We start from the raw sequence: 72089 nt of genomic DNA, 5'->3' as shown, positions 1-72089 counted from the left end.
ATATCTGCTTTATGTAAAGTCTTAATAACGTCCCTTTTTTTTCCTTATAGATGTTTAATCAAGCTGGCCACCCTCAGTCTCAGTTCCTGTCAGTGTTAGCAACAGTTTCGGTAGCGTTTGCTCAGATTCCCCTGGGGCTCCGGAGCGTTCTATCTTGGAGGGTATTGGGGGAGGGGCCCTCTGGGTTGTGGGTTGCAGGCTATGGTTTAGCCTCTGTTTTGCAACTGTGGCTGGTAAATAATCAACTGTTGTTTATCTCCCATCCCCACTTTTCTCACATCCCCATTTCTCTGCCTTCTATCCTGATGACTGGGCACTGCTGCCAGCCACATGGAGCTCACAGCACTCTCAGGGAGGGCTGTTCCATGAAGTCACTGCATCTTCTCTCCTTCCCCTCATCCTATAGGGAGCTCCTGAGGCCGCAAGAGGCAGCTTCTTTATTTCTCTCAGTCTACTGCCCAATACCGGGGATCCTGACCTGTGGTAACCCTTATGCACAGATCCCATGCTCAGATGTGCTGGTGTCAGTTTGGGTGTTTTATGCTGAGTTTTAGATGTTCAGCTTATTGTTGTTTCAAGAGATCTGGGGACGTCTCTCACTTCTCCAAGTTTCTGATGTCACTACATGAGAGTATTTCTAACACACTTTATAACAACCTGAACTTGGAAGCAGATTCTTTGGACTTTGAAGCAGATTATTATTATTCTAGAAGCTGATCTTCCCTAGAGCTTTTGGATTAGGAGGCAGCTTGGCCAACACCTTGATTTTGGCTTTCCAAGACCTTAAGAGAGATCCTGCCTGTTCTTATAACCTATAGAACCATGAGCTAGTAAATGGGTATTGTTTTAAGTTTTTAAACTTGTGGCAATTTGTTGCACAACAATAGAAAAGTAATGCATTGGGAGAGCCACTCTAGCTCTTATGGTTACTATGTGCATAGTATATCATTTCCATCCTTTCAAACTTTTGGTGTCTTGAATCTAAGTGCATATGTTCTAGGCAGCATACAGTTGGAGCCAGTTTTTTTAATGTAGTGTAATAATGTCTCTCTTTTTTAATGGTAGTGTGTGTTTCATTTACATCTAATATAATTATTGATTATAATATAATTACTTATAACCACTACTTTGCTATTTTCTATATGTATGTCTCATGTACTTTTTCTTTTCTATTTCTTCTTTACTGCCTACTTTTGCATTAAATAGACATTTTTTTGCGTACCATTTTAATTCCCTTTTTTACTCTATTTGTTGAATTATTTTCTTGGTGGTTGCTCTGGGGATTATGATCTACAACTTTAAACAATATATTTAACATTAATGCTAACATTTCCAGCAGTATACAGAAATTGTTCCAACATAGTTTTGCTTTCTCTCTCCTCCTTTGCGCTGTTATTATCATAGACAGTATTTCTTTATATATTCTAAACTTAACAACAATGTTCTAATAATTATTGTTTTATGCAGATATCTTTTAAATCAGTTGTGATAAGGAAAGAAAATATATTTATATTGTATTTTATGTTTTCCTATGTAATTACTTTTACTTGTGTTTTAATTACAATTTCTCTTTAACCTGACGGACTTCCTTTTATTTCTTATAAGGCAAGTCTGATAGACATTATTTCCCACTATGGACATGTCTTTTTTTTTTTTTGTGGAGCCTTCATTTCTTAAGACTTATTTTGCTAGGTATAGAATTATTTTTAAATAACAGCATTATTAATGAATGAATCATATAACATATGATTAAACCATTTAAAGTGTACAGTTTTATGGTTTTTAATATAATTATTGCAATCAATTTTAGAACATTTTCATTATCCTAAAAGGAAACCCTGTACCCTTTGCAGTTACTCCCCATAACACCCCGCCTCCCCCTGGCCCTGTCAGCTTACAAGCAACTATAGATTTGCCTGTTCTGGACATTTTATATAAATGGAATTATGCAATATGTGGTATTTTGTGACTGACTTCTTTTGCTTAGGACATTATTTTTAAGGGTCATCCATGTCATAGCATATATCAGTATGTCATTTATTTCTATTGCTGAATAATATTCCATTGTTTAGACATACTATATTCTGTTTACTCATTCATCAGTTTATGGACATTTAGGTCGTTTCCACTTTTTGGCTATTATGAATATTGGTGCTATAAACATTCATGTACAAGTTTTTAGTGGACTTAGGTTTTCATTCCTCTTGGCTATACATGTAGGAGTGGAATTTCTGGGTCATATGGTAACTCTATATTTAGCTTTTTGAGGAACTGACATTTTTCCAAAGTGGCTGCCCCATTTTATATCCCTGCCAGCAATGTATGAGGGTTTCAATTTCTCCATATCTTTGCCAACACTCATTATCTCTCTTTTGGAATACAGCAACATTCATTTTTACAAATGATATTTCTTGATATTTTGTAATATATTTAGACATTTTAAAATTTGAAATATATTAAATGTTGTTTTTACTGATTTTTTGCTTTATAAAATGTGAACTTAAAAAATATCAATATTAATAAATATTTCAGTGTTAAACAAAAAAGATCCCAAACTATCTTTTTAGCTCTGATAATTTCAATAATAATTTCATTTGCTTATAAAACCTCACATGAAAATTATCTTCAGAGCTTAGAACTAGGTAAAACTTTTTCTCTACTTTTACATTCTTTCTACAAAAATGTGAGAGCTGTATAACTCATTCCTTCTTTGTACTGGCTGCTAGAAAGCTTAAGGCTAGTGTTTTCTTAGTCACAAATTCTTTCAGAACTGTTTAACTGTTATTTTTACATTTTATCTTATAGGTGTTGTTTTTGTACCTCTAAATTTAGTAAAAGTGAATTCACATTCTTTTTGGAGGTAAACAAAGTATATATGTAATATATATTACATATCCTTGATCTGCACAGCGATCTCAAGGCAGTAGTTAGGGCAAATATACCCAATTCTATAAATGATGACAACGCTCCCCTTTCAAGTCTTTATACTACTCCACCAACATTACATCACTCTAAGACAGACATTTTCTAACATCTGGAAAGTATTTCAAAGTAGCTGCTACAAAACTAACATTTAAACGTGATAGTCTCCATGATAAGATGTCCAACTAATATATCATCACAATGTTTGCAATAATTTTAAATGTTCCCAACTCCAATCCCTACAATGGCTTACCTTTGTGATAGGAACAGACTTGTTTATTCTTCAGTGAAGATCTGTGATAATTATACTTATTATTAATATTGAAATTATCAGTTTGCTGCTAATGCTAGGATGCTATAAAACATAAAAATCTATTATTTAATAATATGGGTCATGGTATCTGATATCTGTAGTTAGCTTGATTAAGAACAGGGGAAAATATTTTCAAATAGCTCCAAATGTAGGGTAATTTATAAGAAGTTATATTTCATTGCATTACATTTTAAAGTCATATAGAAGAATTATTTATATGAAAGTTATGCATTCTTCCTTCAAGAGAAAAAGTAATCGTTTACATAGATAGTTATAAAAATGCATTTAGTATTCATTACTGGTGATACTGAATCGAATTTAGGTTTTAGTGCCAGATACAAGGTGAGAGCACCATTAGCTAGAATCCATATTTATCATTGGGTAATTTCTGGAATTTAAAGTTCAATAATTCCACTAATTAAATTGGGTAAATAAATTATATGTATGTTCCATACCTATGTGAGGGTTACAAAAACAGTCTAAACATGAATAGGAGAATTCAATAAATTTTCTAAATGTCTTAAAAGAACCCTTCTCCTATCCTTGTTCTATCTTCACTTCTGAGACTTGAGTATTGTGGACACCATCGAAGTTTGGTCCAAAGAACAAGGACATCGTTATAAATTAATAAACATTACAAATAACTAAAATCCCCATATGTTAAGTTGGCAGGACCTTGCATTTGAATAAATATTGTTTTTCTAGAATTGTAAGAAACTTTAGAAGTTGCACAGTTTCCCTCAGTCATGGAAAATAAAGATGAGGTAAAGGGGCTTTCCCAAGTTCTCATAAGTTCATGGCAGAGTGGAGACTATAACCAAGAAGATTCCTGATTGAAGTCAATTTCCACAAACCATGGTAATCCAAGTCAAATTTTAAACTGCACTTGATTTGCAGCTTTGTTTAAACTCTTGTTACAGCATTTTTCAAAAAACAAAAAATGAACATGATATAGCCTAAAATAGAAAAAAATTGGTGAACTCACATTTTTAGTTAACAGCCAATAGAAACCAAATATAATAGAATTATTACTACCAAAGCAGATCATGGGTATGTTATTAAAAGTAATTGTAATGATGGCAACCTTCAAGTTTCCTAGGACATATTAAGTATCAAAAACACTGCTATTAGAATTTTAGGGTCATTAAAATTACTTTCTAAAATAATTTTTCAAAATAAACTAAGTTACTAAGAAAATTACTTTCACTCAGACAAAGAAACAAACTTCTGGAAGAGGAGCTATAGAGGTTTAATAGCTCTTTCTTATCTATTTCATTCTTTAAAACATATGTCAAACAACATCATAAGTTGAATATTAGGGATGAAAAAGGAGGAGAAATAGAAATTCACCCAGTTCTGGAATCATGGGTTGAGTTTTGGAAGATGGTTTGATCTTGTACTTTTTTTTGCTGGTCCTCTCTTGGCATTTACTATCTTCTGATTAGCTGTATTATATCTCCCCATTTTCACTGGATTCTCTTTCACTCTATGGAGTTGATCCACCTGTTGCTTTCTAGAATTTTTGTGTAAGCCAGAGACCTGAGACATTTCAGCTAGGCATATACGGCGTTCATCCTCAGTCTTCTGGTAAGCCTTTGATTCTTCTTCTAGTCTAAGTGCACAGTATTTCACTTGATGTTCAAGACTCCTTTTTTCTTTTTCTAGCTTTTTAAGTAATGTAATTAAGGATTCCACTGGCATTCGCTCATAGACACGAATAGAAGATAGTCTATCTGAAGGATTTCCACGGACTTTTTCCAATTTATCTTTGAGAGTAACAATTTGCTTTTTTAGTTGATCATTCACTTCAAGTTGTATCTCATAACGAATTTTCCATTCACTGCATTCATTGTCAGTATTGAGTTTGTCTTTCAGTTCTACTATCTTGTGTTTTAGTTCAAGTATTGAGACTTGTACTAAGTCTTTCATATGGAGTTCTTCCAATAACTCTACTTTCAATTGGTCAGTACTCATATCTTCAAAGTTATCGCCTCTTTCATCCCCCATAGTGTCAGATCAGAGACCTACCCATGCTTAGAGCAGAAGACCTGAAGGGGCACCTAGAGCTGGAGAGAAGAAAGTGTTGTCACAAACTGTTGCCATGGTGAACTAAATTCTAGAATTCACCATTGAGGTCCCGACTCCTAGCACTTTGAATATGTCATAACACTGCCTCCTTGTCTCCATTGTTTCTGATGAGAAGTGAGTCGATAATCTTACTATTGTACCTATATATTTGATACATAATTTTTCTCTTGCTGTTTTTAAGGTTTTCTCTTTGGCTTTGGCTTTCCATAATTCGATTATGATTTCTCTAGCTGTGAATATCTTTGAGTTCATTCCACTTGAAATTCATTGAGATTCTCGGATGTGTAGATTAATGTTTTTCATCATTTAGAGAAATTTCACCCATTATTTTTCCAAATATTTTTTTAACTTCTATTTTTTGATTAGAGTTGACACTCAATATTATTTTATATTAATTTCAGGTGTATGGCATAATGGTTAGACACTTATATAATTTACAAAGTGATCCCCTGATTAGTCTAGTACCCACCTGATTAATACAATATGATTGACTATATTCCCTATGCTGTACTTCATATCCAAATGACTAGTTTGTAACTACCAATTTTTACTCTTAATCTCTTCACCTTCTCACCCAGCCCTCTAAACCCCCTCCTCTCAGGCAACCACCAGTTTTGTATATATGAGGCTCTTTTCATTTTTATTCTTTAGATTACACACATTAATGAAACCATACTGTATTTGTCTTTCCATGTTTAATTTATTTCACATAGCATAAAACCCTCTAGGTCCATCCATGTCATCGCAAATGATAAAAGCTTATTTTTTTATGCCTGAGTAATATTCCATCATATATATGTACCATAACTTCTTTATCTAATTATCTATTGATGGGCACTTAGGTTGCTTCCATATCTTGGGTATTGTGAATAACACTTCAGTGAACACGGAGATTCACATATCTTTTAGAATTAGTGTTTTGGTTTTATTTGGATAAATACCCAGAAGTGCGATTATTGCATCATAAGGCAATTTTATTTTTAATTTCTTAAGAAAACTTCATACTATTTTCCATAGTGACTGAACAAATTAGCAATCTTACTATATTGCACAAGGGTTCCCTTTACACCATGTCCTTGCCAACACTTGTTGCTTGTTGATTTATTGATAATAGCCATTCTGACAGATGTGAGGTGATATCTTATTGTGGTTTTAATTTGCTTTCTCTGATGATCAGTGACTGTGAGCATCTTTTCATATTCTCTCGCAAACTGTATGTCCTCTTTGGAGAAATGTCTATTCATGTTCTATGCCCATTTCTTAATTAGATTGTTTATTTATTTATCTATTTTGATGTTGAGTTGTATGAGTTCTTTATAAATTTTGGATACTAACCTCGTACCAGATATATTATTGGCAAATATTTTCTCCCATTCAGTAGTATGTCTTCTCATTTTGTTGGTGGTTTCCTTAGCTGTATATATATATATAATTAGTTTTATTAATCCCATTTGTTTATTTTTTATTTTGTTTCATTTGCCTGAGATATATCAGAAAAAATATTGCTAAGAGCAATGTCAGAGAGTTTACTGCCTGTCTTTTCTTCTAGGGGTTTTATGGTTTTGGGTCTTACATTAAGTCTTAATTCATTTTGAGTTTATTCTTGTATATGGTGTAAAAAGGTGGTGCAGTTCAGTTTTTTTTTTGCATGTATCTGTCCAGTTTTCCTAAGATCATTTATTGCGGAGACTGTCTTTATCCCATTGTATATTCCTACCTTCTTTGTTATAGATTAACTGACCATATAGGCATGGATATATTTCTGGGCTCTCTATTCTGTTCCATTAATCTATATGTCTGTTTTTATGCCAGTATCATGCTGTTTTGATTGTTATAGCCTTTCAGTATATAGTTCAATATCAGGTAGTGTGATACCTCCAACTTTGTCATTTTTCTCAAGATTGCTGTGGCTATTTAGGATCTTTTATGGTTCCATATTAGTTTTTAGATTATTCGTTCTGATTCTGTGAAAAAATATCATTGCTATTTTGATAGGAATTGTGTTGAATCTATATATTGCTTTGGATAATATAGATATTTTAACGGTGTTAATTCTTCCTATCCATGAGCACAGCATATGCTTCTATTTATTTGTATTTTCTTCAATTTCATATAATTTTCCAAGTACAGATCTTTTACCTCTTTAAATTTATTCCTAGGTATTTTATTGTTTTTGGTGCAATGGTAAATAGGATTGTTTTCTTAATTTTTCTTTCTGGTAGTTAATTATTGGTGTATAAAAATGCAACTGATTTCTGAATATTAATTTTGTATCCTCCTACTTTACTGAATTCATTTATCAGTTCCAACAATCTTTGATGGAATCTTTAGGATCTTCTATATTTGCATAATGTCATCTGCAAATAATGACAGTTTTATTTCTTCCTTTCCTATTTGAATGCGTTTATTTCTTTTCTAGTCTGATTGTTGAAGCTAGGACTTCCAATACTACATCAAATAAAAGTGGCAAAAATGGACATACTGGTCATGCTCTTGAACTTAAGGAAAACATTTTTAGATCTTTCTCGTTGAGTATGATGTTAGATGTGGGTTTGTCATTTATGGACTTTATTATGTTGAGGTATGTTCCCTCTATGCTCACTTTGCTAACAGTTTTTATCATAAATGGATGCTGAACTTTGTTGAATGTTTTTTCTTCATCTATTGATATACTCATATGATTTTTATATTTTAATTTTTAATGTTTTATACCACATTAATTTGTTTACGGATATTGAACCAACTTTGCATCTCAGGAAAAAAACCCACTTGATCATGGTGTATGATATTTTTCATGTATTACTGAATTTAGTTTGCTAATATTTTGTTGAGGACTTTTGCATCTATGTTCATCAGGGATATCGCCCTATAATTTTCCTGTTTTGAAATGTTTTTGTCTGGTTTGGGAAACAGGGTAATGATGGAATTGTTATGAGCTTGGGAGGTTCTCTCCTCTTGAATTTTTTTGGAATAGTTTGAGAAGAATAGGTGTTGATTGTTCTTTGAATGTTCGGTAAAATTCACAATACCTGTGAAACTTTCAGGTCTAGGACTTTTGTTTGTTGGGAGTTTTGTGATTACCAATTTGATTTCGTTAGTGATAATATGTCGGTTCAGATTTTCTGTTGCTTCTTGACTCAGTCTTGGGAAATTATATGGTTCTAGGAACTTATCCATTTCTAGATTATCCAATTTGTTGGCATACAATTTCTCATAGTATATTCTTATAATACTTTGTATTTCTGTGGAGCCAGTTGTCACTTCTCTTTTATTTCTGATTGTATTTATTTGGGTCCTCTTTCTTTTTTTTCTTGATGAATCTGGTTAAAGGGTTTTCAATTTTGTTTATCTTTTCAAAGAACCAGCTCTTGGTTTGCTTGATTTTTTGTATTGCCTTTTTAGACTTTTTTTTTTCATTTATTCCACTCTGAACTTTATTATTCTCTTCTTTCCACTTATGTTGGACTTAGTTTGCTGTTCTTTTTCTAGTTCATTTAGTTCGCTGTTCTTTTTCTAGTTCATTTAAGTTCATTCTTTATTTGAGATTTTTCTTATTTCTTGAAGTGGGCATGTATTGCTATGAATATCCTTCTTAGGACTGCTGTAGTATATCATTTAGCTTCCATGTGTTTGTGTATTTTTCAGTTTTTTTTTCTTGAAATTGATTTCTAGTTTCATATCATTGTGGTCAGAGAAGACTCTTGATATAATTTCGGTCTTCTTAAATTTACTGACACTTGTTTTGTGACCCAACGTGTGGTCTATCCTGGCAAATGTTCCATTTGCACTTGAAAAGAATGTATATTCTGCTGCTTTAGGCTGAAATGCTCTAAAAACATCTATTAAATCCATCTGGTGTAGTGTGTCACTTAAAACCGCTGTTTCCTTGTTGATTTTCTGTTTGGAAGAGCTGTTCATTGGTGTCAGTTGAGTGTTAAAGTCCCCTACTATGACTGTATTACTGTCAATCTCTCCCTTTATGTCAGCCAATATTTGCTTTGTATATTTAGGTACTCCTATGTTGGGTACATAAATGTTTATACTAGGATTATGTCTTCTTTTTGGATTGATCTCTTCATCATTTTGTAATATCCTTCTTTGTCTCTTACTGCCTTTGTTTAAATACTGATATAAGTATTGCTACCCTACCTTTTTATGCATTTCCATTTGCATGAAAGGAAAAGAAATTCCTTTACTTTCAATATGTATATGCCTTTTGATCTGAAGTGGGTCTCTTGTAGACAGCATACGTATGGGTCTTGTTTTCTTATCTAGTCAGCTAACCTATGTGATTTGACTGGAGCATTTAATCTATTTACATTTAAAGTGGTTATTTATAGGTATATAGTTATTGCCATTTTATTATTCATATTTATGTTTTCCTCCCTTCTTCCTCTAAATGATGTCCCTTTAATATTACTTTTAATACTGGCTTGGCAGTGATCAATTCCTTTGGTTTTTTTCTTGTCTGAAACTCTTTATCACACATTCAATTTTAATTGAGTGACCGCTTGGGTAGAGTAGTCTTGGTTATAGGTCATTGCTTTTCATCACATTGAATATTTTGTGCCAATCGCTTCTAGCCTGCAAAGTTTCCATTCAGGAATCATCTGACAGTCTTACGGGAGTTCCCTCGTAGCTAGCTGCCTTTCTCTTGCTGCTGTTAGGATTCTCTCTTTGTCTTTAAGCTTTGGCATTTTAATTATGATGTGTCTTGGTATGGGCCTGTTTGGTTCCTCTTTTTGGGACCGTCTGAGCTTCTTGGGCTTGTATGTCTATTTCCCTCACCAGGTTACAGAAGTTTTGCATCATTATTTCTTCAAGTAGATTCTCGATCCCTGTTCTCTCTCTCTCTCTCTCTCTCTCTCTCTCTCTCTCTCTCTCTCTCTCTCTCTCTCCCCCCCCTCTGGTACCCTTATGATACGAAAGTTGTTACATTTGATTGATGTTGTCCCAGAGATCTCTTAATCTTTCCCCATCTTTAAAAATTCTTTTCTCTTATTGCTGTTCCGATTGGTGTTTTCTATTACCTTGTCTTCCAAATCGCTGATTTGGTCCTCTTGTTCATCTAATCTACTGTATTCTTCATTTCAGTTTCTGTATTCTTTATTTCTGACTTGTCCTTTTTGATGCTTTCTATGTCCTTTTTATGCTTACTATCTCTTTGATAAATTTCTTCCTGAGATTGTCTATTCTTCTCCTAAGATCAGTGAGCATCCTTATAACCAGTGTTTTAACCTCTGTATCTGGTAGGTTGCTTGCCTTCATTTCATTTAGTTATTTTTCTGGTGTTGTCTCCTTTTCTTTCATTTGGGACACGTTTCTTTGTTTTCTCATTTTGGTTGCCTCTCTGTGTTCATTTCTGTGTATTAGGTAGGTTTGCTACATCTCCCAGTCTTGGATGGGTGGCCTTATGTAGTAGGTGCCCTGTGTGTCCCAGTGGCGCAGTCTCCCTGGCCACCTGTGCCAAGTGCTTCAGGAGTTTCCTTATGTGAGTCGTGTGTGCTCTCCTGTTGTAGTTAAGCTTTGATTACCATTGGCACGTCAGTGGATAGGACTGGCTCTCAGGTTGACTGGCCATGAGGATTGGCCACATCCACTGGGTGTGAGCTTCTGTGTGGGGGCTGACCCCACGGAATGGGATTTTCCCAGTGGACTGGTATGCCTATTGAGACCATCTTTTGCATGTTCCACTTGTGGGGCTAATCAGATTGTGCTCCGTTGTGGTCTGACACCAGCCTCTCCAAGTGTGTTAGTTCTGGGGTGCCTTGGGAGGGGCTCCCGTGGCAAGCCAAGTTCAGTTGCTGCCTGTGATCACCCGGGACTACCTGGTAGGATCTATAAAGTGATCTTCGGTTGGTTGCTGCCTTTGTTGGATGTGGAGGCACATGCGAGAGACCCCCAAGCAATCTGAAACTGGCTGCCACCAGTACTGGGCCTGGGGCCGCTTAGCAAAAGGTCCAGGGCAACCCGAAGGATCAAGGCTGCCTGCCAGCTTCCCATAAGGCTCAGCAGCTGAAGGAGCATTGTGTGGTATGCGAGTTGGGTGATGCAAGGTCCCAGGAAGTCACAAATACAGCTGTATTTGTGGGGACTCCTATTCCCGGTGCTGGAACCCTGGGCTGGGTAGCCCTAGTGTGGACCTGGAGCCCCTTACTCTTCCAGGGGTCTTCTGCAGCCAAGATAATTCTCCCAATGCTCTAATGCCATATGTAGGTGCAGGGCCATCACAATTCATGTCTCCATACCTCCTACCAGTCTCGATGTGGCTTCTTCTTTATATCCTTAGTTATAGGAATTCTGTTCTGCTAGTCTACAGATGGTTCTCCAGCTTGGTTGTTCCACAATTTAGTTGTAATTTTAATGCAGTCATCCGAGGAGGAAAGCCTGGCATTTACCTGTCCCACCATCTTGACCAGATCCCCTATCAGAAAACTATTTCTTCAAACATTTGTGTCTCTTTTTTTCTCTTCTCCTCTTCTGGAACTCCCATTATGCATATGTTGTATGTTTGCTGGTGTTTTACAGGCTTTTAGGTTCTTCAGTTTTCTTCATTTTTTTTTACATTCTGTTCTTTAGACTGGATATCTCTATTAATATACCTTTGTGTTTACTGATTCTTCTATCGGCTTGAATCTGCTATTGATTCCCTTGAACACATCTTTTATTTCAGTTACCTTTTAACTCCAGAAATTTTATTTATTTCTATTTTATAATTTGTATCTTTTTATTTATATTCTCCATATGATGAGTTATTTCATCACATAGTCCTTTAATTCTTTAAACATGTTTTTATTTACTTTTTGAACATATTTATAATAGCTTATTTGAAATCTTTATATACTAAATCTGTCATCTAAGCCCTCCCAGAAATAATTCACATAAACTGTTTCTTTTTTCTGTAAATGGGCTACACCTTGTTTGAGTCTCTGCTAAGATTTAAAAAAAATTATTGTTCTTATTTTTAAGCCTAGCTACCTAGGTTCACTCTCGAGTCATCTCAGCCAGTTATAGGTCAAAGATTTTGCTTATGAGCCAGCAATTTTCACACCATTTTACTAGGGAATTTGTGCATGGGTTACATACACATTCTAAGTTCAGACAATTTACAAATATTCTCTGATTTTCATTTTATGCTTGTACAGGGCCTCAAATGAGTAGGTAGCTGGGGTCATCTCTGGTCTCCCCTGAGCATGCATTCAGCCGTGTATATGTACACAGCCTTCCAGATTCCCTTAAAATAAATAGGAGCTTATCAAAGCCCCTAATGCTATCTTATTTTTCAGATTTTCTTTAAAATTTTTTGACTCGTCTGTAGCTTGCTCTAGCTAGTATCATAGCCTTAAGCAGCTGTGATGCTGGCCTTACCTGATTATTTGCCCCTGAGATTATTATTGGACATGGGGCTTTACTGTTTAGCTGCAAATTGGGTCAGCTCTTTCAGCTACCATGAGACTGACAGTCCTCTAGTCCTCAAAGCTACTGCACTTTTGAACTGGGGGAATGGGAGCAGCCCCAAGTTATAGTACTTATATTATAAACCTAAAAATTCATGTTATTATTTTTGCTTTTAATAGGTAGTTGGTTTTAGAAATTAAGGAAAGAAAGAAATCTATTTTTACATATTTACTTTACATAGTTTCATTTTAACAGTCATTTTTCTTCCTGAAAATTGGAATTTTCATCTGGTGTTAAATCTTTTCCACTTCAGGAAACTCCTTTCACATTTCTCATAGTATGGGCTTGATGAATTCTTTCACTTATTATTCACCTGAAAATGTCTGTAATTTTGTTTTCTTTCTGATAGACATATCTTGTGCCTCTCCTCACATATCTCTGCCCACTTTTTTATTCCAGTTGTTACTGAGGCATCCAGCTCTGTACAGGTATATGCTGACAGTCATTCACCTCAGCTGGAGTGCTTATCTTTTGCTATCTGTTCTAGGATTTTTCTTGGGCCACCTCTTGAGATGCTTGCTAGAATTCACTCAGCTATTCTGATGCATACGTAATTGGAATTGCAAGGGTACTAACTCACCGTTGGACAGCCATTTCCCTTGGGAATGAGTCTATGGATAAATTCTTTCCACTTCTATTCCTCCAGTGGACAATTCTGTCATGTTCTACGTGTTTCCTCAGAGGACCCCCAGCGAGATAAAGCCCCACTTGGCCATAGTAGTGACCTCATTCCCTTGGGTTAGCTTTCCTTTCTTCCCTTTTCCACTGTTCCAAGTCCTCCATTCCTATTCCTTGATATCACTTTCCAAAATAAACTATCTACATTAACATTCTTGTCCCAAGTGGTGATCTTCTGTGAGGAACCATGACTAAGACACTTTTCTAATATTTGCTTCTCAGCTTTTAAATTTCCTTACTATTTCCCTAGTATTCCATACGTTTTTGTACAACTTATTTTTCATTATTGTTTATTTCTTCTTTGATCTCTAGGTTATTTAGAAGTGTATTATGTAATTTTCAAATAGAGATTTTCCTATTATCTTTTTGTTGTTGATTTCTAGCTTTGGAAATGAGTCACTAAATGTAATGTATTTTTTTTTTTTCGACGAGGCAACCCTTGGTTGACCTCACAGATTGCAAGGACCTTGTCAGCTTACAATCCCTTATTTTTAAATTTTTTGTTATGCCTACAGCACCTTGTCTTCCTAGGTGTTCTCCTATCCAAATACTAATCAGGCCCGGCCCTGCTTAGCTTCCGATGCTCATATAACCATCAAATCAGAAAATTAATATTGATAAATCTCTATTATCCAATACTCAGATCTCATTCAAGTTTTGTGAATTTTGCCAATAATGTCTTTTATAGCCAAAGAATTCATTTCAGAACCAAGAATTGCTTTTGGTTGTCATGTCTATTTATTATCCTTTGATCTGCAGCAGTTACTCTGTCTTTCCTTGACTTCCATGGCTTTGACACTTTAAGATTACAGACAAGTTATTCCTCATAATATTTAGTTTATAAGTTTTTGGCAGAAATACCACAGAAGTGATGTTTTGTTCTTTCATTGCATTAAGGTGGTGTCTTCCAGTCTTCCCCACTGTAAGGTTACTCCTTTTCCATTTGCAATTAATAAGTATTTTGTGGGGAGCTTTATCTGAATCAGTATTTTGTGCAATTCTTCATCAAACTTCTCATTCATTCATCCATTCCTGTCAGTATGGACTCAGGACTTCCTACTTTATTCAATGGGTTTTAGTCTATTGCTATTATTTACTGTGATGTTCAAATTTAGCCAGTGGGAGTCTTACGAGGCTGGCTTTTGTGTTCTTTTGACATTTCCCCCATTATTCTTTGAGACCTTCTTCACTTTTAGGGAGAAAAAGAACTTTCATACTCATCTTATACTTTCTGTGTCCCAGTCCTAGAATTAGCTTTTTTTTCAGGGAGCCCTGGTTCCTTTTAGTAGAGAAAGGTATTTAGAAACTATGATCTAAGTGTGTTCATTGTTATTAGAGTTGGTATGGACTGAATATTTGTATCTCCACAATATTCATATGTTGAACCCTTTATCCCCAGTGAGATGGTATTTTGAGATGGAACCTTTGGGAGATTATTAGGTTTAGATAAGTTCATAAGGATGGGGCTCCAATGATGGGATTAGTGCCCTTGCAAGACGAGAAGGAGACTAGAGCTCTCTCTACCGTATGAGGTGGCTGTCTGCATACCAGAAAGAGACCTCTCACTAGAATGCAACCATTCTTGCATCCTGATCTCAGATTCCTAGCCTTCAGAACTGTGAGGAATAAATTTCTGTTTTAGCCACCAAGTCAATGGCATTTTGTTATAGCACCCTGAGCTAAGACAAGGGTATAGATGCTCCCAGACCCTCTCCGTGGATTAACAATGAGAAACCTGGATCCCATTTTTCTTAATATAATCCTCCTATGTGTAACCAATCTTCTATAGTTGTAATTCTCCATTATGTCATTAATTTCATGAATATATTAATTATAATTATTTAAAAGTCTATGTCTGAGAGCTCTAATATCTGGATCTTCTATGGGTCTGTATCCGTTGTCTATTTTTCTCTTGGTTTTCAGTCAGTGGTTGTCTTTTTCCATGCTTTATTATTAGTGATTGACTACTGGACACCATATAAAAAGTTGAAGAGATAATTTGAGGTGCTTTCTGATGCTGTCTTCCTCCAGAGAGAATTTATTTTTCACTCTGGCATGCACTTGAAGCAGAGATAGATCACCTTAATCTGAATAGGAATTGAGACTGGACTTCAATCTTTATGAGGGATGATCTGTTTCTTATTCTGTCTTACTCCTAGGTTATGGCCCTTTGGGAGATTCAGCTGAAATTCTGCAGTGTTTACAAGGGTTCCTTCTCCTTCACAGGAACTCAACTCAATTTCCCTCCTCTCAGTTCCATGAGATTTCTGAAAGCTCTGTTCAGCTTCTCAGATTCTCAGCCACTATTTTCTGCACTATTTTCTGCTCAGGTTCTTAGCTTCTTAATCTATGGCTTTCAAACTGGCAAAAACATTAATAGCAAAAAGGTCGCCAGAGATGTCTAGCTCATCTCACTCTAGATTCTCTACAATCTTGACCTCTCGATTCCTTGCTGCCTTGGTGGCCCTTCAATATGAACAAATGTATATATTTTAATATGTTGAATATCTTTTTTAGTTGTTCTAAATGGGATGGTTAGTCTGAAACAGGTTAGTCTTCCATTGACAGAAACAGAAATTGATTGATACTTAAAAGGTCACTCTGGCTATTGTTTGGAGACTTAAGAGGAGGCAAGAGTTGAAACAGGGAGACTAGATAGAATGCTCAATAAGATGGTTTTGACAAATGTGAACATAGAGATGAGGAAAATGGACATAGGTTGGGAGGTAGGAGTGAGAAGAGGTAGAGAGAAATATAGGACACTAATGTCTTCATATTACGAGGTGGGAAGATAGGAGAAACTCCCTATGGCTGATCAAATAAGAAATATAAGTTTATGAATATTACTTAAGTGAAAAAGATAACCATTAGAGAACATAAAAATAATGTTAAAACTATATTGGAAGAAATGGATGAGAGGTGAGAGTGTCTGAAGTGAACTTAATCCTCATCTTTCATAATGTTATTTAATAGATAATGTCAAATAAGAAATATATAGGAGGGAATAAATTTGAAGAATTTTTAGGAGGCAAAGCTTGCAGGGCTTGGTGATTGATTTAATTTAGTGAATAAGGGAGACAGAGGAGGCAAAGGTGATTTGCAGATTTCTAGCTTGAGTGATTAGTGGCATTACAACTGAGGTAAAGAATGTGGAGTATCTAATTCAAGAGAGAAGATGGTAAATTCAGTTTTAATTGTATGTGGTACATTGTGGTTGAGATGTATAGTAGGTACACACACGTGGACAAAGATTCTTACTACAATAAAATTTTTAAAAAGAAATTAACAATAGAACCATAGAGAAAATATCTGGCCACTTGGAAATTTAAAATGACTCATCTAAACTCTCTTGGGTTAAAATTGAAATGAAACAAATTAAAAATTGTTTATAAATAATAATTACAGAAAAAAAGGAAAAGAACCAATGCTGATGTTGTTACAATTAAATGTCTTAACTTGGTAGACCTCTGCTATATGTCCATGTCTCCTCCAATTTGAATGTTGAAATCTAACCCCCAAGGCGATAATATTAAGGGTGGGGATTTATATCATGAGGGTGGAGCCCTCATGAATTGGATTAGTGCCTTTATGAAAGAAACCTCAGAGAGTTTCTTACCCCTCTGCCATGTGAAGACACACTGAAAAGATGTTGGCTTTATAGGGAGCAGTTTCTCTCCAGACACCAAACATGCTGACACCATTGACCTTGGATTTCCCAGCCTCCAGAACTATGAGAAATAACTGTTTGTCATTTATAAATCCCAGTTTATGGATTTTTTTATGGCAGCATGAATACATTAAGATAACCTTATTGATAACTATAGTCAAGATTCTGTTACACGAAGAGGGCAGATGAGATGAGATTTACCCCTCTGTGGTGCTAAGTGAGGCTCGTGTTTGTCTAGCAGTGATAAACATTTCGTTTTGTCTTACATTCATTTATAATCCTTAGCAACAACTCCCTCCCCAATACTTTGATAAAATTGACTTCATACTCTAATAGAATTTGGAAATGTTGATATGCTCAAACTATGATATCCCAATGTTTCCATAGTAACTAACGCACACCCGGGGGGTGGGGAGATGGAGAATAAATGAGAATAGCATTTTAACAAAATAAATGAGGGGCAAAGAGGCTTTAGACATGTGATTACCTCTTGTTTAGGGATATGAAGATTTTCATCTCCTTAATAATGAGGTTATAAAAGTTGTTACAATGAAACCTGTCAGTAACCATTTATATTCCATTTTCTTTATAATCATCACCATCAAAAGCTTTGCCCAACAATACTGTAGAGTGAGTTAAAGGGACATAGTTGCCATGCTCCTGTGAGCCTGCGGTCAGAATGGGACAGGTTAGGCCAATGTTCATATTCCAGCTTGCCAAGCATGGAAAATCACTTTGCACCAGTGATTATTGAGAGGAGTGGAGATTCAACACAGTCTATTCAATCCTGTGGAATTTGTTTCCTTTGATGCAATACTTTAATAGCAACTCAACACTCTCCTGTTTAAAAACTGCCAGTATAGGGTGTTGCTGCTCTTCCTTCCCCATTCTTCCCTAACATTCTATTCCTCCTTTCCCAAATGCATTCTGTGCACCATACCCAACAATTCCAAAACAACCTGTTTACTTCATCTCTTGGCCAGTTCTAAAGGTTTGTGTATATATATATATATATATATATATATATATATATATATATATACATGCTCTCCACTAAAACAGTGTTAAACTAGCTGTTACGGACTGAATTGTGTCCTTCTCCCAACAACTTTATATGTTGAAGCACTGATCCCTAGTGTGACTGTATTTGGAGCTAAGGTCTATAAGGTGGTAATAAAGGTTAAGTGAGGTCATAGGGTTGGGCCCTAAAGTGATAAGACTGGTGTCCTTAAAAGAAGAGGAAGAGACACCTGAGATCTTGCTGTGTCCTGCATGCCATATGAAGATATGACCATAAGACGGCCATATGTAAGCCAGGAAGAGAGCTTGTACCAGGAACTGAATTGGCTGGAACCTTTATCTGGAACTTCTAGCCTCCAGAACTGTGAAAAATACATTTTTATTGTTTAAACCATCCAGTCGTAAAAGGGTATATAGTAAAAATTAGGTCTCTCCTTTCCTTATCTTCAAGTTCTCCCATTTTATCCCTGAAAACAACCCCTGTTATCAGTCTCTTGTGTTTCCTTCTAGAGATATTCTACAGTGTGTTTATTCTGGAACAGGATCTTTCCCCTTTCCCTAGTGTGCTCTCAGTATCTGGTAGCATGAAAATTTTGCTCTTTGAGGCAAAGACTAATGCTCTGAGAAGTAGCATGGAATAGTGACTGCCCTGGCTCCTTCTCACACCCCTCTTTGGAAACAATATTCCCCAAATAGATCACCAGACATTTGTCCAAACCACTTCTAACTGAACATAACACTAACACAAACATATTTATCACAAATACACAGCAATTGAAACACCTAAAAGATCTACTTAACAGTTGTATATGTGAAAAAGTGGATGCTTTTGGTAGGTTGTTGAGCAAGGAGGGGATTCTGTTTCTATGTAAGGTGGAATCAGTGAGAAATTCTTCACTCTTTTCTAAGGAGTTGGAGAAGATTTCATCAGAGAGGTGCTGTGTAAATGATAGAAGGGAGAAACCTTGGCCCAAAGGTACAGAAAAGGCATTCCAGGCCTCTTTCCCTGACTTGCAGATGACCACCTTCTTTCTATCTTTTCACATGGTTGTCCCTCTGCACATGCACACCCCTGGTGTCTCTTCCTCTTATTATAAGGAAACTAGTCATATTAGATTAGGACTCCATCCCAATGGCTTCATATTAACTTAATCACCCCTTTAAAGGTCTTATCTTCAAATATGGTTACATTCTGAGGTACTAGTGATTGGGATATCGACATATGAATTTTGGGAGAATGCGATTCAGCTTGTAACAACCTATTATGTGCCAGTCACTGTTCTCAGTATTGGGGATACAGCAGTGAACAAAACATGAAAATCCCTGTTCTTATTGAGTTTACATTCTGGTGGGGAGAGCAACACTAAACATGATAAATAATTAAAATATATAGTATGTTATAAGACAGTAAGTGTTTTGGAGAAAAAATAAAGTAGAGAAAGGAGATAAGAAGTTCTGGGTGGGGGCTGAAATTTAAAATATTTTAGCTAGGGCAAACCTCTCTGAGAAGACATTTGAATGAGGACTTGAAGAAGGTGATTGAACAAGCCATGTGAATATCTGAGGAAAGATCATTCTAGGCAGGAAGAACAGCTGGTACAAGGGACCTGTGAGAGAACACGTCCAGTTTGTTCAAGGAACAGCAAGGAGACCACTGAGGCTGGTGCAGAGTGAGCAAAGGGGAGTCTCAAACCTTTTTGGCACCAGGGACTGGTGCTCCTATGAGAATCTAATGTCTAATGGTCTGAAGTGGAGCTGATGCAGTGATGCTAGCACTGAGGAATGGCTACAAATACAGATGAAGCTTCACTTGCTTTCCCACGACTCCCCTCCTGCTATGTGGCCTGATTCCTAACAGGCCATGGAACAGTATTGATCTGCAGCCGGGTGGCTGGGGACTCCTGTGTTATCCCAAATTCTAGTTGCCTTCATTATTGAAAAATGGCATTTTTGAACAGATTAGTATCTTCCTTGAATTTCTGATTGTTTTTTTCTTTTTTTTTGTCTGTAGGTCGACTAGACATATTCCTTCTTTACTGTATCTCTGCTATCTTCCAGCTTCTTTATAATTTTGTCTATTGCTCAGAATAAACTCTGTTCTTGAGGCTCACTTCCTGTGTTAATTTGAACCAATTCTTCATATTTGATCCATGGACTTCTTGTACAGCTTTTGTTTTTCCTGGCATTTCTTTGTTGCCCCTTTTTGGTTTATTTTCACCTTTATTGTATCTTCAATTTTCCTAGCTCTTAATCATACCTTCTCTTTTTCTGACTTCCTTTTTTTCTGGAGTCCTATGTTTTCTATTGTGTTTTCTGGGGTTGAGTCAGCTCCAAAATTGGTCTTTGTCTTTGTGTGTGTTCAGTTGACACCCTTTCCTCCAATTTCTATCTTCCCGACATTAGTGAAATATATTGTCATCTGATGTAAGTGTTCTCTCCTTTGTTGTGGGCTTATACTTTTTAAATCCCTTTACTATAATTCTAATGATATCTTTAGGAAGGAAAGGAGATAAATGCATGTGGCCATTCTATCATATTGAGCAAGAGGTATAGAGCCTTATAATAATTTTTTAAATCTTTACTTTTTAAGTCCTAAAATTAATAATGCTCCTTGTAACTCATATGGACATTAAGTAAGTGTGTAAAATAAAACTCAAAAGTTTGTTCATCACCCCCACTCTCCAAAGGTAACCATTGTTTGGTAAATATCCTTCCAGACTTTTAAAATATGTACATATAAGATCACACTCATAATTAGTTTTTTTAAAAATTTTTTTATAAAGTTGGATTTTATAAATGTTTAGATTACTTACTTTTTGCTTAATATATATTAAGTTATATTTGCATGTCAGCATATACTTAACTCCTTAATGTAAATTTTTATTAAAATATGCATGCAGAAAAGCGAAGTTCTGCTCTTTTGTGTATATATACTATATTTTATTACTTTTTTTGACTTTTTAAAAGTTTATTGGGGTAACACTGGTTAATACAATTATATAATTATGTACATTATAATTTGACATCTGTATAATCTATCGTGTGTTTACCACCCAAAGTCCAGTTTCCTTCAGCTACCATATATTTGATCCCCTTTACCAACTTCACCTTCCCCCTACCCCCTATATTTGACCCCTATTAACCATCTACCTATCCCCTCCTTATATCTCATTACTTTTAATAGCTGCATAGTGCTGCGCTATATGAATATGCAATAATTAAAGAACTTTTTGTTTAATAACTTTTGCAATGGCAAGCAATGTTATAGTGAACATCTTTAACATGTCTTTGAACATTTGTGGTAGTATTTCTAAATAGAAGTAGGATGGTTGGATCAATGGTTATGTAATGTAAAAATGATAAAAGATACTACCAAATAGCCTTACTGAAAGATTTTACCAATTTACTCTTCTACCAACAGTATTTGAGAGGGTACAACCTTTTGAGGCAGGCTCTTAAAATGTTGGAGAGTCTGTTTTGCATAGTTGAGACCTGGACTCCACACTGTGTTTTTTTTTAAATTTATCTTTAATGACCTAACATGAGCTGGTCTTTGCTCCCTTAAAATATTTTAAGTTCTTTGTTGGCTGAGATCATGTCAAATACTTCTTTGTCATTTCTCATAGTGCCTAGTACAGGCTGAACAAATTGTGGGTACTCAATGTATACTAAATGATTGACCGATAAACCAGTTTATATTTTTGGGTAACACAATCCCTTGAGGTTAGCTTCTGGAATGAGAGGGCTGAGCAGTGTCAGAGGCCAGGGTTCTGTTGGGTCAGTATCAGATGCTTTCACTTGTATGTTAAGTTTAAACCATAATCTAGGAACCAAATCTATATAAAGCACCTGGCACAATCCTTGGCTCAGAGGAGATCCTCAATAAGGTTATGATGACTCTAGTTAGAAGATAGTCTTAGCGCTAGTGTTGAGGGCTCAAGCACAGCACCTAAAACCATTCCAGGTGGAGTCAGAAATCTAATCTAGAGATGAAACAAAACTGAGAACCAGCAGAGGCAGATAGGCATCAGAAGCAGATATAGGCTTAGTTTGAATAGTTCAGTCGCATTGTGATATTATCTTCTCTGTCACCCCAGGTAATTTTTATTGGGCTTTCTGTGTATTCGGCTTTCACACAGTGGCATCTTAAAGGTATTTCTCAGTCTCTGATAGGTGTCAACAGTCCTAGCACAGTGCTGTGAACATAGGAGGTGTGGAATGAAAGAGATCCCATTTTTTCTCTCCTGTTGAGATAGATAATGTGGCAAAGAAGGTTGAGGATTTATTTGAGACGATGGTGCAAGAGAATATCCATTTGACCAGAACAAGATTACTGCTCAAGCTTTTCCCAGTGAGGGAGTGGGGTGCCTCTGGGATTGGGAAACCAAGTGGTCAGTCAGATAAGGATTAACTTCAGTGACAAATTTAGGGGCTATGAAAACATGGTGGCATATGGATGACATAGGTTCAAAAAAATGAAGAATGGGTCTCTTTCTTACCTCTCTACTCCCAGTCGTCAGTGTAGATAAAGGAGGGAGGTGGGAGAAGACAGTTACATATAGCTGTCATTCTAACATACTGCATTGATTGTGTTTCTCTACTATTCCAGATATTTAGCATGCGTAATCCCCTTTATAACTCTATGAAGTAGGTATTAACTCTATTTTACAGATGAGGAAATAAGCTCAGAAAGGATCAACTACATGCCAAAGTTTATACAAACTAGTTAGTAGTACAGCCAGATTTTGAACCTAGGTCTCTTTGGCTTTGAAGCTTTTGTGCTTTTTGCTATTCATATTATCTAGCCCAGGCCTCAGGGAAACAGATGTTGCTTGAGAATACTAGTTGGTAATATGTGAGCAGGGTGTCCCATGGTCCTTCCTTTTGCTCGTCAATTCATTCTGCAAATATATATTTATTTATAGTCAGCAGTAGGGAGAGAAGTACAGGTCAGGTAGGTGAGGTTAGATGGGAACTGTGTGTGGGGTATAAGGCAAGGGGACACGGTAGGGTTGAAGCTAGAGTAAATTGGGGGGGGAAGGCCATCATGAGCTTGAATGCAGAATGGGGACTGAGTTTGTGGGTCTGTTCTTGTGTGTAGTGCTGAATGGATCTCTGGATATTTGTAAAAGAAATATCTGGAGCAACACTAACTGGCAAGCTGCAACCCAGTGGTGGCACTCAGGATCTGAGGCCATTTAAACAGTACTTTACACTGGCACATCAAAAAACACACACTCACACAGGAACCATAAATATGGAGACAGGCATTTTTAAACTAGCACACCAGAATGTATGCTATTACACAATGGAAGCCTATATATTTATTCCAGTGGTGTTTCTAGTGCTCATGATGTTACTGTAACTCCCCTTCAAAGGAACCAATACCAATATGGATAAATAAAGTCTGAGAGGTTTATTGAAAGAGAAAAGAACAGATGATAAAACAAACAATCCCATGTTATAGTTACAACTCAGTTGTGTGTGTATTAAGATTTTGAGGATTATATCAAATGATGTAATTACATAGAAGGAAGTGCTTTGGAATGTTTGTTTATATAAATTTTCTTTGTTTTTATTTTAGTGGTGAACACAAATAATAACAGGTTGTATTAAAACAAGCCTGACCTACAGAGCCACATAATTCCAGAGGGAATGTGACCCAGAGCAGGGAGGAGCAGAGCTCAGGAATGTGTTGCCATGACACATTGATTACTGGACTCTTTTTGCTTCACCTGCACTTGAGATATAGACAATAGATAAAGTATGTTTGGGTGCTGTGGAGGTTTACTTTTGACTGCTTCACAGTCAGGAGGCTGGCATCTGGGGTGACCATGCTATTCCTAAAGGCATCCAGTGTACACAGGCTTGGGAATCCAAGGGTCTGATGGGGCTGAGGGAAGTTCCTCTCCCTTCCATACCAGGTATGTATAACACCAGCATCCTAGGACTCAAACAGGGCAGTCTCTTCTGTATTAATTGCAAATAATACACCCTAGAGAAATTTTATTCAAGTTCAGGAAAATAGCTGGCAACCTAGGTGTTCTCCCCAACAGTGTGACAGGGAAGGAGAAGCCACCTTCAGCCCTTTCTCATATTTCCCCTTATAATTAGAAACTCAGAGCCATACTGTTGGAAATAGACCCAGTGCCTCTTAAAGTTTGCCATATAATATTAGTACTGTGGTTTTAAAATGTTTTTCCCACTCCAATCTTGAACTTCTAAAGGCTGCGTCTCACTGGGATCAGTAGCAGTGGCTCATTGTGGGAGTAACTGCAAGAGCAGGGTGGGGAGAAAGTTGACTAAAGGAAAGTACCAGTGTGGTTGGTTGGTGGGGATTCTGCCTTGCATCATCGCTCCGCATCCCCCCTCCGCCCCTGCCCCATTATCATAAGTTCTCCAAAGCTAATAGGAATTTTCAACCTTTTTGACAGTCTTTACTTCGTTACTTACCTGGAAGAATTTATGTCCTGTCAGTAGTTTCTTTAACTTCCTCAATGTCAGTTATCTGTTCTCTGTACTACAAAATGATTGTGTTCTTGGTTACAGTTATCCCTTTCAAGTTCCTATATTAGTTTATTTTGTTCCTAGATTCAGTCCAGGGTGACTGGGACAGAGATGGGATTCCTAACTAGTGAATAGGACTTGGGAAGCAGAGGACTTGTTTTTATATTCCTAAAGAGTAAACTCCCTAGTCGCGGTTGTTTTCGTGCAAGACAGGAGAGGCCCAGAGCGGACCCGGTTTAGAGTGAACATCCAGATCTGTGAGCCAGGGCTTCTTCAGCATCTCACCCTGTGTGTGTGCGTGGAGGTGGGTGGGGGGCGGAGCCTGGTTCCTCATGCCCTCTAGTCCCATTGGCACTACCCTTCACCTCCATCTCCGTGTAGGCATATTAATAGAAGGCGACGCCTCACGTACTGTCGCTGGGACCCCAAAGGGAAGCTGGTAGTGGCTTGGCAGGTGGGCATGAAGACGAGAAATAGGTGGGGGATTTGAGCAGCGGCACCACTGAGTGGCGTTTAGAGTAGCAAATGGTAGTTCGGGGCAGGGGTTGGCAGGGGCGGAGACACCGAGGCTGATCAGCCAATGGAGGGCGAGAAACTACTGGAACGACCAGGTGACGTGAGGAGCGTTCCATTCTGCCAGCGGTGGGCGGTTGCCACAGCTGTTTTAGCCCCAGCCATAGGGGCCCCTTGTCAGGAGGAGGCAACCTTCGGGTTGGGGAGAAGTGGCTGCCACTTGGGGCGGCTGACGCAGTCCCCTGGGACAGTCCACTTCCTGCCCTCAGTGCCAAGCCAAGTTCGGGCTCCAGGGTTCAGGTAACAAGGAGCGGGGGTGGGGGTCCCCTGGTCTCGGCCGCATGGTGGGCTGCCAACCCCTCCGCTGCTCCCAGACGCACAGACTTTGGCACTCCTCTGCTCAACTCACCAGCTGCAGAGCCCCCGGCCAGGGGTGACTACACGTGGCGGGGCGTGCGTGAGTGTGTACCAGAGTGGAGGTGGCGCGCGTTCTAACCTGCCTGGGGCGGTGGTCTGCTGAGTGGCGGGCGAAGGCGGGGCGGGCCTCCCAAGGCCGCGCCCGCAGCCTGCCCTGGATTCGGGCCTCGGCCCCCAAGGGGTGGGCCGGTCGCTGGTTCTGGACAGATTTTGATCTTTGTTCTCCCAGGCCTGGCTCCCCTTCCTGGTCTCTTCGTCTGCTAGGCCTGGTTATCAGAAGACTGTTTTCCAGGTTAGTTTTACACAAAGGAAGTGTTCTTTGCACCTTGGTGTCCCCTCCCCGTTCCCAAGCCCTCTGCCTTTTCATTGCCTGGCTCATCTGCCTGGTCTCTATTTGAAACCTTGCCCTCTCCAGCCAGGGAATGATTTTAAATTGGTTGTTTCTCATCAGTCAGTCCGGCTGCAGGCTTCTACCCCAGTTTTGCCAGTGCAGGTTATGTGGTGTTACTAAATAGAGGCCACAGCACTACACTTGAAATGACTAGAAGGGTGGCAATGGCTGAGAAAGGCTGGGCCTGGGGATTCAGGATGTTAAGCAGAGATGGTAGTTATAAAATGTCCCAGAGAGCACCTTTATGACTGTTTTTAATTGCTACCATTCCCCCCTCCCTTGCCCCCACCCTCCAACTCTGTCCTGCTTAAGTCAGCCTTCCACCTACAGGTTTGTGATGTGGTTTCACTAGGATTCCCATAAATGTTAGACCAGACCAGCAAGATTGATTCATTTCCTGGACTCAGGAAGTTACTGAAAGTTTGAACAGGGGAAATCTTTTTCTGAATAAATAGAACCTGGGTACTGTCCAGAGTATCCAGAACCTCCTAGCCCTGCCAGAGAGTGACTTGTTCCCTGGTGTGATTCATATTTAAGTGGCTTATTGAAGAAAGGTGAAAAGCAGAGGAGGGGGAGGAAATGGCTCCTTAGGGACAGAAACTTTACTATTATTTTTAGTCTTCTTAATGATGATTATAGAACAATGCGGTATAGTGGAAAGTGCCAGTGGACTGAAAGTCTGCAGATGTGTTTTCTTGGCTTAGCTTTGTGGCTGTGTGACCCTGGATAAGTTATTTCCTCTTTTTGGTCTTCACTTGACTCATTTCCAAAACAAAGTAATTGGGGATATCACTTATAAAAAACCTTTCTAGCTCCAAGGTTCTACGCTGAACAAATCATTAATATTATATTGGAAGCACTGGGGTTTATTTAAAAAATATACTAGCACCCTTCTTTTTTTGGGAACCTTTAACCTTTTAGAAGACAAACACAGGATGGAAATAAATTTTCCCACTTCCCCACCCCCAACCTTTCAGGCAGTACTTATCTTCTGCCTTTTGAACTGCATTTCATATTCTTGCCTCGTTTTTTTGTTTTTGTTTTTTTTTTTGTTTGTTTGTGTTTTTTTTGGTGCTTTTTCTTAGGACTAGAAATTGGACTTTTGATGATGTTTGACCCAGCCTCAGCAATAGCAGGCAACGTGATTTCAAAGCTGAGCTCAGCTTCTGTTTCTTCCCGCTCGTAATCACAAAGCCCATTTGGACCAGGAATTCCAATCATGTCTGTGATGGTGGTGAGAAAGAAGGTGACACGGAAATGGGAGAAACTCCCGGGCAGGAATACCTTCTGCTGCGATGGCCGTGTCATGATGGCCCGGCAAAAGGGCATCTTCTACTTGACCCTCTTCCTCATCCTGGGGACATGTACACTCTTCTTCGCCTTCGAGTGAGTTTTCATTGAGTAGTGTTGCCTGATAATGGTTACTCTGGGTCTAGGGGAAGAACCTTCTTTCTGAGAAGTTTATGAATGGCCCTTGGTTGGTTGTCACTGTCTTCTTGAGCAGTGTCTATAAACCATGCCAACTGAATTCATTGTTTTATGCTTAAAGTATGTGCTGCCTAAAAAGACCAAGACCTGATACCAATTTTATAGCACTTATTTGGGGCTGCCCCTGGCACACTTGGGAAATAAAGGAATTTGTTTTTATTATTCGACTTCACTTTTCAGTGGACTCCTTAGGTGCTTAGTGACAGACTGCCTCTTCCCTACTCCTCCTGAGCCCAGGGGCATCCCTCATGATCATAACTCCATCTCACCACACTTACCTAGTCGGTTATTCTGAGTCCTGTTTCTTTAGGGCTCAGCTCTCAGCCAGCTGTTAAATTGAAAAGCCAGTTGAATTGGGAACCTGCAGATTGGTTCCAGCCTCAGCTGTGCTACAAACTAGCTATGTGTATGGCACATATGTGCTTATTAAAGTATTAAGTGAGTTGCTCTTTCTTTTACTCAGAATCACTCAACATAAACAACTATTTTGCATGTGCTTGATACCAGCCTTGGAGTTATTTTTTTCTGTGATGTAATAGCCACTCCTAGAGCCACTATTTGAAGTCTGTGTAGGCCACCATTCTAGGGAGGTGGCCAGCTGGATTCTAGGGTACTGTGACATGACTGCTGGGTGCGCTGAGAATGCTGTACACTCTAGGAATGAGAAAATGCTAATTGGTTTGGGATTATTATGAGGAAGGCAGAAAGGAGACAAGAAGTGTGTGTAGATTTTGAGCCACACTTGACATGAGCCTACTGTAGTTCAGTATGTGGATGCCCTGGAACTAGAGCTCCCATGTTGTAGTGTGGCCATGACAGGGAGGAGGGGGATCTTGGCTAGCCTTTGTGGGCAGTTAAAATGAGCTTTTGTCTCTTGGGCTCATTTTTGTCTTTCTGTGTGAACTTCAGGCTTTCCCAGTGCATCAGGAATGATTTTTTGGGCTGTTTGGTTAGACATCTTGATGGTTGCAGCTGGCCTGAGTAACAGCAGGAAGTGGAGGGGGACCCAGTTTATAACAGGGCTATAGGAAATTAAGGTCAGAGGAGCTCTCTGTTAAAGGCACTTTTGCTGCTGCTGCTGCTGCCTACTTTGTAAAGTATTTGGTGAAGTTAGGCAGTTTGATCATGGTTTCTTAGTTGATCTCCAGTCTGAGTTACATGGCTCTGCATGTGTGTGTATGTGTACTTGTACGGGGTACAAGTGAGTATGTGCAGTCAAGCAGGCATATGCACAATGTTTAAAAAAATTTCCCTCTCTCTTGACCCTTCTCTCCAAGTTTTCTTTACTTTATGCTTGCCTTGCTTCTTTTTGGAAGTGCAGAGCTAAACTCTCCTATCTATCATCCTCCTCTTTTTACTCCATCCCTTACCAAATTACTAGCTCTTTTTGCTCCCTACTCCCTCCACCTTGGGTTACCTTTTTGTGATTGGAACCATTCAAAATAGAAATGAGATTTGTTTCCATGCCCTGAGGAAACTGGTAATTCTGGGACCAGGAAACCTCTGGTTTGACTGGCCAAGGGAACTTGAAATTTGGAGCTATTGGTATTTGTCCCTTTTCATATCTGAGAGCCAGACAAAGTCTGATTTGGATCTGTTCCACTTAGTCCCCGAAGAGTCTGAAGAAAACTTCCTGTGGGATGAAGCTTATAATTGGCCAAGTTACTGTTTGACAGAGGCAGTTTGTGTTTTCTACCACCATGACTTTTCCCTCAAGTTATTTCATATGCTTTGCCCTAAGATGTGAAGGATGAGGTTGTTCGTAAACTGTCTTGAATTGCAACTGTCTGTGCAATAAATATTTTTGAGGGTAGGACTAGGAGGGAGAAAGGGGAGGGGAGAAGGATATAAATGTATTAGCTGAAGAATGGAATTGAGAAGTATAACTTTGACTAAAGGGGAGAGGGCCCTGGTGTTGAATCCTTTTTACTGAGAATAGTAGAATTAATGTGTGTGTGTGTGTGTGCGCGCGCGCGCGTGTGATATACAGACACATAGACACTGTAGGTGCTGGCTGCTTAGTGCCTAGCCAATGACAGATTGTACTAAGGAAACCAGCATGCCTCTGAAGAATGAAGTTGCTTTCTGGTTGACCTTTTTCTTTGGAGTCTGTAATTCACTACCAACCACACAGTGGGGGAGAGGGTCTGAGGGGGAAGAATATAGGCTCCTTTGTTAGTATTAGAATTTAAGGAGACCTCAGGAAGCCAGTTGATCTAGCCCTCTGCCTTCAGGCAGGTGAGGGTGTCTGAACCACAAAAATGCTGTCTATTTTCATCTTCAGATTGTCCAGCAGCATAGGTGTCACCTCCTTTGGCTGCTGCATTTTTGTCTTAAGGAAGACAGTCCAGATCCTGAGGTACATCTAAACCTGCATTTTAGTAATGGGAGTCCTGCTTAGGAACAAGTTGATTTATAGTTGCCTATAACACAGCCATGGGTCAGCCAGGTGGTTGGGGAAATCTAGTCAGGCATATGAGTACCCCTTGATGAAAAACAAGTAGTGTTAGTAGTGTCAATAGACATCTTTTTACTTTTGTATTTTGCCTTTATACATTTAGACTTCTTAAAGGAGAGAACTGTAATTTTCAATGGACAGACAATAAATTAAATACATAGAATGAAAAAAGGTTGTCCATCTAGGAGTTAGTTAACTCTGTATTATTGGAAGTGTTTCTAAAGAAGCTAGGTGGCCATCTTTCAAGGCTGCTGTCACAGAGTGGATTCCTGCTCTGGATGGGAAAGTAGACTAGATTACCACTAAGCCTCTTGCAACTCGGAGAGTCTGAAATTCTGTATAACTCTTGTGTCCATCTGGTAGAGTCAAATTCACAAAGAGAAAAGGAGAGGATAGAAAATTACTGTTAGGTAGCTGTATTTAAATATACTTATGTATTTAAATATAATTGTATCTATGCTAAATATATTTGAATTTAAAAGCAGAGTGAAAATTGTAGAGTGCTTAAAAAAAAGAATTTCCTAATATATTCTCAGGGTGAGGTATTTAGGCAATGTGAGTGTGTCTGCCAGTTTCAGCTTTGAGCATGTGAACACTTCTCAGTCCCTTCTTCCCAAAGAAAGGACCAAGTGCACTGTTTTCTGGAGATGGCTCCCTAGCTGCCTCTTTTAACTTTGTGATCAGATATCTGGTAGGGTCAGGATTCCCAGACTTCTGTTGTGGCAAGAATGACTGTATGTCTCTTGACCCCCGAAGTCGAAGCTGTTTGCTGCTATGATTGGTGCTATGTCTCATTGTGCTATATGCAGAGGAAATCATGTCAAGGCACTATCAAACCCTGTTGGACTGACCCTCATGTGTGCTTGTGATATATAGAGTTATTGAATTGAATAAACTAAAAGAAGCTTTGTAGCGCTGCTTAGTAATTGTTCCACTTCTAGCCTATCTACATTCTACTTCTATTCCAAGTCCCTTCTTGAGTCTTTGTACATGAAACCTTTCTAGTAATTTCTGCATTCATGGGACTAATTGTACATATCATGCATTTAACATATAATCGTATGACATTTCTTATATTTCTGAATTCTATGGTTATTACACTTTGAACTTGTTTAATGTCAGTGACTATCTCCTATGTCTGTGTGGCCCCTACAGTACCCTCCACCAGGCCTTATATAGAGTAGGTAGTCAAAAATGTTGCAAAATTAATATATACTGGATGCACTTAAAATGTAAGTCTTGACTCATAGAATCATAGAATACTAGAGTGGAAGGGACCTTAGGGACTATCCCTATCTTTTTGCAGGTGAGGAAACCAGGCCTACAGAAGTAAAGTTAGTTTATCAAGATCAGTTGCCCAGCCAGTGCCTCTATATGACACTACCTTTCATCTCGTTAACTTTTGAATATGGAATCCTGAAGATATTTAGATTACTAAAGCTGTACATAGTGCCAAATGCTAGACCAGCATATTCTGTATTCTTGCTAGCTAGTGTTTGTTACCTAGTGACATCTAGGTTATTTGGGCCTCCTCAACTCATGCTCCCAGAAAATAAAGGCATCTTTGTAGAAAACTGACAGCATTCTGGCATGGTATTCTGGTAGCCTTGCAGGAACAGGGAAGCCCATCTCCTAGGATGGACCTAGAATGTAAGCTTTGTGAGTTATGAGGGATCATCACCTCTGTGACCACTCCTAGTCCCTGCTGCCAGGATGGGGACAGCTCAGAGAAAAATTAAGCAATGCATGCTCCCAACCTTGTTACTCTGTGGGTGATCCTGATGAAAGGAGCACCATGTCCCTGAAAACGGATAGAAGAGAAAAGGCAATCTGACAGCACAGAGTTACCAGGTTTGAGAAGAAATAGGGCTATGCAGACCAAAACAAAACTCTGATGTAGCATAATATCTGTACTTATAGTGACAAGGTCCAGATTTCTGAAGTTCCTTAGGTGAGATTGGAAAGAGGAAAAAGTGATTTTATCATGATCTTTCACCAAGAGAGCATTCTCTGGAGAATTGCTCTGTGGGGTTCAGTCTTGTACTTCATCTTGCCCAAGATTCTATCTGCGACTTATCCAAATGACAGTTTTAGAAAGGCATAGTTGCCTCTTTGATATCAATCTGTTATAGTACTTAGCTAAGTTCAACTTCCTGATAAAGCATATTCTTGGAGAAGGGTTGGGTTATGTCTCCTGAACAGTGTGCTTTCCTTTAACAGTTCTTCATGGTTCTGTCATTCAGAATTTATCTGTATATTTCAGCTTATACTACCTTTTTGTAGTAATGAGTATGGCACTGTCAGTCTCCAATGAATGCATCTTTTGTCTTTTCAGAATAAGTCTTGAGTATAGTGATCTTCTATTTTGAGGAAAGCGAGCACAAAGAACAAGGATGTACCCCAGCATGCTGACATCAGTTGAGGTGCTTACTGAGGGAAAGAAGAGACCTCCTAAATCTTCTTCCATAGAGAATATTGTGTTTAAGAACAAAGGAGGCACCTAATGCCTCTTGCAGCAGTGAGAAGCTAGTGAATTCAGGATAATTAGGGGAATGCTTCTGGAACTGAGCAATGAGAAGACAAGAACCTTATGACAATGATTAGATATGGCTAGTTAATGGAGGGTCTTAGAATATTGGCCTGTGATACTTGGGGTTTACTATAATAGGCAGCAGGAACTTGTTCTAAGTTCTTAAGCAGGAATATATTAAAATTGAAATTTGTTATTTTTTATATTTGAAATTTGTTATATTTGTTATAATCAAAATATGAAATTTGTTAGTATTAGTGAAATTTGGCAACTACTTAGCTGGTTTGCCTGGATAGAGACTTTGGCCCTCAGAGAGAGGATGGCTCATTGCCTCAGGATTGAAAATGATCCTGTTTGGTTAATTTTCCCAAACAGGGTTATGCATTTTCATCTGACCTTCACATAGCAGTAATCTGGAGGCTGGTTTTAAATTATGTTTTTAGTGTCCAAGGAAACTTTTTCCCTTTCAGCAGTCTCTGAGTGTCATCAGGAGAACCTTGAACCAGCCTTATGGGTGGTTCTACATATTTACTGTGTTTCTAGAGGTACATAGTATGTAAGAAGACAGAGAGTCGACCATATCAGTGAGGACTTAAAACAAAGGTTTATTTACATTATATGGGACCAAGGGCTCTAGTCCTTGTGTGCCTCCTGCTCTTCCAAGCACAGCTCTTTTTTAAAGCCCTCCTTAACAGCTGCTATGGGAGCAGTTTCAAGCAGCCACCAGCTTCCCAAGACAACTCTTCTCTGACCACTTATAGCCCTTAAAGTCTGAATCACTATCTTAACATTTGATTTTTGGTCTTATCTTATTCCTTGCTGTTTCATATATTATGTCTATCCCAACAAAATTAACTCCTATTTCTCTCATTCTTCATTTGTTAGACCCACAGATACTTGTTGGCTGATTGATTGTACTTGTCAAAGAGCAACAACAACAACAAAAACATAGCAAGAAAACTATTAGGGAGACTTAGAAGCAGAGTATTGTACATAACCAATGCACACTGCCAGTCTGTGAGGTAGAGCCCAGCCATGGAACCTGTCTGGTTTCTTACCAGCTCCACTCATGAATCTTGAGTTTTTTCATGTGATTGAAGTCTGTGGCATTATCCTTGTCCCTCCAATGAACTAGTTTGCTAGGAATTGGGGATGGAACATGACACACCAGCCCAGCCTGGCACTGCTGGTTACTGCTGATCAGTACCACCATGTGGCCAATCAGACATATGGGAATCCAGTCATCATCTAGCCCAGCTATGGAAGCCTGAGGCCAGTCAAGAAGTTGTGAGAGGAGGACTTAAAATGATGATCCCTTTTCAGGCTGTGGAAATGAAGACTTAGTGGGGAATGTGGTTGCATTTATTAAATTCACAAGGGATAAAAACAACTTCTAATTCTCTGGAAAGGGGAAGGCCGCTTGGTAAATTTAAGACAAAGGAGAGTTCTGTTTCCAGAAGTGTATGGATACCGTTATTCTAAGAAGCAATATCAATAGAAAGTAGTAGGGAGTTTAAAAAAACAGCTTATATTCATGGATAACAGACCTAGTCTTTTGTTAAGACAAATTAGTGATGTTTGAAGATACTCCTGACTTTTGAGGTTGATGTTGGGAATTGCCACTAAGTCTTCACAAAACTTATTCCTGTCGGAGACGATGTCTAGCTTACTGCAATGATGGGACTAACCTAGGTGGCTATTTTTGATTATAACTATTAAAGACAGGCATGATGGGTTGTAGTTCACAACAATTTTAGCTGCTGTCTTTCTAAGTTTCTTCTTACTTGGAGTAGAAAGTCTCTGCTGGTCCCACATCTGTCTTTCCAGCCACATCCACTCACTAGCGACAACTGGCTGCCGATAGCCTCATCTCTGGAGAACAATACAATGAGCCTGTTGTATACTTGTTGATATATAGAGTGGATTGTTTTAGCAGGTGCAGAAGGTCATCTGTGTGGAGTTTACAGAGACTTTTATCTGTGATGGCATAGCATAATTCAAATCTAAATTGTCTTTTGTCCAATTGGCAAGCAGGTGTTAGAATGGAACTTAGTTGAGAATGTGTGGGTCCTTCTCTATATGGGGGCAGCATTCATTTGTGTGTGTGTGCGAATGTGTGCATGTGTGTACCTATGTGTATGTGTGTGTGCACGTGCATGTGCGTGCGTGCGTGTGTGTGTGTGTGTGTGTGGTCTACTTTCTGTATCTTTTCTCTGTAATAAAACAATTTAAACTCCTTTTGGTGTCCAATCAGGTGGCTCTGATTTTTCTGACACTTTTGATTGAAGACTGTATATCAGGGCAGTTTGAGTCCTGGAGACATTACTTCTTTGTTTTCAAGAGGGATCTTAGAGATGGACAGTGACTAGGAATATGGCTGTTTTCTGTTAGTGTGGTAATTTCATTTAGCTTGTTGATGAAATGGAGCCCTGTGTTTCTCCCGTGGCCTTCGGGTCCTTGATAAAGTGAAGACGATTTTTTTTTTGTTTCTGAATTCACTTCTTGATTATTTATCTGTACTACTGAAGAGGGACAATAGAAAATAGGACAATCCACAAGCTAGTGATACAGAAAGACCTTAGTTATCCTGAACTCAGCCAGATCCTTCAGGTCTCCAAATATTTCCCCCTATTCTTGGTGTTTAGGAAAAGGAAGCAAATCATACAAAGGCAAAATAAGACCAATAATTTTGTTAAAAATACACAAACAAGGAAGCAAAAAGTCACAAAAATCATTTTTCAAGTTCACTACATATGTTCACCTTCATGACAAAGGGCTCAGTCTAATATTACAGTATGTTTGCACCCTCCATGGAGTTGCATGTTTGGAGGGGAGGATCTCATGAGGATTGTTCCCAAACTGCAACAAATGTACAGAATGTACAACTCGGGGTGAAATGTTTGCTCTGAGTGGATGCAGCTGGCTTGATCCCCATGCCATTGAGGTAAGCTTTTTTCCTTAGCTTACTTTCTCTGCTCTCCCTCTGGCCCTTGCTCATCCACTTATAGTCTGCCTCCAAGAGAAGATTTCTGTGTTGATGAAGAAAAAGTGCCTCAGGAGGAGGAGAATAAAAATAGGTCAGTGACAACTCTCATCACATATTCCCATTTATTTGGTTTGAAATTCAGTTTGACTCAACAAGTATTTGTTAACTTCTTTATTCTCATACTTTATTAGGCTTTGGGAGATATAGAATCATGATGATAATGTTAATAGCTGACATTTACTTAGCATTTACTGTGTTTCAAGTGCAGTATTAAACGTTTAATTTACATTCATGCATTCGATCCAGACAATGATCCTGTGAAGTACTATAATTATCCGCACATCACAGATAAGGAGAGTGAAGTTAACTAAGTCACCCAACCAGGAGCTGGTAGAGCCAGAATTCAAACCCAAGAATTCCTGCTCCAACAAGACCAGGTTCTTGCTCTTATGAAGTCCATTTGGGGGAGATGAAGTCACATAAGGAAAAACGGCTAGGAAACAATACAAGGCTCTGGCAGTGAAGATGACAGGAGCAGGGAAGGGAGAGATTAGTATAGCTTAGGATAGGCTTTTTGGAGGAGGCAAGACTTCTCTAAATCCCAGATATCCAGAGAGGAAGAGGGATGGCCTTCCAGGTGAATTATGAGGAAAGAGGTGAATTATGAGGAAACATGGTGTTGGAAAGGGGTGTTCAGAAGATACAATTTTCTTATTTCTGTGTAGTCACTAGTTACCTAGCAGCTAAGCTAATTGAGGAGAGAAGAGGAATGGGTGTTGAAAAGTCAGTCTGTAGTCCTGAACTTTTTATTGACCTCGAAGCATGCTGGACATGTTCTCTGTCTGACACTGGGAACCTGCTTCATGACTGTTCCTCTTTTGTTTTCCTCCTCCTGGAGCTCATGCCTAATGCCAGATGAGTGTATATGAAAAGCTATAGACTTTCCCAGAATGCGGACATCCTGTGGTGCTTGCAAATCCAGACTTAGTTGCTTCCCTGACCTTAACAGGTGTGAGCCTTTCCTGAGGCACAGAGGAAATGTAGTTCTCAGCAGACTGACGAGAGAGACTGAGCTTGGGGGATAAGGGAGGTCCTTTGAGACTGTTTTCTGTATGTCATATGTAGCATCAATCAATTAAGTATTTGTTGAGCTTCTACTATGTACAGAATCATATGTTAGGAGTTTTGGGTGATTCAAGAGAAGTAAAAGGCGTGGTTCTTGCCACCAAGGTACTTCTGATTTTGTCATGGAAACCAGATTGACATGCTGGTAATGATTCAAAGTCAATGTAGGGTAGGTGTAACTAAATGTTAAATTGTCTGCATTCTTCAGATGCCGCTACCTGGCTGTCCAGCTGTCTCCTGCCATTCCTGTGTTTGCTGCCATGCTATTCCTTTTCTCCATGGCTACGTTGTTGAGGACCAGCTTCAGTGACCCTGGAGTGATCCCTCGGGCCCTACCAGATGAAGCAGCTTTCATAGAAATGGAGATAGGTGAGCTTTCTAACCAGTTGGCAAGATGCTGAGCAGTGGGTGGCTTTAGTCAGTAAGGGAATGGTATCATAATAGTAACAGATTAGCAATCACTTTTTGGCTTTTCCCTCTGAGATCCTGAATCTGAGATCATGACCTTCCTGGGGATTTGGTAAGGCAGGTGTAGCAAGATTTGAAAGTCATATACTTCCTTACCAAGAAGTTTTTCTTTTCCTCTTTGGGGGTTATCAACTCATTTGATATTTTGATGAAAGCTATAAACATCTTCATAAAAATAGTCTTATATACATGCACATACATACAAATTTGGATGTAGTTTCAGGGGATCATAGATCTTTTGAAGCACATCCATGGGCTTCTGACCAAGAATTCCTGTTTTAGGGAAACACACAAGGTGAGAGTGGGACAGCTATGGTGCCAGGAGCCATTAAAAATTCCAGGAATGGTAAAAAAGCAGTTACAGACTCATTATAGAGCAGTCTGAAGCTCAGGGTAGGACTCTTTGGGACAGAGATAGAGTGCTCCACTACTCAAAAGTCATAGTGGCTTTGAGAACTGAAACAGAACACCCCAGGGCTAGAGAAGTGGATATTCTGGGAGCTCCAACTGGGAAAGAAGGTTATGATGCCAATACTAGAGGCAACTGGGAGCTCATCATATCCAACAGCAGTGCCTGCCTAAATTATCCTTGAGTCTGGTACCTAAGTAGCTTGAGTCAGCATCCAAGCCAGATAGAGTAGAAGAAAGAGATCGATGACTTATATGACTAAGAGCTCTGCCAAGGGAGCATCAGTTTGTGGTTAGCCTTTAGTTATTTTAGGGTATGTTTTTTTATTTTAATATTTTATTCAATTAAAAACATTTATTGGGGTTCTAATAGGTGTTAAATTACATTTACTTACTAATTTTTAGATAATTTACATTTTTATAAAATCATCTGCTTATCCAAGAAAATAGTATGGTTTTATATTTTCAGATTGAATTTTATGTTCATCAATAAAATATTTATAGTTTTCTTTTTCTAGTTTCTGTACTTCCAATATTGTGTTTATTCCTAATGTTTATATGCATACTATCGTCAATGACATATTTTCTCCCATTTCCACTTGATTTTTTCCCCCTCCAGCTCTGTTGAGATATAATTGATATATAACATTGTTTAAGTTTAAGGTATACAACCTGTAGATGTGATACTCCTTTAGGGTGCTTTGAAAGCTTCCAAGTTTTTGTGTATATGTGTGTGTGTGTGTGTGTGTGTGTGTGTGTGTGTGTATTTTAGCTGTGTTTCTTTCTAGCTTCTTAGAGACAGATTTGTGTACATTTGAGCTTGAACTACTTAGGTATGGGGTGAAGATGGAGATGGTGGTAAGAAAGCAGAAGCAAGGCATGTTGACACAGCTGGAGTACCTTGACTTGTCTCTTGCATCTCACAGCAGATCATTAGCAAAGTTAGTTCTGTTTTGCCAGATCACTGAGCCTGGGGTGCAGACTTGAGCTGTCATGTTGTGACCTCTGCATTTAGCGTGTTTCTCTTGATAGAAGAGTGTGTTTTTGAGTTCATACATATGTTTATTTTTATGCTAGCAAGTTTTTATCAAAAACTTGCTAAAGTTTTTGAAAGTCACACACAGCATTCAGCTCTGTACAGCAGGTCCTTGAATTACATTGTTTTCTTCGACATAGTTTCGTTATAACATGGATGAGATGCTGTAGGAACTTAACTCTTGTTTATATTAATTAGCCTATGGTAGAATTGCTTTCATTATATGTCCTTTCACTTAAAGGCATAGAACCTATCGATGACACTAAGTAAGGACTTACTGTACTGGGGGGACAGAGATAAGAAGATAGGTGATCCCCTTGCATCATAGCACTTCATGGGGAGGATGGACCATGAACTCTATACCCCAGGTGCCCTCATATAAAGCACATACAAAGGATTATTAAAGTGGGATGTTGGTACCCATATCATTCTCTAATGAATAGCCATCCTCATCCTTTTAAGACTTGTGACACAATGTTTTTGTTTGATTTCACAGCATCCACCCTACTTCGCAAGAAAAGGAAAAAAGTTCCATAAGGCAGATATTTTAAAAATCAAAGTACATTGAAAGAATATCTGTTTTTAGAACTTTTGTGCACATTGAGGGTGCAACAGAACAGGCACTCTCGTATGTTAAAGATGGGTGGGTGTGCAAACTTATACAGTCTGTTTGGGAAGCAGTTTGATAATAGTAGTATGGGCTTGATGGGTTCATATCCTTTGACCCTGTAATTCTGCTTCTATCAGATTTTAGCTAAAGGAAATAAACAGATTTACACAAATTACCATAGGAGGATTTTTAGAGTGTCACTTTTTCTGTTCTTTTTCTTTTCTTTTTAATATGGGCCTAGCTATTTTAATTCTGGCAACTTCATATATTACTGCTCAGACTTCAACATGCTTTTCTTTTTTTTTATGTTTTAGAAATTAGTTTTCATACATATATTATTGAGGAAAGGAGGAGGGGATTGGGATTGGAGTGATGATCAAAGGGGATTTAGCTTTATCTGTAATATCTTAAGTTTTTTTTTTCATGAAGCATAATTTAAATAGTAAAAAAACAGACAGCTTAAATGCTCAACAATGCAGAATGGTTAAATAAATAATAATACGTGCATATGATAGAATGTTATATTGACAATAATAATGTTTTTAGAAAAAATTAACAACCATGGAAAAAATGTTTACTGTATAATCTTAAATGGAAAATATGGGTACAACATTGTATGATCTAAAATTTTAAAATATCACGAATGTTTATATGTTAAGAGAAGATAAAAAGAAATACATCAAATGCATGAATATCCTTGAGAGATGTCAGTGATTTTTATTTTTTATATACTGTTTTTCCCTAAACTTTTACAATAAGCATGTATTACTTATTTAGAAATGTTTTTCTGATTCTAAGTGTTATTAGTCTTTTTTATGTATATATATTATTTTGCAAGAAAATATCCTTTTATGCATATTGCTTTTTAGCATCCATTTTTATTTTACAATATATTGTGAATATTTTTCTGTTGTCATTCACTCATCTACATCATTTTAAATGGCTGCATAATATTCCATCCTGTGCATGTGTAATAATTACTTACAAACCTCCTATTGTGACATTTCAGGCTTTTTTTTAACAGATTTTTGTTATTAAAAGGGACTCTGTGACAAATACCCGGTGTCAACATATTTTGTACGTCTCTTGCTAATTTAGAAATTTCTTAGAATATCTGGGTCAAAAAATAAACACATTTAAAATTTTGGGTTTCTGGGCAAGATGGCAGAGTAGGTAAATGTCATGCTTTCCTTCTACCATGACCACATTAAAATTACAACTTAATAATAGAACAATCAACCTGGAAAACCATCTGAAGACTAGCTGAATAGAAGTCCTATTACTAAGGATATACAGAAAAGGCCACCGCGAGACTGGCAGGCGGAAACCAGATGCAAATCAGGCTGGTCTGGCATTGGCGTGTGCTGGTTGAGCATTGAGAGAAATATCTTGGCTGCAGAGGAATCCTGGAAGAGTAAGGGACCCCAGGTACACACCAGGGCTACCCAGCCCAGGGTTCCAGCACCGGGAAGAGGAGTCCCCACAAATACGGCTGTAAAAATCAGAGGGGATTCTGACCATCTGGGTTAGATGGAAGGCTGCTAGAAACAAAGACATCTTCTGAAAGGGCCCACACACAGACTCACTTGAAGACACACACCCTGGACTCCACTGGAGGAACAGCAGATCAAGAGGCACCAGACACATACAGGGAAAGAACCAATTGTGTGGCTACAGGGCGAGGGCTGGAGATAAAGTCACCCTTATCACTCTGTTGAGCACTCCTCCTGTGCAGCCTACAGATGGGCACCATCTTGGTTGTGTTGAGCCTTCCACACAGGGCCAGATCTGAATCTGCATTGGCTTGGTGAACTGTGCTTGCTCCACCTGGGTGATTCCCTGGGACCCCACCCCACCCAACTGGAGAATTGCCAGAGGCATATTCAAGGCTGGGTAACCAGCCTCACCCGGTCATCTCAGCTGGAGGCTCTATAAACAGAATCAACAGGCCTCCGCTCCCGCACTGCCGGAGACAATTCAGGTGGTGGGCAACCAGCCCTGGCCCAAGCCGCAGTATCTTTTAAACAAATATCATGGGTCTGCAAGCCCACAGGGATCTGCAGGCCCAAGGCTCTTTGTGATCTGAGAGTTTTGTGAATGGCCACAGACTCAGCACTGACAGCAAATATGAATCTGCACTAACCTGGGAAACACCACTCGCCCCACCCTGGTGACTTCCTGGGACCTTGCATCACCCAACTCGCATACCACACAATGCTCCTTCAGCTGCTGAGCCTTATGGGAAGCTGGCAGGCAGCCTTGATCCTTCGGGTTGCCCTGGACCTTTTGCTAAGCGGCCCCAGGCCCAGTACTGGTGGCAGCCAGTTTCAGATTGCTTGGGGGTCTCTCGCATGTGCCTCCACATCCAACAAAGGCAGCAACCAACCGAAGATCACTTTATAGATCCTACCAGGTAGTCCCGGGTGATCACAGGCAGCAACTGAACTTGGCTTGCCACGGGAGCCCCTCCCAAGGCACCCCAGAACTAACACACTTGGAGAGGCTGGTGTCAGACCACAACGGAGCACAATCTGATTAGCCCCACAAGTGGAACATGCAAAAGATGGTCTCAATAGGCATACCAGTCCACTGGGAAAATCCCATTCCGTGGGGTCAGCCCCCACACAGAAGCTCACACCCAGTGGATGTGGCCAATCCTCATGGCCAGTCAACCTGAGAGCCAGTCCTATCCACTGACGTGCCAATGGTAATCAAAGCTTAACTACAACAGGAGAGCACACACGACTCACATAAGGAAACTCCTGAAGCACTTGGCACAGGTGGCCAGGGAGACTGCGCCACTGGGACACACAGGGCACCTACTACATAAGGCCACCCATCCAAGACTGGGAGATGTAGCAAACCTACCTAATACACAGAAATGAACACAGAGAGGCAACCAAAATGAGAAAACAAAGAAACGTGTCCCAAATGAAAGAAAAGGAGACAACACCAGAAAAATAACTAAATGAAATGAAGGCAAGCAACCTACCAGATACAGAGGTTAAAACACTGGTTATAAGGATGCTCACTGATCTTAGGAGAAGAATAGACAATCTCAGGAAGAAATTTATCAAAGAGATAGTAAGCATAAAAAGGACATAGAAAGCATCAAAAAGGACAAGTCAGAAATAAAGAATACAGAAACTGAAATGAAGAATACAGTAGATTAGATGAACAAGAGGACCAAATCAGCGATTTGGAAGACAAGGTAATAGAAAACACCAATCGGAACAGCAATAAGAGAAAAGAATTTTTAAAGATGGGGAAAGATTAAGAGATCTCTGGGACAACATCAAATGTAACAACATTTGTATCATATGGGCACCAGAAGGAGAAGACAGAGAGTAAGAGATCGAGAACCTATTTGAAGAAACAGTGATGGTAGTTTGTGTTAAGAGAATAAGATACCATGCATAATTAAAATCTGCAGATCAGAGTTCTAGTCAATATGGTGGAGTAGGTAAATGCTGTGCTTGTCTCCTCTCACAGTCACATCAAAATTACAACTAAATTATAGAATCATCATCATTGGGAGTTACTTGAGCTATGGCTGAACAGAAGTCAGACAACTGGGGACATAGAAACAAACACAAAGAGGCCGCAAAAATGGGAAGATAAAGGAACATGCCCCAAATGAAAGAACAGAACAAAGCTCCAGAAGAGGAACACAACAAGATGAAGGCAAGGAATATACTCAACACATAGTTCAAAACACCTGTTATAAGAATGCTCAGTGAACTTAAGGGAAGAGTAGATGAACTTAGTGAGCACTTTAACTAAGAGATACAAAACATAACAATGGAGAAAAAACATAAAAAAGAATGAGGCAGAATTGGAGAATACAGTAACTGAAATGAAGAATATTTTAGGAGGAATGAACAATAGATTAGATGAAGCAGAGGGTCGAGTCAGCAATTTAGAACATAAGGCAGCAGAAAACAATCAGAACAGCAACGACAAAAAAAGAATAAAAAAAAAAGGAGCCTCCGGGACAACATCAAGTGTATCAACATTCACATCATAGGGCTATCAGAAGGAGAGGGAAGAGAACAAAGAATTGAAAACCTATTTCAAGAAATAATGAAGGAAAACTTCTGTAACCTGGCAAGAAAAATAGACATGTAATCCCAGGAAGTACAGAGTCTCAAACAAGAGGAAAACAGACGGACTCACATCAAGACATTATAATTAAAATGGCAAAGGTTAAAGACAAAGAGAGGGAGTCCTAAAAGCAGCAAGAAAAAGGGAGTTTCCATATGACTGTTAGTTGATTCCTAAACAGAATCTTTGCAGGCCAGAAGGGATTGGCACAAAATGTTCAAATTGATGAAACACAAGAACCTACAACCAAGACTAGCCTCAGTTTTTTGGATTTGTTTTTTTTATTATTCTCATTGGGTGTTTTTAGGTGTACCCAAATTGCTCATTTGATCCTCTGCTTCATCTAATCTACTATTGATACCTCCTAAGGTATTCTTTATATTAGTTGTTATATTTTTCATTTCTGATTGGTTCTTTTTTTATGTTGTCTCTTTCTTTGTTAAAATTCTCATTGAGTTTATCTGCTCTTCTCCTGAGCTAATTGAGCATCCTTATAACCAGTGTGCATCTGGTAGATTGCTTGTTTGCATTTTCTTTACTTCTTCTTCTGGAGCTTTGTTCTGTTCTTTCATTTGTGACATCTTTCCTAGTCTCCCCATTTTGGCTGCCTCCCTTTGTTTGTTTCTATATATTAGGTAGGACTGCTATGTCACCCAGTCTTAGTAGAGTTGCCTTCTGTGGTAGGTTTCCTGTGGGACATAGGCACAGTCTCCCTGGTCACTAAAGCTGGTTGCTCCAGGTGTGTCCCTTGTATGGATTGTGTGTGCCTTTCTCTTATATTTGAGCCTTGGTGCTATTTGCACATTAATGGGAGTATTTTACTCTCGAGCTGATTAGTAGTGAGGGTTTCCCATGAATACAGTGGAATAGCTGTTGTGCAGGAGCTGATCCTACAGAGCAGGATTCGCATTTGTAGGACTCTGGTGTATGCCTAGTCCACCCTTTGGGTGTGATGTCCTCAGATGTCATCTCGAGTTGTGCTTGGCTCAGTCATCAGGTGTGCCTGCCCTGGGGTCTCCTGGGAGGGGTCCTGATGCAGGCCAACTTCAGCTGTAGCCTTTGGCTGCCCTGGGCCACCTGGCATGTCCCACCAAGCAATTCTCATGCTTGGCTGCTACTCATGCTTGGCTTAGAGGTGCCTTGAGAGGCCAAACAAAAAAATTGAGGCTGGTTGTTGTCAATGCCAGATTTAGGGCTGCTCAGCATGAAATATGGTGTACACAGAAGTTAGATGCTGCTTGTTAAATTTTGTGAACCTTTGTGGTATTTGAGGAAAGTCCACGGCATGAGCCAAATCAAGCTGTATGGAAAAGCCACTAGATGCAGCATAGGTGGTCCTGCAAGTTGGGTTGGGCAGGTTCTCAGGGAATCACCAGGGCAGGGCAGTGTTAGCCAGGTTGATAGAGACTCAGATGTGGCTGCTGCCTGTGTCTGCATGCTGGATGAGGAGAGGGCCCAACAAAGAGCAGTAGCTTTCACCACACTTCTTTTTGGGAGAAAGCTGCCCCTGCAGCTCTTGTCCTGCTGCCAGACAATTTAATTCCTCCCCATGTGTCCCTGGGATCCTTTGATCTACTGCCCTAGTGCCCAAGTCCAGAATGAGTAAGTACATGAACGGGTTCCCCGCAACCCTCCAACCCACTCAGCCACTATCTCCACCAAATTTCACATCCAGATTTTGTGGGGACTTCTCTTCTTGGCACTGGAATCCTGGACTGGGGAGCCTGGCATAAGCCTAGGATCGCTTGTTCCTCCTGGGGGAACTCCTACCCAAGATATCACTTCTAATTTTTAACCACCACACGTGGGTGTGGGACCAGCCTTTTCTGTATCTCCACCCCTCCTAGCAGTCTTGAGGTGGCTTCTTTTCTATTTCTTTAGTTGTAGGACTTCCGTTTAGCTAGATTTCAGGCAATTTTCAGTGATGGTTGTTCTGTAGTTTAGTTGGAATATTGATGTAGTTGGGAGATGAGGCAAACATAGCATTTACCTACTCTGCCATCTTAACTGGGAATCTCTAACTATGTTTTCCCTAAGATCAGGAACAAGACAAGGATGCCTACTTACACTACTTTTATTCAGTATAGTATTGGAAGTCCTAGCCACTGCAATCAGACAAGAAAAAAAGGCATCCAAATTGGAAAAGAAAAAGTAAAACTGTCTTTATTTGCAGATAACATGATACTATATTTAGAGAACCCTAAATATTCTACCAAAAAAACTGTGAGAACTGATAGATAAATAAATAAGTAAAGTAGCAGGATACAAAATTAATATTCAGAAATTGGTTTCATTTTTATACACCAATAATGAACTATCAGAAAGAGAAATTAAAAAAAAAACAATTCCATCGAAAATTGCATAAAAAGCAATAAAATAGTTAGATCTAAATTTAACCAAGGAGGTAAGAGAGCCATACTTAGAAAACTATGTCATTGAAGAAAGATCTTGAAGATGAAAATAAATGGAAGCATATAACATGCTCATGGATAGGAAGAATTAACATCATTAAAATATCCATACTACCCATATCAATCTATAGATTCAATGCAATCCCTATCAGAATACCAGTGGCATTTTTCACAGTACTAGAACAAATAATCACAAAATTTATATGGAATCATAAAAGACACTGAATAGCCATGGCAATCTTGAGAGAGAAGAACAAAGTTAGAGATATCACGCAACCTGATTTCAAACTATACTACAAGGCTATAGTGATAAAAACAGTATGGCACTGGCATGAAGACAGACACATAGATCAATGGAATAGAATAAACTGCCCAGAAATCCACGCCTATGTAGTCATTTAACCTATGACAAAGCATGCAAGAATATGCCATGACGTAAAGACAGTCTATTCAATAAATGGTGTCGGGAAACAGGACAGATACATGCAAAAACACAGAAACTGCACCATCTTACAACATATACAAGAATAAACTCAAAATGAATAATTAAGACTTAAATGTAAGACACAAAACCATAAAACTCCTAGAAGAAAACATAGGCAGTAAACTCTCTGACATTGCTCTTAGTAATATTTTTTTTTCTGATATATCCCTTTGGGCAAAGGAAACAAAGGAACAAGTAAACAAATGAGATTACATCAAACTAAATTTTTTTCACAGCAAAGGAAACCAACAAAACAAAAAGACAACCTCCTGAATGAGAAGTTATTTGCCAGTAACACATCTGATAAGTGGAAAATATCCAAAATTTATGAAGAACTCATACAACTCAACACCAAAAAAACGAACAATCCCCTTAAAAAATGGGCAGAGGACCTGAATGGACATTGTTTCCAAAGAGGACATAGAGATGGCCAAGAGACATGTGAAAAGATGCTTGACGTCATTAGTCATCACAGAAATGCAAATTAAAACCACAATAAGAGACTGAGGAAAGTGGTAGATGATAGAGGCTTTATTCATCCCCTCTTGAGACAACATCAAAGGTGTGATGGAAACATGGAGCAAACAGCAAGCGCAGTCACTTGAGGGTCTAGGTGAATAGAAGCACTACAACTAGGGAGAGAAATAAGACACCAACCTGCAAAAAGACAGAAGATGCGAGGGGCGAAGGTGCGTGGCTGCCTGATCCCAAGGGGCCCAAGCATCCCAAACAGCTGAGTGGGAGAGAGGCTATGGCAATGGCAGCTGGCAGCTGCAGACGCCTCTTAAAGGGGCTATGTCCGCGAGGGCACTTGCGCGATGATGGACTCCCTTGCTCTGAGCACCAGAGCCTGGAAGGCTGCTAATGGGGCACCAGGGACTTACAGGGGGACACTGAGTTGTCAGAGCAAGGGCCAGAGGTGAGGCAGAAGTGCTGGGCAGAAGTGCTGGTGGTGTCCATTTTTCCTCTGTTGAGGCCTTCTCCTTCCCAGTGTGCATACTGAGCGCCAGCATAGATGAGACATCATCCAACTGGATAACAGAGGTTGATCTGCCCAGAGAATTCCCTAAAACTCTCTCCCCAACTCGTGGCCCAACCTAAGCTACATCCAGCTGTGTCCTTTGTGAGTCCTGTGCTCCTTGCTGAGCCAACTCCAAGACTAACACTGGTGGCAGCTTGCCTTGGTTTCTGGCATGCTCTCTTGAGGCAACTATAAGCATAGCATCTGTGGACTGCTTGCTGAATCTTAACAGGTCGCCCTGGAGGGGCACAGGCTGGGGCTAAACTTGGCCTGCAGCTGAACCCCTCTTAGGGCTGTGCTGCTGGACACCTACTACACAAAGCCACGCTAATAAGACCAAGTGACTTAGGAGCTTTGCTTAATACATAGAAACAGACACAGAAAGGCAGTCAAAATGGGAAGACATAGAAGCAGAAATCATATGAAAGAACAGAACAGAGATCAAGGAAAAATGGAGTCAAGCAATCTAACGGATGTAGAGTTCAAAATACTGGTTATAAAGATGCTCAATGAACTTAGAGGAAGTGTAGATGAATTCAGTGAGAATTTTAACAAAGAGATAAAAAAACATAAAAATGGAAATGGAAATTATAAAAGGGGGCCAGTCGGAAATGAAGAATACATTATCTGAGATGAACAGTATATTAGAGGAAATTAACAGGGTGGATGAAGAAAAGGATTGAACCACTAATATAGGGGATGGGGAAGCCAAGGACGGCCAATCAGAATGGCAAGAAAAAATGTAACCACGACTATAATAATAATTTATGGAGCCTATGGGACAAAATTAAGGGTAACAACATCTGTGTCATAGGGGTACCTAAAGAGGGATAACGAAGTCGAAGAGCTATTTGAAGAAATAATGATGGAAAACGTCCTTAACCTGGTGAAGGAAATAGACATGCAACACCAGGAAGCTCACAGAGTCCCAAAAAAAGATGAACCCAAAGAGGCCCAAATGTTAAATACAAAGAGAGAATCTTAAAAGTAGCAAAAGAAAAACAGCTAGTTTCCTACAAGGGAACACCCATAAGACTGGCAGCTGATTTCTCAAAGGAAACTTTGCAGGACGGAAGAGCTTGGTAGAATATATTCGACATTATGAAAATCCAGGATCTACAACCAAGAATACTTTATCTGGCAAAGCTATCATTTAGAGTTGAAGGACAGATAATGAGCTTCCCAGACAAAAATAAGCTAAAAGAATTTATCACCGCAAGTTAGTATTACAGGAAATGTTGGAAGAACTTCTTTAAGAAGAAAAAACATGTATTGAAAACGGGAATAAAAAATGGTAACAACTGCATTCCTATCAATTAGTACCTCAAATGGAAAAGAATTAAGTGTTCCAACCAAAAGATAGGGTGGCTGAATGAATAAGAAAACAAGACTCCTATATATATATGCTGCCTACAAAAGGCTCACTTCAGAGTTAAAGACACACAGACTAAAAGAAAGGGGATGGATAAAGATATTGCCTTGATGGACCTACAGGGTATTATGCTGAATGAAGTAAGTCAGATAGAGAAAGACAAATAGCACATGATTTTGAGTACACGTGGAATCAAAAGAAAATCAGCAGCAACAACAACAATAACAAAAATGGAGACAAACTCACAGATACAGAGAATATTTTGAAGAATACTTGATGGGAGGGGGTTTGAGGGGACAGTGGAAAGGGCAAAGGGATTAAGAAGTACAAATGGATAGTTCCAAAATAGCAATGGAGATATAAAGTGTAGCATAAGGAAAATAGTCAACAATGTTACAATAAATATGTAAAGGAGAAGAGAGTTACTAGATTTAGTGGAGTGATCACTTTGTGAGTTAGATCTTTAATCACTGTACAACTGAAACTATTATTGTATGCCAACTATAATTGAGGAATACTCATTGAATTGTACAATGTAAATATAAGCAACCAATTGTCTATTATATTTCAATAAAGCTAAAAAAATTGAAAAAAAAACACAACGAGATATCATTCCACATCTATAAGAGTGGCTGTTATCAATAAATAAAAAACAAGTATTATTGAGGATATGGAGAAATGGGAAACTTCATGCACTGTTGGTGGGATTTCAAATTGATATAGCCATTATGGAAAACAGTTTGGAGTTTTCTAAACAAATTAAAAATAAAACGACCTTATGACCCAGCAATTATACTTATGGATATTTATCCAAAGAAAATCAAAACACTAATTTAAGAAAATAATTGCATCCTTATGTTTACTGTGGGACTTTTATAATAGCCAAGAAATAGAAGCAACCTAAGTGCCCATCAATAGACGATTGGATAAAGAAGTTGTACATATATATAATGGAATACTACTCAGCCATAAAAATGAAGTCTTATCATTTGCAATGACATGAATGGACCCAGAAGGTATTATGATAAGTGAAATAGGTCAGGCAAAGACAAATACCATATGATTTCAATTATATGTGGAATCTGAAGTACAAAATATACGAACAAACAAAAAAGCAGACTTATAGATGCAGAGAATAAACTGGTAATTGCCAGAAGGAGGGGCTTTCGGGGGCTGGGTGACAAAAAGTGAAGAGATTAAGAAGTAAAAATTGGTAGTTACAAAATACTCACAGGTATGTAAAGTACAGCATAGGAGATACAGTTGATAATATTTTAATAACCATGTATAGTGCTGGGTGGGTACCAGAATAATTAGGGGAATCATTTCATAAATTATAAATGTCTAACCACCATACTGAATACCTGAAACGTATAATGCTGAATGTCAACTCTAATTGAAGAATAAAAATTAAAAAAAAATCTCGGTAGCCACTGCTACATTGCTTACTGTAATATATAAAAATACCTTCTATCATTGCCAACACTGTATATTTTAATTTTTAAATATTTGTGAATGTAATAGGTAAAAATGGTATTTTTGTGTTGTTATTTTTTTGATTATGAGTGAAATTGGATGTTTTCATTTCATGTTTTTTTAGCCATTTATATTTCTCCTTTATATATATATATATATATATATATATATATATATATATATATATATATATATATACATACATATATTTGTATCAGTCAAAAACTTGAAGAAACACTTTTTCACATATACATATAAGAATTGCATGGCACTCAGTGGAGTTTTGGGGGGATACTGGTATTGACAATCTAGTCTGGGAATGCTAGTCTGGAGAAGATAGTGGGTTTATGGCACTTTTGATTACTTTCATTGCTTTTGGAGAAGTGGTGAAACTTTGGCTTCAAATAATGACTATCAGTGATGTTAACTGTCTTTACTGATCTACAGAAGCTACCAATGGTGCGGTGCCCCAGGGCCAGCGACCACCCCCTCGTATCAAGAATTTCCAGATAAACAACCAGATTGTGAAGTTGAAATACTGTTATACATGCAAGATCTTCCGGCCTCCCAGGGCCTCCCATTGCAGCATCTGTGACAACTGTGTTGGTGAGTAAAAGCACCAGGGCTTTGTCTGGGGGAAAGGCTGAGTTGAAGAAGATCAGGGTGATTTTTCTCAGGAAAAATCAGTAGGGATGGGAAGATAGATTTAAATAGGCAACAACTTCTGAACAACTGTAATAAACTACTTCTGTAGACCAAATTGGAATTTAAATATATTCTAGTCTAAATTAAAAAAAAAAACTCTTTGGTAAATGGGGAAGTAAACAACCTGTTTTTCAAATCTAGATTTTCCTTGACTGGTTCTGTTTCAAATGGAACCTGGCTTGCATAGTGGGAGGAGAACCCTAGTCCACTGGAGGGCAGCATCAGGGAAGGAAGGGCTATGTAAAAAGTAGTGTTCCCATGAAAGTTGCTAGCACTTATTGAGTTTCTGCTATATACTAGGCAATATGTGAAGTGCTTTCTCTTTCTCTCATTTAAGACTTGTAAGAAATCCATGAGTTAGGTATTATTCCATTTTAAAGATGAGGAAATAGGCGAAGCACCTTTGTGTAGATTCATATAATTAGTAAGAGTTGAAGGTAGAACAGATCTGATTCCAAAACCCTCATTTCTTCTTCCTCTGCTGCTGCTGCAAGGGTGGCGGGTATATGTGTACATAATACATGGTCTGTGCTTCTCTTTGCATGTATGTGGTTTAGTTTAAATCACTGCATAGCGCTGAGCCCTGGGAAAGATCAGAGACAGGCAGTAAATATGTTTAACAATAGGCATATATATGCAATCCCTTATATTATCATATCAATAGGGATACTTCCAGCATTCTTAATATATGCCATGGCACAGGCTTGAGTACATAGCTTTCCTCTTATTAGCCAATTCTTTAGGCAAAGGCTGAGAAGCTGTATCTTACTTTATTTGGTAAAAAGCTCTGTGTAGATAGGATTTTTAAAAATTGAAACTCATTTTAAATGAGCCAAGAAACTTCATATTACAAGAAGGTATGTTGTGAAGGTTTTCATAAAGAATTCCCTCTCATTATTAATATTCTTAGATATAAATAACTCAAATTGATTTTTTAAAAGAAACACTAACGTTTCAGTAGAAAAATAGACAGTTAATAAAATAGGAAATACAATTAGCTAGTTAACATGAAAATACTTTACTCCTACTAAAAATTGAAGAAATAATAATTAAAACAGGATCTTTTTAATCTAGAAAGTGAGCAAGGAAAACCTGATAACGCTTAGGTCTACATGGGTAGGAGTGTGAATTGGAACAATATTTTTGCAAGGCAACCTAGTAAGATTCATGAAACATTAAAAAATGTTTACCCTTTGATGCCACTGATTCCCTTCCTAGGGATCTATCCTAAGAAAATCAGAAAGTGGTAAAAGATTTATGTGCAGAAATATTTATTTGAGGATTATCATAATAATGAAAAATTGGATAAATTTAATTGTCTACTAGTCGATAAATGGGTGAGTAAATTGTAGGACATTCATACAATAGACTTTTATTGGAAAACCTCATGCCAGAAAGTGAAATGAAAGAAAAAGAAAACAGAAGATTGTATAGTATGATCTCAGTTCCACATTTGAAAAATATAAGTGTGTATAAAGAGATATGCAAGGAGATACTCTAGAATACTTATAGTTTATTATCTATAGGTTTAGGAATTTTGAGTGATGTTGTTTCCTTCATTAAAAAAATCTTCAAAATACTACGAGCAATTATACACCAACAAATTGGACAATCTGGAAGAAATGCTCACATTCCTTGAAACATACAATCTCCCAAGACAGAGTCAAGAAGAAACAAAAAATCTGAACCGACCGAATACCACCAATGAAATTGAATCAGTAATCAAAAACCTCCCAAAAAACAAAAGTCCTGGACCAGATGGCTTCACAGGTGAATTTTACCAAACATTCAAAGAAGAATTATCACCTATTCTTCTCACACTATTCCAGAAAATCTAATATGAGAGAAGGCTTCCTAACTCCTTTAATGAGGCCACCATTACCTTGATTCCAAAACCAGGCAAAGACATTATAGAAAAAGAAGCCTATAGGCCAATATCACTTATGAATATTGATGCAAAAATCCTCAACAAAATATTAGCAAACTGAATTTAGCAATACATTAAAAATATCATGCACCACGATCAAGTTGGATTTATTCCTGGGATACAAGGTTGGTTCAATATCCACAAATTAATTAATGTGATATACCACATTAACAAATCAAAAGATAAAAACCATATGATCATATCAATAGATGTAGAAAAAACGTTCAACAAAATTCAGCATCCATTTATGATAAAAAAAAAAACCGCTCAGAAAATTGGGAAAAGAGGGAACATAGCTTAACATAATAAAGGCCACATGTGACAAACCTATAGCTAACATCATACTTAGTGGGGAAAGGCTAAAAGCATTTTCCTTAAGATTAAGAACAAGACAAGGATGCCCGCTTTCACCACTCCTCTTCAGCATTGTATTGGAAGTCTTAGCCACAGCAATAAGACAAGAAAGAGAAATAAAAGGCATCCAAATTGGAAAGGAACAAGTAAAACTCTAACAGGAATTTCTTTTCAGATATATCTCCTCAGGGAAGGGAAACAAAAGAAAAAATAAACAAATGGGACTACATCAAACTAAAAAGTTTTGTACAGCAAAGGAAACCATCAACAAAACAAAAAGATAACTGAATGTTTTGGAGAAGATACTCACCAATGATACATCTAATAAGGGGTTAATGCCCAAAATATACAAAGAACTTATACAACTCAACAACAAAAAGTAATTCAATTAAAAAATGGGCAGAAGACCTGAACAAATACATCTCCAAAGAGGAAATACAAATGGCTAATAGACATATGAAAAGATGCTTAAGGTCGCTAACCATCAGAGAAATACAAATTAAAACCACAATGAGATATCACCTCACATCTGTCAGAATGGCTATCGTCAATAAATCAAAAAACAAGTGTTGGTGAGGATGCAGAGAAAAGGGAACCCTCATATGTTGTTGGTGAGTTTGCAAATTGGTACAGCCACTGTGGAAAACAGTATGGAGGTTTCTCAAAAAATTAAAAATGGATATACCTTTTGATGCAGCAATTGTACTCCTGGATATTTATCCAAAGAAAACCAAAACAATAATTCGTAAAGATCTATGCACTCAAGTATTCATGGGAGCACAATTTACAATAGCCAGGATGTGGAAGCAACCTAAATGCCCATCAACATACGACTGAATAAAGAAATTATGGTTCGTATATACAATGGAATATTACTCGGCCATTAAAAAATGAAATCCTACCATTTGCAATGATGTGAACCTAGAGGTTATTATGCTGAGTGAAATAAGTCAGACAGAGAAAGAAAAATACCATATGGTTTCATTTATATACAGAATCTAAGAAACAAAAAGAAACTACTCAAAAACAGACTCACAAATATAGTGGACAATCTGGTGATGGACAGAGGGAAGGGGATTTGGGGTCTGGGAGAATAGAATGAAGGGTTAAAGGAGTACAAATTAGTATTTGATAGTTGGTCATGGGGACAGGGAGCATGGCAGAGGGAATACAGTTAGTATTAATATGTTGGCTAGGTGGAGGGCCAGAGGAAGGAGGGAGCAATTGGAGGGGGGATTGTTTTATGAACTATACAGATGTCTAACCAATGTACTGTATACTTGAAACTAATTTAAATAAATAAATTTAAAAAAAGAAATTAAAAAAATATTCAGGTTTTCTACAATGAGTATTTATTGCTTATATTACCAGGAAAAAAGTGTGATTTAAAATAAGGTAAAATACAATTGTAGAAATGTATATTTCCAATATTTTTACATGGCAGGTTTGCTTAGAGTAAGAATTGAACATGTCATTCTTCTCTATGCCTTTCTTTTCTGAAAAGATATTGTAGTCCTTTAACTGGGAGATATATTATTCTTATAGTCTTATTTTTTGGCCAGTACACAGCTTAATGTTCTTTAGAAATGATAGATTTTATTCTCTGTTTTTTTTGTTTCTTAAAATAATACATGTTCATTGTAGAAAATATATGAAGTACAGAAAGTGTAAATAAAACTTAATCTTAAAATCGCTCTCCATTTTGCTTTATTTCCTTCCAGTCTCACTAACAAAATGATCACCCTGACAAATCTAGTACATAATTATTATAATATTATTGACTATATTCCTTATGCTATATTTTTTATCCCCATAACTATTTTATAACTACTAATTTATACTTCTTAATCCCTTTCTCTTTATCACCCATCCCTGATCCCCCTCCCATCTGGCAACAATCAAAATGTTGTTTGTATCAGTCTGTTTCTGTTTTGTTTGTTCATTTTGCTCTTTAGATTTCACATGTAAGTGAAATCATATGGCATTTGTTTTTTTCTGACTTACTCCACTCAGCACAATACCCTCTAGGTCCATCCATGTTGTCACAGGTGGCACAATTTCATTCTTTTTTAATGTCAAGTAATATTCTATTTTATATATGCACCACCTCTTCTTTTTCTATTTATCCATTGATGGACACCCAGGTTGCCTCCATATCTTGGCTACTGTAAATAATGTTGCAATGAACATATGGATTCTCGTATTCCATTGAAGAAGTGTTCTGTTCTGTTTTGTTTTTGTTTTTGATAAATACCCAGAAGTGGTGAGATAAATGGGTCCTTCTTTGTCTCTGTTATAGCCTTTATTTTAAAGTCTATTTTGTCTGGTATAAGTATTGGTACTTTAGCTTTTTTTGCTTGTTTCCATTTTCATGAAACATCTTTTTCCACCCCTTTACTTTCAGTCTTTGTGTGTCTTTTGATCTAAAGTGAGTCTCTTATAGGCAGCATATGTAAGGGTCTGGTTTTCTTATCCATTCAGTTACCCTATTTTAATTGGAGCATTTAATTTATTTACATGTAAAGTTATTTTTGATAGATATGCAGTTACTGTCATTTTATTATTCATATTTTTATCTGTTTTTTTTTTCTTCTTAAAGAGGCCTCTCCAACATTTCCTGTAATACTGGCTTGGTGATGATGAACTCCTTTAATTTTTTCTTGTCTGGAAAGCTCTTTATTTGTCCTTTGAGTCTACATAATAGCTTTGCTGGGTAGAGTAATCTTGGTCATAGGTCCTTGCTTTTTATCACTTTGAATATTTTATGCCAACCCCTTCTGGCCTGAAAAGTTTCTGTTGAAAAATCAGCTGCCAGTCTTATGGGTGCTCTCTTGTAGTAACTAATTGCTTTTCTCTTGCTACTTTTAAGATTCTCTCATTGTCTTTAACCTTTGGTATTTTAATTGTGATGTGTCTTGGTGTGGCCCTCTTTGGGTTCATCTTGTTTGGAACTCTGTACTTCCTGGGCTTGTATGTCTATTTCCATCATGAAGTTAGAGAAGTTTTCTATCATTATTTCTTCAAATAGGTTTTAAATTTTTTGCTCTCTCTTCTCTTTCTGGTACCATTATGGTACAAATCTTTGGTACACTTGTTGTTGACCCAGAGGCCCCTTAAACTATCCTCATTTTTTTTTTTTAATTTTTTCTTGTTGCTATTCGGATTGGGTGTTTCTTCTACTTTATGTTCTAAGTCACTGATTCACTCCTTTGCTTCATCTAATCTACTGTTGATTCCTCCTAAGGTATTCTTCATTTCAGTTATTGTATTCTTCAATTCTGACTCATTCTTTTTTTTGTTTTTTATTTCCTTTTTTGTGTTTTCTGTCTCTTTGTTGAAGTTCTCACTGAGTTCATCTGCTCTTCTCCTAAGTTCATTGAGCATCCTTATAAGCAGTATTTTTTCCCGGCTTTATTGAAATACAATAGACAATTAATTGCTCACATCTTTGCCCCCTCCTACCTTTTACCATTGCAGGGTGATTTCTTATTTCTCTCCGTAGTTGTAGTGTTTCTGTTCATCTAGATCCTAGGTGACTTTGCTTGCTGTTTCCTCCGTCCTTCTGTCACAACTTTGATGCAGTTGCAAGAGGAATGAACAAAGCCTCTATCTTCTACACCATAAGCAATATTTTGAACTCTGCATGTGGTAGATTGCTCGTTGAATTTTTTTTAGTGCTTTTTCCAGAGCTTTGTTCTGTTCTTTCATTTGAGACGTGTTTCTTTGTCTTCCCATTTCGGCTGCCTCCCTATGTTTGTTTCTATGTGCTAGGCAGTACTGGTATTTCTCCTGATCTTAGTAAAGTGGCCTTATGTAGTAGGTGCTTTGTGGAGACTTGTGGTGCCGTCTCCCTGATCTCCTAAGCCAGGTGCTCCAAGTGTGTCCCTTGGGTTCTGTGTGCCTTTCTGTCATAGTTGAGCTTTGGTTGCTGTTCACACATCAGTAAGAGGGATTGACCCTTGGCCGATTGGTTGTGAAGACTGGCTGGTGACTATAGTGGAAGAGCTGTTGTGCAGGGGCTGACCCTACAGAGCAGGATTCACTTTAGTAGGGCTCTAGTGCCTGTCCAATAGGCCCTTAGAGTGTAACATTTTCAAATATGAATGCTGAGCTGTGCTCCAGCTCAGACAGCAGCTGACCACTTGGCATGCAGGCTGAGGCCTCCTTGGAGGGCCCTGTCATAGGCCAACTTCAGTTGCAGCCTGTGCCCTGCCTGGAGCCACCTGTCATGAGCTAGCAAGCAATCTGCATGTGGCTGTCACCGATGCTGGGCTTGGATGTGTCTTGAAATGCTAAGCCATGAACTGAGGCTGGCTGCCACTAGTGCTGGGCTTGAGGCCGCTCAACAAGGGTTTCGGGGCACACTGAGGCCAGATGCTACTTATTTAGGTTTTGTGAAACTTTGAGAGATTTTAGGAAAGTTCTCAGCATGAGTCAAGACAGGCCAATTGTATGGAACATCCACTGGAAGCTGCTGTGGTGGGCCAGCAAGTTGGGTGGGGCAGTTTCTCAGGGAATCACCAGGGTGGGACAACCAGTATTAGTTACATTGATGGAGACTCAGATAAAGCAGCTGCCTGTATCTGCACACTGTGGGAGAGGGCTCAAGAAAGGAACAATGGCTTCTGCCAGCACTTAAATCTGGGAGAAAGCTTCCCCTCTAGCCCTCTCCTAAAGCCAAACAACTCAGTTCCTCTCTGTATGTCCCTGACACCTTCCAAGCTGTTTCCCCAGAGCCTGAGCTCAGAGTCAGTGAGACTGTCACCAAGTAAGTATACATGCAGGCCCCTTCAGAGGAAAGTCTGTGACTCCCTTGGCCCTCCATCTCATCCAGCTACTCTATCTGCTGGTTTTCAAAGGCAGAAGTTGTGGGAACTTCTCTTCTCGGCACTGGAACCTTGGGCTGGGGACCCTGGTGTGGGGCTGGGACCCCGTGCTCCTCAGAGGTATCTTCTCAGTCTAGATGCCCCTCCCAGTTCTCAACCACCACACACAGGTGTGGGACTGGCCCTTTAAACATCCTTCCCCTCCTACCAGTCATGAGGTGGCCTCTTCTGTGTCCCCAGTTGTAGGACTTCTGTTCAGCTACACTTTAGGCAACTCTCAATGATGGCTGTTCTGTAGTTTAGTTGTAATTTCTTTGTGGCTGTGAGAGGAGGGAAGCACAGCATTTACCTACTCTGCTATCTTGACTGGAAGACTATCTTGAGCATTTTTAATTCATCTTTAATATGTGTTTTTTGACTATATTATTTTAGTGACTGCATAACTCATCACATAACTATATTCTAGTTTATTTAGCCAGTCTCCTATCACTACATATTATTCACAATTCCATTTTATTCATCATTATAACACTGTAATCAAGATTATTAAATTTATGGATGTGGTAAAATTAGAACCTTCATACATTTCTGCTAGGATCGTAAAATGGTTCAGCCACTGTGGAAAACAGTTTGACTGTTCCTCAAAAAGTTAAGCATAGGAAGGGGGCAACCAAAATGGCATGGATGATAGGGGCTCTGTTCATCCCTTTGGCGGCCAAATCAAAGTTGTGACAGAAACAAGGACCAGCAGCAAGGAAAAATTGCCTGGGATCTACAACATACAACTATGGAGAAATCTAAGAAATCACTCTGCAACAGCAGAAGGTATAACAGGGCAAGGACACAGGGCTGCCTGGTCTCAAATGGCTGAGTGAGACAGAGGCTGCAGCAGTGGCAGAAGCCTCTTAAATGGGCCACGTCCACGAGTGGATTTTTGTGGTGATGGACCAGCTTGCTCTGAGCATGAGTGATGATTTGCCTGCGTTCAGGGGACACCAGGGACTTACAGGGAGACACTGTCGGAGTGAGGGCCAAGGCGAGACTCACTCTGTAGAGAAGTGCCAGCGATATCCATTGTTCCCAGTTGAGCCCTCCCCTTTCCCAGTGCGTGGACACAGCACTGCCATAGCCGTGAGCTCATCAAACTGGATAACAGAGGTTGCTCTGCACAGAGGATTGATTCCCTGAAACCCCACCTCCCCCAACTCAGGGCCCCCACCCAAGTCACATCCAGGTATATCCTCAGCGAGTCAGGTGTTCCTTACCGAGCAGCACCTAGACTCACACAGGAGGAAGCTGGCCTCCATTTCTGGCGTGGCCTTGTGAGGCAACTATAAGCATAGTATCTGTGGATTGCTTGCTGAATCTAACAGGTGGATATGGAGGGGCAAAGGGTGGGGCTAAATTTGGCCTGCAACTGAACTCCTCTCAGGACTGTGCTACTGGACACCTACTTCACAAATCCACACTAATAAGACCGAGAAACTTAGGAGCTTTGCTTAGTACATAGAAACAGACACAGAAAGGCAGACAAAATGGGAAGACAAAGAAGCAGAAACAATATGATAGATTCAGATATAATAGAGTCAAGTAATATAACAGATGCAGAGTTCAAAACACTGGGTATAAAGATGCTCAATGAACTTTCGGTTAAATTCCGTGAGAACTTCAACAAAGATAAAAAACATAAAAATGTAAATGGAAGTTATAAAAGGGAACCAGTCTGAAATGAAGAACACATTATATATATATTAAATGGAATAAACAAAGGAATAAGCAGAATGAATAAAGAAAAGGATCAAATGTCTTATCTAGAGGACAGGAAAGCCAAGGACACTCAATCAGAATGGCAAGAGATAAGATACCAAGATTCTAAAAATAATTTAAGGAGCATATGGGACAATATTAAGGGTCCAAATATCCATCTAATCAGTGTAACTGAAGAAAATCAAGATGTTGAACAACTGTTTAAAGAAATAATGATGGAAAACTTCCCTAACCTGGTGAAAGAAATGGACATAAAACCCCAGGAAGCTCAGAGAATTCCAAAAACCAGGGATCCAAAGAGGCCCACACTAAGACACTTCATAATGAAAATGCCAAAGGTTAATTACAAAGAAAGAATATTAAAAGCAGCAAGAGAAAAACAGATAGTTACTTATAAGGGAACACCCATAAGGCTGGCAGCTGATTTCTCAAAAGAAACTATGTAGGACAGAAGGGCTTGGCAAAAAAAATGTTCAACAGGATGAAGATTGAGGATCTATAACCAAGAATAATTTATCCAGTAAAGCAATCATTTAGAGTTGAAGGACAGAAAAAGAGCTTTCCAGACAAAAATAAGCTGAAGGAATTTATCACCACCAAGCCAATATTACAGGAAATGTTGGAGGGACTTTTTTAAGAAGAAAAAACATGTATCAAAAATAAGAATAAAGAATGGTAGCAACTACATTCCTATCAATAAGTACCTCAAATGGAAAAGAATTAAGTGCTTCAACTAAAAGATAGAGTGGCTGAATGGAAAGGAAAACAAGACCCCTACATGTCACATATAAGAGATTTACTTCAGATTAAAAGACAAGCTAAAAGGAAGGGGATGGAAAAACATATTGCTTTGATGGATCTAGAAGGTATTTAAGTCAGAGAAAGATAAACACTATATGATTTCACTTATATGCAGAATCTAAGGAATAAAAAGAATAAACTAATCAAAAAAAGACTCATAAATATAGTGGACAATTTGGTGATGGATGGAGAGGAGGGGCATTTGGGGGCTGGGAGAATGGGGTGAAGGGTTAAAGAAGTACAAATTAGTAGCTGATGGGTGGACATGGGGATGGGAAACACAGCATAGGGAATGCATTTAGAATGAATACGTTGGCTAGGTGGAAGGTCAGGGGAGGGAGGCAGCAGTTGGCGGGGACCATTTTACAAACTATATAGATGTCTATCCAATGTACTGTGTGCTTGAAACTAATTAAAATAAATAAATTTTTAAAAAATTAATAATAGAATTATTACATGACCCAGCAATTCCATTCCTTGGTATATACCTGTATTAACCTGCTTGGGCTGCCATAACAAAATATCACAGAATATAACAGAAGTTAATTTTCTCACAGTTCTGGAGGCTAGAAGTCCAAGATCAAGGGGTCAACAGGGTTGATTTCTGGTGAGGCCTTTCTCTCTCTCTCTTTCTCCCTGTCTCTGGCTTGCAGGTGGCCACCTTCTTGCTGTGTCCTCATGTGGAGCTTGTTTCTGTACTTGTGCACTTCTGGCACCTTGTCCTCTTCTTTTAAGGATACCAGTCTTATAGGATTAAGACTTCCCCCTTATGGCTCATTTAACCTTAGTTACCTTCTTAGAAGTCCTATCTCCAAATACAGTCACATTGGGGGTTAGGGCTTCCACATATGAATCTAGGGGAACACAATTCTGTCTGTAACAATACCAAAGAGAATTGAAAACATATTCAAACATTTTTGTATGTCAGTGTTCATAGCAGCATTGTTCACAATAGCCAGAAGATGGAAACAACCCAAGTGTCCATCGGTGGTTGAATGGATAAACAAAATGTAGTATATCTATACAATGAAATATTATTCAGCTGCAAGGAAGAATGAAGTCCTGATACATGCAACAACATGTATGAACCTTGAAAACATAAAGCTAAGTGAAAGAAGCCAGACACAAAAGGCCACATATTGTATGAGTCTACTTATATGAAATATCTGGAGTAGGCAAATTCATAAAAGTTCATAAAGGAAATAGTATATCTCTATTTCCTCATTACTGAAAATGTATTCTGCTAAAGGGGCGTGAGCATTAAGACTCTTGATACATATTACTAAATTACTTTCCAGAATGGTTCTCTAAATTTACACTACCACAAACAGTATATTAGAGTGTTCATTTTACCCTATTCTCATTAGCACTGATATTATTTTTTATGTTCTTATTTTGATAGGCAAAAAATGTCTTATTGTTGTACTAGTATGCACTGAATTATATGTGAATCTGAAAACATTTAAATATATTTTATATGGTATTTATTAACTTTTTGTCTTTTGACTATTTCCTTGAAGGAGTATTTCTATTTCGTTACTGATTTGTAAGGACATTTTATATGCTAAGGCACGAAATTTGCATACATTCCTGCTGGACTTTTTTTCCCCCTCTTTAATTTTTTATAGTATTTTTAATGTATATAATTTTTTTTAAAAGTTTATAGAATCAAATCTATTTTTCTTTGTCATCTGTGTTTTTTCCATTACTTTTATGTTCAGAAAATTCTTCTTCGTATGGGGCATAAATGTTTGTTTATCATTTATGCTTATTTTATGGTTTCGCTTTGTTTTTACATTTAACTCTTTAATTCTTCTGGAATTACTTTTGTTAGTATGAGGGGAAAAATATAACCCTATCTTCCACCAAATTGCCAATTGTCTCAAGAGTCATTTATGGAACAATACTTCCTTTCATCACTGATTTTGTAATGCTGCCTTTATTAGACAGTGAATTCTTATATATTCTAAAGTGTTTCTGGGTACTTTTCATTCCATTAAGCTGTGCCACACCATTTTAAGTATTGTAGCTTTATAGTCTTTTGCTAACTGGAGGTTAAGAAAAACCACATTACTCATTTTTGGAAACTTCCTTGGCTATTTTACTTATTTTTTCTTCCTGAACTTAATAGGCCTACCTGCTAAGATTTTTCTTTGGAAAAGCAATGTTTCTGCTGTTAACTGGCAGTGAGACTTATCATTTACTGCTTCAGTGCCTCAGTTTCCTCATCTGTAAATGGGGAAAAGAATATCTTCTTTTGCTTAGCTTCCAGGGCGATTATGGGGATTAAATGAGATGGCTATGAAAACATTGTGAAAAAGTAAAAAATAGAAACTAGTTTCTTACAGTTGAAATAAACAATAATCCTGGGGTTTTTGAATTAGTTACTACATAGATAGTGGATTTGCACTGTGTTTTGAAGGCTTTGGCACTGGACTGTCTTTCTTCCACAGAGCGCTTCGACCATCACTGTCCCTGGGTGGGGAATTGTGTTGGAAAGAGGAACTACCGCTACTTCTACCTCTTCATCCTTTCTCTCTCCCTCCTCACCATATATGTCTTCGCCTTCAACATCGTCTATGTGGCCCTCAGTGAGTATGTAGGGCAGTGTGTATTATTGCAGTGGGGGGTGGGAGAAGACTTCAAGACAGTTTAGGGGAGTGGTCGAATTTCCTGGTGCAATTTTACCATTGTCAAGGTGCCTTAGGACCAGTTAGAAATGAGCTTTAACGTCCGCTCTTTAGCAGGCCTCCAAACCTCAGCTCACATCAATTAGTATTTACTGAGTGTTTTGGCCTTCTCACTGGCCCAATGCTGGGGACTGGGATCATAATAGTTGGTCTGTACCCAAGGTACTGGGAATTTCTGTGGTGATTCCCAAAATTGGAGATGTATTTTTCCCGTCTGCATCCTCTCTTGTTCTGCCTTGTAAGACCTTCCCTGTGCCAGGTAGTAGAAGCACTTATACACAGAAATGCCTTTTATTAGCTCATGGTTTATTTTGGGAGATCGGAAATTCATACTCACATGTATGCATGTACACACACACATACACACACACATAAATCATCCGATAATAAATAAGGACAGATGGGATGTGAAGTTAAAGGAGTGGTCTTGATCAAGATAGCTTTCTGGGAAGAGATGAGTTCTCAGCTAGATTTTGAACAAGGGAGGAGACGATTGGTGAGGAGAGAAAATTTTTCTTGGATATTTCTGATTTCTTTAGTCTATGAATGAATATCCCTCTCCATGCCCATAGTTAGGGGCTAAGGAAAAGGGAGAGGAGCTAGGTGATTGGCTTCTGCCTGACTCTCTAGTTTAGTGTTGGGTTCTGCATTGGAGATGTGAACACTTTGGTCAGGAGACTATTGGCTTGGAGCTGAGAATCCCTTGTCTGAGTGAGGGCTTATCTCTTGTCAGCTTGTAACAAGGGATAGAGAGGAAAGGAAATAAGTACTGGGATAAATATGCATTTTTTACTAAAGTCACTAACTTTTCTCTCTATTCCTCCTCACGATTTCACAGAATCCTTGAAAATTGGCTTCCTGGAGACGTTGAAAGAAACTCCTGGAACATATCCTCCCTTGGCAGTATGTGCCTGTGAATCCCTTTTAAATTACTTTTCGGCATGCTTTCCATATGCAGTTCTCCCATCATCTCCTATTTAAGATGTCAGAGAATACCAAAGTCTAAAAAAAAAAAAAAAGATCTCTCAGTGATAGCAACCAGAATGGAAGATGGCCAGGACTTAAAGAGAGGTCTTTCCCTTACCCCTATCTCTACTGCTTCCCTCCCAAGTCCGTCTGATCCCACACTCAGCCCTGCTTTCTATAGAAGTTGTCTTTGCCTCAGTAGACCTCTTAAGTCACTTGCTGGAAGTTCCACCTTCCTGTTACAGCTAAGGCTTATTTCGTACAGCGGTTGCATTTCTGAAAATGAGATTCAGATCGGATTTCTATAAGTCACATCCTGTTTTTCCCACTAATTTAGTATTTATAAAATTTTTTCGATGGATTTTCCATCGACAGTGATGGCCAACATTGTTTAACTTTGGCCCCCTCATAAATGCCACCTTTAAAGGGCTAATGATGAGTAAATAGGCAGATTCACTAGAGATGTTAGAGAGTTACTCATAGTGAATAACCAGGAGTCTTTTACCTGTCATAAGCATTATATCCAGTGAGTTTAGAATTCGCCTGTTGTTGTATATGGATACTTGGTCATTTGTGATATATGTTCTGAGAGGTAAAGATAGTATGACTAGTGCTATGAATATGAGCTGAGACGTTGAGTCCCCTGGTGTGGCTTCTTCAACATTCCTTAACATTACCTCACTGTTCTAGAAGTACTCATTTGTTTCTTCACACTCTGGTCCGTTGTGGGACTGACTGGATTTCACACTTTCCTTGTGGCTCTCAACCAGACAACCAATGAAGACGTGAGTTAACTTTCCCTTATGAACATGTATTCTTCTTCTTCTCCCCAAAGTCTATTGTTACCTGCTAGAGAACTGGGTCTCCAGGGCCTGGGAGGTTGAGGCAGGCAGAAACATGGTATGGGTGATTGTTAAATTTGATATGCAAGAGAGAAAGTAGACTGCTTTTTTTTGAGCTGAATGCCTATAGAGACTTAGGAATAAGAGGTTGAATCATTGGTTCTTCAGCTGTTCATGGGTATTTAAAGGATAGTTGATGCCTCTGGATTTGGAATGGACAGAGACAGGTGCACTGAAAAAATTCTTGCTTTTTAAGTTATCAATTTGTGTTCACTGTAGAAAATAAAAAAAAATACAGATGAGAAAAAAATAGCAAATAAGTTCCTGTAGCTTTACCTCCTAGACATTACCACTATTAGTGGTATGATATATAGTATTCTAGACTTTAGACTTCTTCCCATGTTTATGTGACTATATATTTTGTGTGTTTTATTTTGTATTTTTAAGTGAAAATAATAATATCATTCAGTTACCTGCATTTTTCACTCTATTGTGAACATTTTTCCATTACTATGCATATACTTTTTAAATTTTCCTATTGTAGTAAGATACACAGTACATAAAATGTACTCTGTTAACCATTTTTAAGTATAAGTCAATGGCATTAAATACAGTTATGTTGTATAACCATCACCACCATCCATCTCCAGACCTTTTTTATCTTTCCATGTCTCATATATTTCTTCAACATAATTTTTAATATAAGCTTTGGCTTTTATCTTGCAGATCAAAGGCTCATGGACAGGGAAGAATCGTGTCCAGAATCCCTACAGCCATGGCAACATTGTGAAGAACTGCTGTGAAGTGCTGTGTGGCCCCTTGCCCCCCAGGTACTCAAGGTCCCTAGGACTCTTGGGACTAGCATCTCAACCTGATCTCATTACCTGGTCTGATGCCTTCTTCTGAATATGGCCTCTTTGTGTCAAATATATCTTCCCAAGGATTGTTCTTTGGTGCCAAAGCTACACAGGCCATAGACCACGGCTAGTTTTTTTTAAGTTATTTTATTTGTTTATCTATCTATCTATCATCTATCTATCTATCTATCTCTATCTATCTATCTATCTATCTATCTATCTATCTATCTATCTATCTATCAATCATCTATCTCTCTATTTAACAGTAAGGTGTGTGCGTATTTGTTTCTGTGCATGTGTAATTTTTTTACACTGTGTATTCACCTGTAGTTAGATTTTTTTCTGTCACTACATATTTGACCTCCTTTACCCCATCTACCTCCCACTTCCCCCCACCCCCTACCCTCTGGAAACCACTAGTCTATAGTCCATGTCCATGAGTCTCTGTTTGTCTTGTTTATTTATTGCTTTTAGGTTTATATCCCACATATAAATGATATGCCATTTTCAACTTTTTCTGTCTGGATTATTTCGCTTAGCATGATTATCTCGAGGTCCATCCATATTGTTGGGCAAGTTGTTTTGAAGGGTTAACCTTTCATTCTTATTTTATTTATTCCCTGATTAATGTGGTGTTCCCTGGTTTGTCAGAAAAAAAGTAAATGGAAGACAAGAGGCATTTGCTAGGATCAGGCTGGACTACCAAAGGGCAGGTTTATGTTTTCCAGTACATACAACAAGTTTCAATGGGTAGGTGGGTGGAAGGATTAATGTGAAGTGCTTTAGTAACTCTCCTATTTCCTTTAGTGTGCTGGATCGAAGGGGTATTTTGCCACTGGAGGAAAGTGCAAGTCGACCTCCCAGTACACAAGAGACGAGTAGCAGCCTCTTGCCACAGAGTCCAGTAAGTGTTCTTGACTTTAAGACTTTAAGGCTGAGTCAGTGATAGAGAATGTAGGCTAAATTTACACCTGAGAGATATAATTAGGCAGTTTCATGTCCAGTCACTCTAGCCGCCCTTGCATCCCTTAAGATCTTTGCGCCCTTGAGGTAGATTAGGATTTCTTCAACATTCTGTGCCAGCCACTGTGCTAGGTGCAGGATACGCCAGTGAACAAGGCAAATGATGTCCATGCTTTCAAGGAGCTCATTGTCTAGTGGGGATGAGAGATGAGAAAACAGGCTGTTGCTGGACATCATGAAAAGTGCCTTGACGAGGGCAGCATAAAATGCTATAGGAGCAAAGACAGGGGTTGGAAAGTGGGTTGGAGTTAGTGGTGTGGTTACTTTGGTAGAAGGGTGCTTCTTCACTGGAATATGCAGATATTGTGGGGACTCTCCCAGCTGTCCTGCTCAAGATATACTTCATACAGTATGTTCCTAAAATTTATTATCAGAACTTTCTTTTTTTATAGTAGCTTTATTGAAATATAATTCACATACCATAAAATCCTTATTTAAAATGTACAATTCACCAGTTTGTAGTATATTTACAGAGTTGTACAATCACCCCAATAATCACTTTTAAAACATTTCATTATCCCACTTCAAAAACCCTGTACTCATTAGTAGTTATTTTCCCTTTCTCCCCAATTTCTCCAGCTCCAGCCCTAGGCAACTACTAATCTACTTTCTTTACAGATTTGCCTTTTCTATGCATTTTATAAATGGAATCATATAGTATGTGGTCTTTTGTGACTGGCTTCTTTCATTTAGCATAATATTTTCAGGGTTCATCCCTGTAGCAGCATGTAGCAGTACTTCGTTCTTTCATATGGCTGAATAATATTCCATTATGTGATTAGACCCTATTTTATTTATCCATTCATTAGTCAGTGGGCATTTGGGTTGTGTCCACATTCTGATTATTATGAATAATGGTGCTATAAACAACATGTACAAGTTTTTGCATGAACATGTTTTCATTTCTTTTCCCTATGTACCTGGCAGTAAAATTGCCAGGTCATGTGGTAACTCTATTTTTAGCCTTTTGAAGAATCGCTTGACTGTTTTTCAAAGTGGCTGCACCATTTTACATCTACACCAGTAGTATACGAGGGTTCTAATTTCTTCATATCCTTGTCATCATTTATTATCTGACATTTTGATTCTAGCCATCCTGGCGGGTGTGAAATAGTATCTCATTTTGGTTTTGATTTACATTTCTTTGATGACTAATGATGTTGAACATCATTTCATGAGCATCTTGGTCATGTGTATATCCTTGGAGAAGTGTCTATTCAGATTCTTTGTCAATCTGAGTTTTTTTGTTGTTGTTGAGTCGTAAGAATTTTTTATAGATTTTATTTTTATTTATTTTTCCCATCTTTAATTCCCCTCCCCCACACTTCCACCCCTGACCTATGGATGTTGTTATTTCCCCTTAAGAACTGGATCTCTGAAAGTGAGGTGTCTCCTCCCACATGCTCGGGGCTTGCACCCAGGGCCTGGCATCCCTGGTGCCTGGCTCACCTGGGGTCTGGAACACCTAGAGTATGGTCTGTGGCTCCACCTAGGGTGCAAACACAGGACCTTCTGTGTGTAAAGCAGACATGCTAACCACTGCACTATGGAGCCACCCCCAGAATTCTTTATATATTTTATATGCAATTCCCTTATCAGATATATGATTTGCAAATATTTTCTCACATTCTGTGGGTTGTTTTTTCATTCTTTTTGATGGTGTCCTTTAAAAGGTTTAAATTTTTATGTAGTCCAATTTATCTATGTTGTTGTGGCTGCTTTTGTGATCAGATCTAAGAGACCATTGACTAATCCAAGGTCATAAAGATTTATGCTTCTGTTTTCTTCTAAAAGTTTTATAGTTTTAGCTCTTATATTTAGGTCTTTGATCCATTTTGAGTTAATTTTCATTTATGGCATGAGATAGGGAGTCCGAATTCTTTCTTTTGCATGTGGCTATCCAGTTGTCTCAATGTTGTTTGTTGGAAAGACTACTCTTTCTCCATTGAATTGTCTTGGTACCCTCATCAAAACCATAAATGTGAGAGTTTGTTTGTGGACTCTCAATCCTATTTCATTGATCAATGTCTACTCTTATGCCAGTACCATACTATCTTGGTTACTATGGTGTTTCAGTAAGTTTTGAAATTAAGAAGTGTGAATCCTCCAACTTTATGTCTATTCTGGGTCCCTTGACTTTCCATATGAAATTTAAGAGCAGCTTCTTAATTTCTGCAAAGAAGCTAGTTGGAATTTTGATAGAGATCATACTGACTCTATGGATCAATTTTGGGAGTATTGCCATCCTAAGAAGATTAAGTCTTCCAAGCCATTAATATGAGCTGTTTTTTCATTTATTTAGGTCTTCTTTAATATCTTTCAACAATGTTTTTAGTTTTCAGAGTATAAGTTTGATACTTCTTTTGTTCCATTTATTCAGAAGTATTTGATTCTTTTTGATATTATTATAAATGAAATTATTTTCCTAATTTCATTTTTGGATTATTCATTGAGTGTATATAGAAAAACAATCAATTTTGTATATTGATCTTGTATCCTAAGACTTTGCTGAATTTGTTTATTAATTCTATATAATAGATTTTTAATAGACTTGAATTTTTTTAATTGAATCCTACCTTTAAGTGAATGCTTTTCATAAGGGAGATAATTGTTCTCTACTTTCCTAAAATTTGAATTTTCTTTTTTGAAATACAGCAAACCCACTTTTATATATTATCATCATTTCGATAATTTTTGTGATGAGTCTGGTTTTAAATCATAATAATTTAGGTTAGTGATTCTCAGCTGAATGTGGGGAAGGGTGGTATTTTAGAATCACTCTAGAGGTATTTTCAAAACCATATATGTCATTATAAAATTTTGCTACCCCAACCTCTTTAGTTTAGAATCACTATTTTAGTCAGTTGTGTGTTAGGGCAGAAATATTGAGAACCACTGATCAGGTGTTGTTAGATAAGTATGTTATAACATTCTATTGTGAAGGGCAGGGACCTGTGTAATTATTTGCGGTCCCATTATTATTATCATGAATAATAATGGTAGCATCTCTCCACATCAGTTAAGAATAGAACTCAAATAAACATCAGTTCCATTCTGCTGAGAAGATGACAACAGTCTGGTCTTGGCTCTGAGTTCGGTGTTGATGGTTGCATATCTGTAACATTGGTGTGGTTGATAGGTTCACAGGAAGAGCTCAGTGTGTACTGATTATCTTCATTTGGATTTTGAGAGTGTGCTTTGTATTGAATTTGATATCTTTTCATTCTCAGGTGCTAACAGAATATCTGAGCTCAAATGAAATGCCGGACACCAGCACTCCTGAACAAATGCCACCCCCGGTACACCCAGAGCCACCACAGGAGGTGGCTGAAGCTGAGAAGTAGCCTATTTGTGGAAGAGACTTTTGTTTGTGTTTAATTAGAGCTGTGAGAGATTTAAGGGGAGAAGATAAACCTGAGACAGAGAGCAAGTAAGCTGTCCACTTTACTGTTTTTCTTTGGTCTTTATTCGCCCAGTTGCACACTGACATTTTCTTGCTGCAAGTTTCCCCCTGCCCCTGAACTTAACGCAGTCACAGAAGATGTCAGTGACTTCTGGTAACTGGAAAAATGGGTTTCTTGGGCCCTGGCACTGGTTTCCCACAGCCTCAGCCACAGAGTTTCCTTGGACTCTCCTCTCTTCCCTCCAGATCCTAGTTCTCCTGCTTGGGGTGATTGGTCCAATTCTGGGATTAAAGTTTCTTGAGATGGGCTCAAATCCTCTACAGCTGCTGCATGGCATGAGTCCAGAGACAGTCACAAAGAACTCTGGCCAGGGGCCTTCAGAATTGAAGAGAATGGAGAGAGAGGTTGGAGGATTCTCCTGGCTACAAAGTGCCAACATTGTCGGCAAATCCTTTTAGGAATGGGGCAGATAGCTTCCACTTGTATTTATTCATGTAGCTTCTCCTTTGTCCCCTATCCACTCTCTAACCCTCAAGCCCCAGTCTTTTCCAATTAGCTATATGTAAGTAGTTGTAGTATAGATAACAATTTAAATTTCTTATAGACTACCTGGAAACTTTTGAATACCTGTGCCATTTTCAATAAGAATTTATGAGATGCCAATGTCATCTGTCTCATTTCTCCTCTTTTCTCATTAGCCCTTTTTAACTTGTTTTCCTTCTAACTCTTGCTCCCACTAAGAGCAGGAATGGCAGTAATAAAAGTCTGCACTTTGGTGGTTCCCTTTCCTCAGAGGAAGCCCAAGTGCTCACTTAAACACTACCCCCTCAGACTCCCTGTTTGAGGCCTGCAGAGGCCCTGAATGCACAAATGGGAAACCAAGGCACAGAGAGGCTCTCCTCTCCTCTCCTCTCCCCCTACATCCTCTCAAAAAAAAAAAAGAGAAAAAAACAGGACAACTAGTACTTCCATTAGGCCTTGGCAGAGTGAAGAGGAAAAGCTCAGCACTGCTGCCCTGCCAGTTAACCTACCTATTCCAAGGCCTTGGCCCACCTTGGGCTTGGTAACCACACTGGGGGCTTCCTCCAAGCCTCACTCTTCCAGCACTTCCACTGGCAGAGTCCCAGAGTCGCTTTACCCTGGGGGTGGGCTGTGGCCCCCAGTGAGCTCTGCTCAGGACCTGCTCTATTTCAGGGAAGAAGATGTATGTATTATATGTGGCTATATTTCCTAGAACACCTGTGTTTTTCTCTTTCTAAGCTAGGGCCCTGTCTGGATGATTTATGGGGAAGGGGGAAGTGTAAACTAGAACTTTTAATCTATTTGAAGCTGATTAAACTGTCTAATGCAAACTGCCTGCCTCCTCCTTCCCCTTTCCATTTCAAGGATCACCATGGGGGTGTGAGTATCTTTGTTTGAGTGTGTGTGAGGTTGGGGTGGGGTCAAAGGGGTTACTTGTTATTAGCCATACTCCCATTTTCCAGGGGACCCTTGGGTTGGAGAGATAGCTCCCAAACTCTCCATTAATCTCTACTACATTCTGGGCCAAAGTTTACCTTATTTTGGAGTATGAAGAAAGGGCTTTCAAGGCAATATACAATGTTAGCAAAAGGGGGAGAGTCGGGGGTTATATTAACTTAAGAGAAAAGTGTTCTTTATTAGGATATTCTGTTTATGCAGTTGGATGCTGTTGATTGTAAATGAGCCTTGGTTATTAAAGTAAGCTCATCAGGGCCTCCCCTGGGAAATATTTTGTTAGTGATCTTTTACAAGTGATGGTATATATTTCTTTTTAAGTGATCTATAATCAAGACTTCTTACCAATTCCTATCACATTCTTTCAAGTTAATCAGAATTAATGAAATTTGACTGCTCCCAGAGTTTTCTCTATGTCTTCCTATTTTCCTTACAGCAGGATTTGAGTTTCATGATCCTCAGAGAAGGAGAGAGGAGGAAGAGGGGGAGGGGGAGGCAGA

General features: G+C 38.5%; 2 protein-coding genes across 5 annotated transcripts; one reads left to right on the top strand and one right to left on the bottom strand.

Annotated features, from left to right (window-relative positions):
• Positions 1 to 4597: 4597 nt before the first annotated feature.
• CCDC169 (coiled-coil domain containing 169) lies at positions 4598 to 5242 on the bottom strand. The gene has a single exon (XM_016152796.1). It carries the CDS (start codon positions 5240 to 5242, stop codon positions 4598 to 4600), a length of 645 nt encoding a protein of 214 aa, XP_016008282.1.
• A 20026-nt stretch (positions 5243 to 25268) lies between these two features.
• Positions 25269 to 71465, top strand: ZDHHC9 (zinc finger DHHC-type palmitoyltransferase 9). Of its 4 annotated transcripts, XM_036226650.1 has the most exons (12): positions 25269 to 25466; positions 25813 to 25875; positions 27060 to 27360; positions 35459 to 35527; positions 36770 to 36930; positions 50399 to 50557; positions 62785 to 62922; positions 63860 to 63908; positions 64670 to 64772; positions 65556 to 65659; positions 66494 to 66590; positions 69940 to 71465. In XM_036226650.1, the coding sequence occupies exons 3-12, from the start codon at positions 27194 to 27196 to the stop codon at positions 70051 to 70053; spliced, it is 1161 nt and encodes a 386-aa protein (XP_036082543.1). In that variant the 5' UTR covers positions 25269 to 25466; positions 25813 to 25875; positions 27060 to 27193; the 3' UTR covers positions 70054 to 71465. The 4 variants fall into 4 exon arrangements, with proteins under 4 accessions (XP_036082543.1, XP_036082545.1, XP_016008251.1 ...); XM_036226652.1 differs by lacking the exon at positions 25813 to 25875; XM_016152765.2 differs by lacking the exon at positions 35459 to 35527 and having other exon boundaries at positions 25284 to 25466; positions 69940 to 71064.
• The last annotated feature ends 624 nt before the right edge of the window (positions 71466 to 72089 follow it).

Source organism: Rousettus aegyptiacus, unplaced genomic scaffold, assembly GCF_014176215.1.
Source record: "Rousettus aegyptiacus isolate mRouAeg1 unplaced genomic scaffold, mRouAeg1.p scaffold_m13_p_9, whole genome shotgun sequence".
Classification (NCBI taxonomy): Eukaryota; Metazoa; Chordata; class Mammalia; order Chiroptera; family Pteropodidae; genus Rousettus; species Rousettus aegyptiacus.
This window is presented reverse-complemented; position numbering and strand designations above follow the sequence as displayed.

Bases quoted from the DNA above. Each gene is read 5' to 3' on its own strand.
- CCDC169 (XM_016152796.1), bottom strand. From the start codon at position 5,242: ATGGGGGATGAAAGAGGCGATAACTTTGAAGATATGAGTACTGACCAA.
- ZDHHC9 (XM_036226652.1), top strand. From the start codon at position 27,194: ATGTCTGTGATGGTGGTGAGAAAGAAGGTGACACGGAAATGGGAGAAA. The intron at 35,528-36,769 runs GTCAGTGACAAC...TGCATTCTTCAG, and splicing joins GAGGAGGAGAATAAAAATAG to ATGCCGCTACCTGGCTGTCC. The intron at 62,923-63,859 runs GTGAGTATGTAG...ACGATTTCACAG, and splicing joins CATCGTCTATGTGGCCCTCA to AATCCTTGAAAATTGGCTTC.